Below are 72,089 nucleotides of genomic sequence, written 5' to 3'. Positions count from 1 at the left end.
GCAGTACCTTCAACGAAACCTCCATGATGCTGGATTCTCTGAATGTACAGAGATCACAGCTGGGCTAGCAGTGATGTCTAAATATGGAGGGCAGTAGTCAGTGCGTGTGGCTGATGCTATGTCCTCCATCTCCCTGACAGACAGGGGACCCTGCTAAACTTTAATTTAGACCATAGTCTAAAAAGTCCATTGTTGAAAGTGGATTTCTGCTCCAATGCATGCTTACAGCAGTTTTGGGATATGCAACGAGCTACTGTGCCTTTCTGTAGAAAGAATATAGTGCACTGTAAGCTACCAACACTTTACATGTACTCATTTCTCTGCTCTCCACCCAAACAAATTGCCCATACACAAGGCACAAGCAGTGGGGACACAGCTGCTCTGGGCCTGCCGAGGGGCAGATTTGTTACTCAATAGATCTTGCAACACTACCTGCTAGCTAGCCAAGGCAGACTTTCATATTCAGGAGGCCTGAGCTCAATCCTTGAGAGAGCGTGTACATGAAGGGTCATGGATGGAGCTGACAGATAGAGCTCAATGCTTGAGAGAGCGTGTGCATGAAGGGTCATGGATGGAGCTGAAGGATAGAGGAAAGCTCTTCTTGTGTTTACCAGAATTATACCATAATGGATTGGTAGTGGCCAGGGCTCTGGTAGATGTGCTGTGCCATAAAGAATCTTCCCAGAGCAGCAAGCACATCACATTATAAGCATTGTAGTTTAGTTGTATTATTTTAGAAACCACCACTGATTGTAAATTAGTTATAACCTTTAGAGAACATGATTATTCAACTACAGGGAGGGTATATGATAATATTAATAATGGCATTTATAAAGCGCGTCAATTACCCGGAGGTGTCCTGGCGCTAACTGATCCTCTGAAACTGCCGGCGGAAACAACAAAAAATATAAGAACCGGCTCATTGTGAAAAGAGCCACGTTTTTAGCCCTTTTTTGCAAGGTAAATTAATTTCTGTCTGCCAGAGACCATTGGAAGACATTCTCACAGCTGGAACTCATATTTCTGCTTCCTGCAGTTGTCTGGAGAACTGAGTTTTTTTGCTGGAACCAGAGGAACAGTTAGACACATTGGGGCTTGTTTACTTTTAATATGGGAAAAAGTGACTCACCAGCGTCGCAAGTGGCTTGTAACTAAAACCCATTGTCTGAGAAGAGTCTCCATCCTGAAGGAACGTGCTCTACACACCTGGCTGCTGAGGGTTCAAGATAAGCCTGCCTGCTAGGGGAATGTGCCCTAAAGAGCCTGAGTACTGTGGGACAGAGGAGAGCCTGCTTCCTGGAGGAACTGCTGCTCACAGAATCTGAACAAAGGGATTTAGAGGAACCAGCTCTGATGCACCTGCAATTTAAACAGAATTTCTGATCAACCTACCCATATTTTGGGATTTTTGTACAAAGAGGGTCCCTCTGCATTGAGCATGGAGAAGATTCAAATCATGTCCACTGAACTTGAATATAGCTACAAGAGGCAACAGCACTCAATCACAGACTACGATAGAACACAGAGTTCTCCAGCCTACATTACTGAGACTCCTGCCATCAGCACCCAGACTCGGCCATGCCTTGCAGAATTTAATTTGTCAAAGAATAAGTGCTTGGGCACAAAGTTTTGCTCAGAAGCCAACAGCAGCACTATCGATAGTTGGGGTGCCGAATACCATGGCTGCGTACTCCTGGTTTCACCTCATGCCTCTTTAATCCACCACCAGACACTCCGGGCCCGATTCACAGAACTAACTTAAGACAAAATCCTAAAATTACTACCAGTTTGGTATTCACAGTAGGTACTTACTCATTTCGGTATTCAGAACAGAAGTTAAGAGTCCTAACTTTAAGACTCCTAAATGCCTTCTGTGAATAACGAAAGTCTTAAAGTTAGGATTTTTCTCAGTTTAGGAGTAGTAAAGTTAGGACTCCTAAACTGAGAAAAATCCTAACTTTAAGACTTACGGTATTCACAGAAGACATTTAGGAGTCCTAAAGTTAGGAGTCCTAACTTTACTACTCCTAAACTAAGAAAAATCCTAATTTTAAGACTTTTGGTATTCACAGAAGGCATTTAGGAGTCCTAAAGTTAGGACTCCTAACTTCTGTGAATACCGAAATGAGTAAGTACCATCTCTGAATACCAAAATGAGTAAGTGCCTTCTGTGAACACCAAAATGGTAGTAAGTTTAGGATTTTGTCTTAAGTTAGTTCTGTGAATCGGGCCCTCCCTGCCTATTTACCTCACTCTTGCAGGTTCTTTTTCATTCTTTGCTTCCTCCCTTTGTCACTTTTCTTCTGTCATTTTCCTCCTCTTTCTTTTGCCCGTTTGTGTTTTTCTCTCTCTTGCTCTGAATCAAAGTATAACAAGGAAAAATGAGTGCCATTCCCAAAAATGAGTCTCTGTGAGCCTCGCCTGAAACCACCGTCTCAAATTAAGCATTGCCTCCTTTGCTTCAACATGCAGTCCATCGCAGCCTCTCTGGAGCTTCAAGGACATCGAGCCACTTCATTCCAGTTGAAACCAACCTTGCTTTTCGGTTGTGACCATGTGATGATGAATCGTCACCTCGACTTTGAGCAGAAGCACAAACGCCTGTGATCCTCATGATCGAGCCAGCTTTCTGTACTTTGACATTTCTTAGACAAATGAGACATCTTGAACTCCTTATTAAAACTATGGTGGTCTCTTTGGATCAGACTTCTTGGAGCCCTACGTGAGCTCAGTCACGGCTCATATCAAGCTTCTAAGTGAAATAAATCGCTGCTGGATACTCGGCAGCAGTATATTTGTAGTGTGGAATCAGGGTCAAGGTAGAGACAGGTGTAGTCATTAATTTTACATTACAGGCAAGGCATCTGCTAGCAACAATACAAGGTGTTCTCTGAGTGGAAATGTCACAGATATTTCTTCCCACCAATGATGATCATGTATTGAATTTCCCCCACCTCTTATTTCTACGTGCATGGGGATATCCTTATCTGTGCGCGCCGTCCCTCTGCCGGCTTTTTATTATCTCAGACCAAATCCCATTTTCCAGTTTTGCTTTCACCTCTTTTTCCCCTGCTTCTCAGTGGCTGTGTTCTCATTCCCCTGTGCATTTGCCTCTCCCTGCCAAGGTGGTGTTAGTTGTGTTGTGGTTCTGGGTAACACCCTTCCTTATTTCTGACAATCTGGAAACAAAAAAACAGCCGATTCTGACCTTTTGCTAGCCTGATCACGACGTCACTTTTCTGCTTTTTATCTGCAGTTTTTAGGTGAGAAAGTTTTGTTTTAAATGGAAAAAGCCACAGAGAGCCTTCTCTTGGGTCACTGGAGGAGTGGTTTGGGGCGAAATTCCCAGATCGATCTATCAGATTGATCCCAACAAATTGTTTCTCTGGCTCTGCTCCACTTTCCTTTTGAATTTTAAAATGTATAACTATAAACTATCTTATGTCCCTTAAGTCTTATCTACATACAGTATTTTCCCTCGTAGGATGTTTTCCACTCTATTTTATGTGGAGGGTCATATTCCTGCAGTACTTCCAGATGCTGCACATATCTCAACTATGGCATCTCTCCCCCATAACTCGCATTCAGATTCACAACATTTCCTTTCCCTGAATTTGCTTTGAAAGAGTTGATTTTTTTGCTAAAAAAAAGTTCAGTCTCAATGGTTTCTATTCAGGGAATGATAGTCTTGCTTTCGAAACCTAGGGTGCATATTTACAAGCCGCTATCACCACGGGAACGTAACTTTTTATGACATTCCTGTGGTGATAGGGGCTTCGCCTTATTTACAAGGCAGCGTTAAGCCACTTAGCATGACCTAACGCTGCCTTGTAAATAAGGCCCCCATTTACGCTATGCTTTGCGTGAAAGGCGAGGGCAATGGCTGTTGCGGTGGGCATTCCACCGCAACTCCTATTGATTCTAACGCTTCCCCCTATTTATAAGGGAGGCGTAAATAGGAGGAGGTGCCACAATTAAGACCAGAGAAAACCTGTTCTTATCCTGGTGCAACGAGGAGAAATGTTTCATTTCTCCTCGTTTTTGCTGTTTTCATGTGTGCTGCGTTGTGCAGCACACATGAAAACAGCAAATGGCCAATGATTGTCTATGTACTGGAATGTCTCCCTTCCTGCACCTAAACAACCATTTTAAAAAAAAAATGCAGTTTTGCAACTTCTATGTGTCCTGCATTAAGCAGCACACATAGAAGTTACAAAATGGCAGTTCAAGATTGTTTATATACAGGAAGGGGGACCTTACTGTACTTAAACAATCTTCCCCTGCACGCAGACTCCCTTGCACTATGGTGCAAGGGTGCCTGCGTTGGAGCTAGGATACCAAGGGTTCTATTACGATGGCCGCACTGTAACGGCAAAAGGGACCGCCCGTCATACATGCGGCGGTCCCGTGATGCAGATTAGGATGCACCCGCCACACAGGCGGGCGCAACCAGCATTTTTTACATTGCGGTGGGCGGTGCTTTAGCAGCACCCGCCGCAATGTAAAAAAGGCTTGCTGTGCATTTGCATGCACAATGTGGCAGGCACCACGCAGTGCCTGCCCATGCAAATGCACGGGGGTACCATAGGTAACCCCACGTGCACCCCCACCCCCAATACCCTGGGGTCCCGCAATGGGCCCCCACATGCAGATACTGCATGCCGTTGCCGCCATGGAAAAGGCGCATCCCCGCCTGCATTTTATAATATGGATGGCGGTGTCTTGTAGACACCGCCACCATATTAGACCCTTTTTCCACCCGGTCGACTCATCGACCGTCCGCCGGGGTCCCCCCCGCCATCGTAATATGGAGGGGAAATATTAGGCGGGCGGATCGCCACCGCCATATGGGCGGTGGCGCTCTGCCCGCTATAGTAATAGACCCCTAAGTGTAACGCAGGGGGAAACGCAGGGCTGTACCATATTCTTGTAAATATGGTGCAGCCCTGCATTTCTGAAGTGGTGGAGTGAGGCATTAAGCCAGGAAGGTTAATGCATCACTCTGCCACTTCCCTTGTGAATATGCCCCCTGGACTTTAATGTTTCATCAGCGGCAGCAAATGCTACATCAAAGTCGTTACAATACAATGTTTTTCTTGAACATTCCTCGTGACTAACAGGTTGCAGTCGAAAGTTAGAAGACTGGACAGAGGCTGAACCTGCACTTTGTAGAAGTGCACTCGTCATCTCAAGAATGATAGAATCCCTCTGTAGGGTAAAGTACGAGCCGTCTCTAATGCCAGTTTCTCATTTTCCTCCAAACTGTATTGGAAACCTTCTGGTGAGTTGAATAGATCGGAGGATAGAGGGTGCTGCCATCTGGACCCCGATTATGAGTGGGGTGGGCTGGTGATTTCCGACCCATGTGTAACCCCTTTTGGCGCAGAAGTCAGAATTACGAGTTGGGTCGTACGTATTTACTGCATTCAGTAATTACTGCGTCTGTTAAATATTTCACCCTTCATTAAGTTTGGGCAGATCAAACCTTCTGGAATTTAATAGGGGGAAAGTGCACGGCATTTACAGTGCTGTGCAGAGTTTGGGGCAGTTGGCATCAAAATCGGCATGTTCTCCCCCAGAAATTATTAATAATAGGCGCTATTAGTCATACCGGATAGATAATGTTACCCAGGGTATTTTTATTTATCTGCTACGATAAAAATCACCTGTATTCCAACAAACTCGGAATAAGGGCTTTAGAGTTCAGCTTAACAAGCCTGCTGTGACCATGTGCACCTCTAAGGTGGTTTGTCAGTGAAACAAAGTAATGCTCATTTAAATTCATCAATAAAGTTCAAAACAGAAGCAATTTTGGGCCATTTATAGAGCTGCATTTATTCAGACCTGGGCACTCACTTCAATCAATCAATCATAGCATTTGTATAGCGCACTACTCACCCGGGAGGGTCCCAAGGCGCTTGGGGGAAGGGGTCAGCTACTGCTCGAACAGCCAGGTCTTGAGTTGTCTCCTGAAGGCGAGATGGTCCTGGGTCAGCCGAAGGTGGATGGGGAGGGAGTTCCATGTCTTGGCCGCCAGGTAGGAGAAGGATCTTCCTCCGGCGGTGGCTCTTCGGATGCGTGGTACGGTGGCGAGGGCGAGGCTAGTGGATCGTAGCTGGCGGGTGGGCATGTAGAAGGTCAGGCGGTCGTTGAGGTACTTGGGGCCCAGGTCGTGGAGAGACTTGTGTGCGTGGGTGAGGAGCCTGAACGTGATCCTCTTGTTGACGGGGAGCCAGTGCAGGTCCCTCAGGTGGCCGGAGATGTGGCTGCGTCGGGGGATGTCCAGGATGAGTTGGGCGGAGGCGTTCTGGATGCATTGGAGTCTTTTCTGTAGCTTGGCTGTGGTGCCGGCGTAGAGGGATTTTCCGTAGTCCAGTCGGCTGGTGACGAGTGCCTGGGTGACCGTCTTCCTGGTTTCGGTCGGGATCCATCGGAAGATCTTGCGGAGCATGCGTAGGGTGTGAAAGCATGATGAGGAGACGGCGTTGACTTGTCTGGTCATCGAGAGGGAGGAGTCCAGGATGAAGCCCAGGTTGCGTGCGTGGTCTGTTGGCTTGGGAGTGGTGCCCAGGGCAGGGGGCCACCAGGAGTCGTCCCAGGCGGAGGGTGATGATCCCAGGATGAGGACTTCCGTCTTGTCTGAGTTCAGTTTCAGGCGGCTGTTCTTCATCCACTCGGCGACGTCTTTCATCCCTTCGTGTAGGCTGGTTCTGGCGGTGTCGGGGTCTCTGGTGAGGGAGAGGATCAGCTGGGTGTCGTTGGCGTAGGAGATGATGTCGTGAGGTTGTGTTGGCGTGCGATGGCTGCAAGAGGTCTCATGTAGACGTTGAAGAGGGTGGGGCTGAGTGATGATCCTTGCGGTACGCCGCAGATGACTTCGGTGGCCTCGGATAGAAACGGGGGGAGGCGGACTCACTTCACCAAAAGCTGGTGATAATTCATGCAAAATAAGTGCTACACGTTTGTTTGCGTTGTTCACCATTATTGCACCAGTGAAACAATTGTCCACAAAATCGCAGAATCACCCATGCACTGATACTATCTGCACAGAAAGTTTTTGCATAGCGTTGGCTGAGAGTGGCATTCAGACAGCCTCATCCTCAGCAGCACAAGTACCACTGAGCCCACCAGTCATGAGTACCGGTACGCTCCTTGGAAATGGATAAGTGCCGGTACCGAGGAGGTTAAAAATAAAAAAGTGCCGGTATTCCGTACCGGTGAGTACCGGCCCATTTAAAGCACTGACTAGGAGTGTGAGGCAAAGCGTGGATACCCGCCCCACACCCTCGGCAAATCTTTTCGACCGCGAGTATGTTCAGCTATTGATAGGTCTGTGTAATCAAGCAAGATGGCTCAGTGAGTAACGATCACGGATAGTAACTCACATGGGCTGGTGGTCGGGGTTATTGATTTGCTCAGAATCACAGGATGCTGCACCGACGCTGAGACTTGAACGCAGATCTCTAGCTCCCGAGTCAGCGGCTCTGCCCACTGAGCCACATCCTCGGCCTCACTAGCATTGAATTGGGTACTAGTACCACCTCCTAGTTATAACACCTAGAAACAATAGACATGTATGATATAGCGCTATATTAAACAAGTTAGTATTGGACCTGATTAATAGAGCTCTCATTTAGGCATTGAACTCTGTATTCATTGGCATTGACAACATTTTAGACATTAATCGAAAGAATTGTTGTAATACAGGCCTACAACCAGTAGATGGCAAAAATGCGTCAAAAACATCCCGGACTCATTAAACAAATGAACATTAGTAAATTCAATAGAAACAATCCGTTATTATTGATTGATGTAGTTATTGGGCTGTGGCCAAAGTATCTAGCACTGCCAGCTCACATCTGGTGTGACTCGGACCTTTCATCCTTTTGAGCTCGATACATTGAGTACCATATTAGTAGCAATGATTATGTAAAGCGCTTTGAAAGTGCTGGGCTGTGATTAGAAGCGCTATATACCAAATACATTGATATTATTATCAGTCTTGTTCCATTCTAGGGGCGTGATAGAACGTTTCATCGGGTTGTCAGGCTCGGGACACTACAGCTGGCCCTTGCGCTACTCTGACACTCTCAGGCATCCGACAGCAAAGCTCTCTGCTTCCGGCCACAGAGACAGTAATAGCTGCGGCTGTGAGGACAGGAGTCAGGACTGTCGCTCAGGACGCAGACATCTTTCAGGTTGAAGCATCAAACAGCAAAGCCCTTGACCGGGTTCACAGATATCCCAGGCCCGGTCCTTGAAGGCTCCGTTTTATTTTATTTTTATTTAAAAACTTTTATTGGCATACAAAAAAAAACCATACAAAAATATATATATACAGGTGGAGCGTACAATAGCGGTCCTTTCTATAACAGTCCATTTGTGGATGCGCGCGCTTATCCTTTGTTTTCCCTCCATTACAAGAAGGGGAGGAAGAGGAAAAAAAAGAGAAGGCTCCGTTTTATGACAGCAGAGCCGTCCACCCGGTTAAATATCTTTAAGAGGCCGGGATCTCTGCCAGCAGAGCTATCTTTCAAGTTGGTAATCTGAAAAACGCTTTAGTCTTTGGGGAGAAACAGTTCTAAAAGCGTCTCAAGACAGGGTTATCCTAAAGGCCAGCCTTTAGAGGCAAAAAGTGTGTCAGGAGACAAATAACCCGTTGCTAAAAACCATTAAAGAAGAAACACTAAAGAAAAACAAATCATAGTTCCACGGATTTCAAGTAACCTTTAAAATTTGAGTGGATATTTGGCAGTGAGAATGTTATTTGCTTTGAAAGAGACACGTGAGTGGAAGTCCGATATGTTAAGTAAACATTTTCATTTGCACTTGACAGTCACCAGTGCAACCTTTCCTCACTCAGAGCTTCAAGGGGCAGAACAGGAAACAGCTGTCCAAGCTCTCGGAAAGCAGGACCTTGAGCAGGGGGCACTGAGAGGTTGGGGTCCTAGGCCAGGCCTCCATTTCCCATACCTTAAAGGACCCTACTGTTGCATCTTGGCTCTGTCCCGCCATCCACGTCTCAGAAGAGTCCACAGAAATTAGGAACAGAAAAGGAGGAGAAGGGTACCACTGGTCAGCTTGGATCCTTGAAAACAGGTTACAGGAAGCTTTCCAGCCCAATCTCACATATATGGAGTGTGCCTCACATAGGAGGAGTGTGCCTCAACTCTAGATGGAGATAAACCCAATGAGAATATGAGAATGCAGCAAAGGGTAAAACATCACATCAGCTATATGCAAAGGGAGACTTTAGCATCTGTTGGGCTGGCGTCTTTGCCGGAAGATGTCACAAAAAGTTGATCTGATAAAAATAGATAATTGGTTCTTGTGAGAAGTTGGCCTGATATATAGTGCTCACTATTCTAGTGATCACTTTGTATCATACCAAACAACCCTTATTGATGATTGGTTGTAAGTCAACCTTATAGACCAGCTATCCTAGTAGCATGGACAAGAGCAGTCTTTAGGCTAAACTCTAGAGGGCGTGTGTAGTGTGAATGAATGGTCACAGACGCAGCTTGCTGTGAGTAAGTTTATTAGGCTCAAGAGCAGCACAGCGACAGCCTCAAGGTACAGCATCCAACTGCCAAAAGCCATGAACATTCCACTGGCAACCTCGGAACACCCAACACACAGGGTTCCAACTACCAGTGCCATAAGGGCACAAACCCAGAATACTACATTATCCTCATTTCTGCAAACAAAAGGAAGAAAAGAAAAGAGTGGAAAGATGGACAGTAAGAAACAGAAAACTAAAGGAAAACCAAGAAGGAACGAAAAGGAAAGTAAGGAGGAAAGAAAAGGAAAGTAAAGGAAAAGAAAAGAAAACAACCCTGACAGACACAAAACAGGGTAAGCACCTCACATCGCAGGACAGGGAAAGAAAACAGAACTATCTGAACCTGACAGGAATCCTGGGTACTCTCACACTCCTGCGAAGTGTGGGCGACAAGTCTTCATTACAAGGTTTGCTGCCTGAATTGGTGGATTCGGAGGAGGCAACTTTAACTTTGACAACCTTACAGACATTCCACCAATGATTGTTGTTGACTTGCACGGCATTGCCACAAACCTTGTTGACAACAAACGGTTCAGAGAATTTACTCCTGCCTTTGGTGACATGAGCAGGATTCTTAATGCGAACAACATCAGCAACACAGAAGCCATGAGACACCACCCTTTTCCTCTCATCAAAATGGCTTTTCTGCCTAGCCTGGGCTTTGTTAACATTTTCTCTCACAAGACCATCAATGCCATCTATGACACCCATCTTGACCCACTTTGACATCCAACCTGGACAAATCTTAGTCGACGGTTTCCTCCCTCTTAGAAGCTCAAAAGGGGAGAAACCGGTGGAAGAATGTGCGGTCGTACGGTAAAACCATAGCATGGAGCGAATAGCGTTCTCCAACACACACTTACTGGCAATGGCCCATTGCACACAGTTGTTCAACACACGGTTCATTCTCTCGACAAGGCCATTGGACTGGGGATGGTACAAGGAACTTTTCTTGTGAGATACTCCACTTTGGGTAAGGAAAGACTCGAACTCAGAACTAACAAACTGTACCCCATTGTCGGTCATGATACATGAAGGAAAACCCTCTCTAAGAAAAATATCCTTCAGGAACAGAATAACATTAGCGGAGGAGGGCTCATTGATGAACCAAACCTCTGGCCACTTTGAATAGTAATCAATGGCCACGATAGCATATCGTGAGGTGGAAGGTAAGAGGTTAAAGGGCCCGACCAGGTCAACTCCAATCTTTTCCCAAGCTCTTTCTGGGAGTTGAACCGGTTCCAGGGGAGGCGTCCTCACTTTTAGACTTTTGTCAGAATTGTTGCATATGAAACAACCATCAATCATTGAATCAACACACGTATCCATTTGTGGCCACCAAAAAACATCTCGCAACCTGCGTTTGGTGAAAGTTTTCCCTAAGTGACCCTCATGTGCACCATCCATAAGACGTGCCCTCAAACTCTCCGGGGGAATCAGCCTACCACATCGCAAAAGAATACCATCCTCTACGGTGAGTTCTTCAGCAACTTTAACATACGTCTGAAAAGGTTCAGAGATATACTTTTCCCTCGGCCAACCAGACTTCAAAAATTCAATGACACGAGCAAGGATAACATCCTTTGCCAATTCTCCTCTCCATTCAGTTTCATTCACAGCACACATGCCTTCTAAATCTAATGCCGCCACAAAACAATCTTCTTGATCATCTTCCCTCTCAACCTCGGAGTCATTGCCAGAGATGGGAAAGCGTGAGAAATAGTCAGCCCTGACATTTTTTGCACCAGGCAAATAAGTAATGTCAAAATCATACTGTAGAAGCTTGGTTGACAACCTTGCAATTCTAGGGGTGTGCTCTTTAATTTTTTCACCAGACAAAATTGAGACCAAAGGGCTGTGATCTGTGCGTATAGTGAAATGACTGCCCCAGAGAAATGAGTTGAATTTTCTGACTGCCCACCAGCAGGCCAATAACTCTTTCTCGATGACCGAGAAATTCATTTCTGCACCACGCAAAACTCTTGATGCATAAGCTATGGTGTTATCAACCTGACCATTCTTCTGGGTGAGCACCGCCCCTAGACCAAACCCGCTAGCATCAACGGTCACCACACATTCCTTATTGGGGTCAAAAGCTCTGAGAATACTATCACTCACTAGCTGAGACTTGATCCAACGAAAAATTTCATCACAATTCTCATCCCACACAAAAGGTACATTTTTCTTGAGCATGTTGGTTAAAGGTTGAATCTTTGACACGTAACCCTTGATGAATCTAGAGTAGAATTCACTCAAGCCTATAAAGGATTTCAAACCAGGTTTATCCAGGGGAGGAGAGGCGTCTACAATGGCTTTCACTAACCCTGGACGTGGTTCAACACCCTTGTGAGAGACTACATGCCCAAGGAATTCCATTTTCTCTTTAAGGAAAACACATTTCTCCCTTTTAAGAACAACGCCCTTGCTTTGCATAATGCCTAATACCTGACTCAAAGAAACATCATGTTCCTCTTTGCTTTGCCCAAAAATCAAGACATCGTCTTGAAAAACGATCACTCCAGGAGTGTCCTTGAACATCTGACTCATTAACCTCTGAAAAACTGCTGCCGCAGAGGCAAGACCAAAGGGCATTCTACAGTATTGGAAGCTGCCAAAAGGCGAAACAAAAGCAGTTAAGTGCCTAGAAGACTCACTCAACACCACCTGGTGGTAAGCAGATGCTAGATCCAACTTAGTGAACCACCTAGCGCCCCTGGTTAGAGTCAACAAATCTGTAATCTTAGGCAAAGGGTGCGAGTCAACCCAGATGTTTCTGTTGAGGCTGCGTAAGTCGACACAGACGCGTAAATCTCCATTCCTTTTCCTTGCAACAACAAGAGGAGACAACCACAACGATGACTCGATGGGTTCAATAATACCCTTTTTGCACAAACCCATGAGCTCCTTTTCAAGACTGTCCCTGACACTAAAAGGGACTCCCCTTACCTTATGCTTGACTGGAATGGCCCCTTCCTTAACTCTGATTTCGTGTTCGAAGCCTCTAATTGTTCCAAGGCCTTTACTGAAAACGGAAGGAAACTTAATGGCCAAACCCACCACATAGTCATCAGTTTCTACAACTGCCAAACTCTCTGAAATTAAAACATCCTCTTCCATTCCCACCTGTTCTCTTGCACCCGGTCTTAATATTAACCGAAACAAACCACCATGGAACCACCCCAAAATGTTAAGACCCTTGCAAGCCACATAAACTTTCCCAAAGATTTTCCTCCCCCTGAACTGAATGATATCCTCAAAATACCCATCCAAAGCTATTCTGCGTCCCTCAAAGGACACGGGAGCTCTATCGGGAGGTTCAAGTTTTCTTCCTGGCCAAGTTTCATTAAATAGTTCTTGGGTGATCATAGTGACCTTCGCTCCCGAGTCTACTAATAAAGAAATGATTTTATCACCCACACCAAAATTTTCATATGGATCAACACAATCCGCAGGGTCACCAACAATGACCCCATCATCACGCACAGCTATGACCATGTCTTTGTCGACTTTGGTAAACACATCAACGCAATTCTCACCCTCACGAACCACAACAACCATATCTCTAAGATCATCTTGGATAGTACTAATGTGATCTTCCCCCCTGCTGGTGTTATCATTGCATTCTGCAACACATCCTACCCCAGTAGTGTTAACCTGACTCTGAGACCTATTGCCAAAACTCATATTTGCCTGCCTAGGATTTTGGCAAATTTTGGCAAAATGACCAAATTTTCCACAGGTGCGGCAAGTAGCGCTCCTAGCCGGACAGAACTTATTGTCTTTATTGTGAGAGGGATTCCCACATCTATAACAAATGTCACGTCTAGAAAATAGATTCCTATCGTTGCGGTGTGGGTAAGAAGGAAAGTTCCTCTCAACAGTTTGTTGACCAGGACCAGTTCTGGATTCTCTGTTCTCCTTGGACCTCACGATGGAGATTGTCTCTTCGTTCTTCTTTTCAAGTTCTTTAACCTCTTTCTTCGATAGTTCAATACTTTTGGCTGTGCGGATTACTTCTTCCAGAGTAGGATTCCCTAACGTGAGCAATTTCTGTTGTATCGACTTGTCTGTGCACTTGCAGATGTATTGATCCCTAATCAATTGTTCTCTGAATCCCTCGAATTCACACTCAGCACTCAATTGTCTCAGAATGGATACATAGGTTTCCACATCTTCGCCTGGAAGTTGGTCCCTTTTGAAAAACTTATGCCTGATCACAACGAGACTAGGTTTCACGTCAAACCTCAACTCCAATTTCATCCTTGTCTCAATATAGTCATCGATGTCATCTTCATTGTTTCTTGGGAGAGGTGGTAAGTGTTTAAAGATTTCCCTACCTTCGAAACCCAAAGAGTGCAAGAGAAGACACTTCTTCCTTTCTGCGCGGTATCTAGACGCGCCTATTGCACCAAGGTATGTTTCGAAGGCGTCGAACCACTTCTTCCAGATTATCGGCGGATTACCTGGTGTCTCCAGGAAAGGTGGAGGAGGCGAAACAGATTGCATTGCCAGACAGGTAATTGGAATGAAAAAACAAAAAGAAACAACTCTTGTGATGTCGCTGTGCCAACTGAAGAACAATTTTCCCTTAGAACATTCAGAATGGAGACCTGTAAGTTAGTAAACTCGTTTTGCTTTAATAGCTTCTCTTTTTGATTCTGTGGATGTTGATTTCCCTTGAATTAAATTATTTATTTATTTATTTATTTTTTAATTTTTTTTTAACTGTAGATGTAGAAGTAGCGCGTTATGGAGGAGAACGTTGTTTAAGATTTTAGAGTTCTTTGACCCACAGCGTGTAACGCACAACAGTAAACTCTGTCGATTTTGTTTTGCGTTTTTACATTAGACTTGCCCCACAACGTGTAGCACACAGTATTGAAGCTTGTTTGTGGTTTGCCAATCACGTAGATTTCAATGGACAAAATGGCTGCTACGTGCGTGGACCTGCGTTGCCAACCACAAGCGTCGCCGTCAAAATGGCCGACGGGTCGTAAACAACGTGCCTTGCGCTGCCAACCACACGCTGCACACAGCGCCAACCACGACCGTTGCGCTTCCGCTCTCCGCCCCCAGATGGACGCGCAGCACTTATCTGGAATTGTCCGTTGTCCGTAGTCGTGCACTCCGCTCAGGACAGGTTCATTCTGTGGGTATCGCTCTTCTCCCTCAACGCGACTCTTCTTCTTCGTCGGCGCTGAGGCACGCCGACCTTCACTCAGGATTCTCCCAGATTCACGAGGTAAGACAGCAGGTCCGTTTCATGCTCTTGAGCATCGTCGCCAATATTTCTGTAGTGTGAATGAATGGTCACAGACGCAGCTTGCTGTGAGTAAGTTTATTAGGCTCAAGAGCAGCACAGCGACAGCCTCAAGGTACAGCATCCAACTGCCAAAAGCCATGAACATTCCACTGGCAACCTCGGAACACCCAACACACAGGGTTCCAACTACCAGTGCCATAAGGGCACAAACACAGAATACTACAGCGTGTTAAGCCAGCTGTTTTACCATCACATTTACCCTTTGAACACCAAGTGAAAGGACACCACACAAGTTGTTATGAAAATAAAGTATATTTATTTATAACAGTACTACCCTGAACTCTTTATGAGTCAGGGAGCTAAGCACAATACAAAACTCTTAAGAAAACACTTTAAGTTGCACAATTTACACAAATGCCCGAGGGGCACGAAAAACCATATACTACAAAAGTGGAATGCGAAATACTAGCAGGTAAGTAACAAGATCCAGAGGCTTCAGGATCGCTAGGACTACACTACTGAACCTTCAGATTACAAGCAAGAGGCCTAGGGAGATCGGGTGCAGAGTGTGCACTCTCACGCGGGATGCGGGAAGAAGACTATGGATGCTAGATTTCGTAAAGTTAGTGTTATCGGACGAATCCGACTAGGTAGGCTGAAAACGAAAAAGGATCTGGACACTTAGATAGTGAACCTACGTTGGAGCACCGAAATGCTCGAGTTACCTAGCCCAGGGGCTGCGGCTGCATAGGGTTCAAAAGACGTCGGGAATCCTCGTTACAGTCTATGGAGCCTGAAAGAAGAAGTTGCTGGCAGGCGACCAGTGATGAAGTTCGATGGGATCCAAGCCTGGATCGGAGTTGAAGATGACCTGAAAGCAGAGGGGACTCAGTTCTCGATCACTAGCCAGTGATCAGATGGGCACCAGGATGGCACCGGATGAAGTCACCTCGACCAGGTGAGTGGGCGACGCTGGGCTCTGCAGTCTCTCGGACCAGGAGGCGTTGTCAGCGACCAGGATGGAGGGGCGAGCTGTCCCACGAAGGTGTCTGCTGTCGGCGCTGCTGAAACCAGGATTGGAGCAACAAGCCTTGGCAAAGGCAAGCCCACGAAGTGGACTCAAGATGGCGTCTGGAGTGGACCAGGAGGGTCCGGGGTGCTCCTCTGTTGGAGGGGAGCTAGGGCCAGTCTGGAGCAACCAGACCAGCGATGGAAGTGTCGTGGTTCGTCGTCAGGAGGCTACAAGCCAGCAGGCAAGTGGCCGGACAACGCGGTGAGCAGCAAAGAGCACAAGGGCCCCACGCAGATCTCGTGGATGCTGGGAGGCTGGACTTCGGTGCTGGAGCTGCTCAGGGTTAGGGCTTCTCAAACCCCAAAGCACTCACTCGAGGATCCCTCGGCGGTCGTGCTGGATAAGCGTCGTGCAGGTCTTGATGATAGCCGGTCCCTCAGGTCTCGTCACACCCACGAATCTCAGCTGAGCTGTAGAGGCAGGTAGAGGTCAGAGATGGCGGGAAATCCGGGTCTCGTCGAGCTGGGCAGTCTTGATCCGGAGGATGGACTTACAGCAAACCGCATGCGCTTAGGTGGTGCCCGCTGGTGCAGGGTGGCTACTCCTTAGCCACAAGGTAGAGTCTTCAGAAATGTTCAAGAGTTCTTTCGTGGAAAGTAGTCAAGATTCAGAATTATCTAATTTGGGAAGGGGGCCTGCTCCTACCTTTATTCTCAAAAAGGGGGCTGGCACGCGACTAGGTCCTGCCCATGGGTGGGACCAGGAGGGGGGTGGTTACACCCCTCTCCTTTGTCCGGTCTCTCCCCAGCTCAGGGGCTGGGGTGCCCCTGGAACTGGTTTGAGCCGGCATATGCACAGTGAGCACCGGGGTGCCACTTGCAGTCACCTTCCTCTTAGCCCTGCCTACCTGGATACACAAAATCCTGTCTGGGATGGTGCTGGCACCGCCCCTGACAGGAAACCCTTTTTCCATGCCTCCCGCGCTGGAAGGACTCCCAGCAGCAGGAGGGCAGACTTGTGTCTCGGTGGCAGCATCCATTTTGTGGAGCTGAGGCTATGTTCAACTTTAACCGGGGTTACAGCTACCAACATGTCTTCTCCCTCTAGAGGGGTGGAATGCTACCCCAGTTGCCAGAACTGGCGAGGGGGTAGTATTCCAAAGCGTATGACACCTTACACGACATGTTTAGATATTGTCAGACCAAAGTTACCATAACCGCGAGGATTATAAGGCACTTAAGAGTATATGGTCTGACGCTATCATGGAAACGGCTAAGGGATAGATCCCGAAAGCCGCAGACAGGCTCAGCTCATGCCAGAGCACCATCTCACACGATTCCAAGCACTCTGCCTCCAGGATTGTTAAGGCCTGCCATAGGAGTGACTGATAGGAGATCTGTGTGCCCATTTGAGGTTTAGATATAGGTATACTATATATAGAGCAGGGGTGATTACACCACCTTGCCCCCAGCTGTCAAGCAGCCAGTTGTGTCTTGTTTAGTTAGTCAGCCCAGGGGTGGCATAATACATGCTGCAGCCCCTGGGAGACTTCTGGGTGCACCTCTGCCCTGGGTACAGGGACTCAGAGAGGGCCCAGTGCCAATTCAGTACCTGGGTACAATTTGGAATAGAGAGAACAGCTAGGCTGTGGGTCTGATTAGCAGGCCCACAGCCAGGGAAAGTCGTAAACCAGTGAAGCAAAAAGCAAAAATCTGGGTGATCATAAGATTGCAGACCCTACTCTCCTACAGTTCTGGCCAGTGAGAAGTTCGAGGTGCCCTTAATGTCTTAAGCGAGAAAGAGGTTCTCAGCTGAGAACCACAATTTCCCTATAGAGCACCTAAATGTTTCAGAAGCACAAATGTCTTGGAACTCACCTAAGTTCCTGTCAATGTTATGGCATCGAAGAAGGAGGTAATTGGTCCAACAGGCTTCTACTGCAGCCTGGATACTACCAAAGTCCAGTCAAAACGAACAGAGGACGCTTCACTCGAAGAAACAGTGCATTAGATCTAGCCAATGAGATCTTGTTACATCTGGGCAGCTGTGGCAGGCACCTATTGCAGTGGGAAGGGTCTTATCAGTGTCCACCTGCACCGCTTTCTATCACATTGTCCACACGTTATGCAACCAGGTAGATGCTCTACTCTCCAGTAGAACAACTTCAGCCATTTCAGATTGGTTTCCGGTTCAGAAAGTAAGAAATATGTCTAGATGTTGCAAGGCCGCCCCCTCAGGATCTAAGCACTCAATCTAATCAATGGTTGGTAAGTGTTAGACCTGACATAATTGGCGTGAGTCTCCCTTCCATTTTTGACGGATTGCCTCCTCTGTTTTGATATGTTTTTGCTGGATTTATGTTTTGGGCACTGTGCCCCTGCTAATAAGGGCCACAGTGCAAGTGCTCCCTATGTTAAATTGATGTACTGATTGGTTATTCCACAATTGGGTTATTTGATTTACTCTCAGCCCCTAGTACAGTGCACCATGTGTGCCCAGGGCTTGTAGATCAAATACTGTTGGTGGGCTTGCAGCGCTGGTTGTCCCACCCACAGAAGCAGCTTGTAAATTATGTCTCAGACCTGCCATTGCAAGGCCTGTGTGCAGTCTAGCACTGCCATGTCGACTTGGCCAAGTACACCCACTTGCCAGTCCCTAAACCTTCCCTTTGCTTCATATTAGACACCCCAAGGGCAGGGTGCTTTGTAAGTATAAGGTAGGACATGCTCTGATGTGTGTAGCATGTTCTAATAGTGAATTACAGCCATTTTCGTTTTTCACTATTGAAGGCTACCTGTTCTCATAGGCCAGAACGGGCAGTTAAGATTGTTACATTCTTACAATCCTAACTGACTCAGGGAACATGGTAGAAATTTGAATTTAGTATGCCTGAACTCAGAATAATAAAATACATCTTTTAATAAAGTTTATTTTAATATCCTGTGTTTGCAAATACCACTTTAAGAAAGCAGGTATTTGCTTGCCTAACCATTTGAGCCCCCCTCTGCTGAGTTGTGTATTCCTTGTCTGGGTTTGTGTGTGACAGGGCTGGGGAAATTCCAGGAGACAAGCTGGGACAGCCCAGTGGTGAATAGATAGATTTACATCCAGATGGGAGGGAGGAGCGCACCTGGGACATGAATAGGCTGGGCCTTCCCTCTATAATGCTGGCTCCACCCCCTGAGGCTTGTCTGATGTCTCTGTCCTGCACTGTGAAAGGAGAGAAGGAATCATGCCAACAGAGTGCTCCAGAGCTGTATCTTCCCTCCCCTGTGCTGGCTCCTCCTCCTGTGGGGCGGCTGATGTCTCTGCCCTGCACAGTGAAAGGAAGAAGAGAGTCATGTCAACAAAGTGCTCAGGAACTGGTTTGAACTCTGCCTTCAGAGAACAAAGGATTTTGGGGTATGAGTATTGGGACCCTGCTCCCAAGAAATTGGATTACTTCTGGAACAAGAAACCTTTCTGCCAAGGAGAAGAACCAAGGAAGCTGCAGGAATTGGACTGCCCCTCTGCCAGTGTGCTGTTTGCTGGGTTGGCCTGCAGTGGTTGCTTCATTGTCAAGGGAAAGGAGACGGAACTTTGTAAGGACTTTCATCTACAGAATATTCTCCAAGGGCTTGAACTGTGCTTGCCTCCTGCTGATGTCTCAGGGCCAAAAGCCTTCACCTCCAGCTCCCTCCTGAATTTCCTTGCTGGGAATTCTGACTCCAGTCACTTGCGTGCCACTGGGAGCTGGAAGCGCCACACATCAGAAGAAGCGTGTCGCCGCCGCAGCTAAAATCATCGCAATGCCGGAGAAGCGAGCCTTCGTCGCATCTCCCTGGAAGCATGTGTTCATCGAAGTTGCCTGCTGTCGCCTCGCCGGAGAAGCGTGACGCCATTGAGAGAGTCGCCATTGCATCGCCGGAGAAGCGCGTCGCAGGGCCTGTCGCGGCTCAGTACAGAGTCGTCGCAAGGCTGCCAGGGCGCCATCGCATCGTCATCGCATCACCACATCAAGGGCGCCACCTTCTCGCATCGCGACTGGATCATCGCATCAAGGCGCCATCTTACGTTCCGCAACGGGCCCGCAGGTCGAGAATCTACGCATCACCTCCGCACCGGTAAGGCTCACGACGAGTCCCCTACTCTGCGCAAGAATTGAGGAAGGACGCAACCGTTCCCCCGGGTCACGGAACCGACGCATCTCCCCTTCTGCGAGTCTTTTTGTCTACTTTGCGTTACGCATCCAGGTACTTTGTTGAGAACTTTGTCGCATCTACCATCACCTTGAACTAAGAGACTTTAATCATCTTTTAAGTAATCTTAAATGTAGTATTGTGGATTTTTGTCGTTTGTGTTCTTGTGTTTAAGTCTATATAAAGAAGACTTATTTTTATAAAATCTGTGTTGTGTCCATCTGTAGTGTTATCACTGTATTACTGTGTATATTCACAAATGCTTAACACTCTGCCTCTGAGATAAGCCTGTCTGCTCGCGCCAAGCTACCAAGGGGGTGAGCAGGGGTTAATAAGGAGTGTAATCCCCTTATCCTGACTTAGAAGTAAGGGTCCCTATTTGGATAAAGGTGAATACCATTGCCAACTAGAAACCCCCAGATCTAACAGTAAGTTTGTAGCGCTATTTGCCTCCATGTAAAGGAGGTACCTTCTCTGTAGTAGGCAGACGTGGGCCCACTGTAGTAGTTGAATAATGTTCGAGTCACACATCTGAAAGGACCAGGCTGGGTCCCCCGAGATGACTAAGCGTCCTGGACTATCCCTGATTTTGCGTTGGACTACTGGCAGAAGAAGTGTTGGCAGAAAGAATGCAGAAATGCCATTTTCCAGTGTGTCTTCAGCTCGCCCCTAGGGCTGCCATCCTTTCCAACTAATTGCAAGTGCACGTCAGAAGGATTGTAAAGATACCTATGGTGGGCGATTCCAAAACTCAAAGATGTGGGATTGCGAACTCTATCATTTGTGAGAGGAGTGGAGGCCCCTTCTCAGGATGCCTGTACTGATGTCAATGTGGTAGGCTATCAGGAACGTGATGTAATGCAAAGGCCACTCACGCAGTAATTGCCAGCTCAGAGCTGCTGATAATAAAGGGTGTTGTGGTGTTATTTGTGGGATGACCATTACCACTCTGGATCTGACCGCAAGTAGTCCGGCTTTGTGTGCCAAGATCACATTCAGCTCCAACATATTTATGTGCAGCAATATATCCAAAGTGTCCCACAGTGCACTGAAGGAGTGCGCTCTGCTTTTTGCAGCCGAACCATATCATGAGGAGTCGGTGGAGACCACTGGATGTGCATGGGACAGGCAGAAAGGACAGTGATTGTTAGAAATGGGATTTCCGGTTGGCTGAGGCTTGCACCAAAGCCAGGCAGAAACCACCACTCTAGTCAGGGCAAGGGAATTACACGCCAAAGATAACCCCTGCTCACCCTCTAGGCAACGTGACGCGAGCAGTAAGGCTTATCCCGGAGGCAATGTAAGTTAAGTATTTGCGCACGCACCCCCAGCAACAACATCCAAGGCCCACCACAAAGGAAACTCCACACAAGGTTATGTATAAAAATAGCCTTTGTATTATAGCAAACACATTAGATAAAAACACACACTTTACAATGTGCCAACAGGCACGGGCAGAATTTACAGGGGATATATGTACAGGACGGGCCACATTGACCACTGTCAGGACTATGCACTTTTAGACTTAGAATACTTGTTAGAAATAGCACTTTGTAGAGCATAGAATAATAATCACTGTAGCACAAAATAGAAAATAGAGCACACAACCAGTAACCACTGGTAAGAGGTAAGTACCACCTACGCAACCCTAACCACCTTAGGAAAATATCACGCAGGGAATCATGAACTCACTAGTAGGACCTATATTAGGAAAAACAACCTCCTAAGCATCACATACATTCAGAGGTATACAAGATTACACATGATGCAGAAATGACATTAGCCAGGTATCACATTTGCACAAAATATCACATAGGGCTTGTACCCCTCGCAAGGGTACAACAACAGAACTGTCCCTAGGTCAACTTGACCTCTCAGGGGCTAGGACACCCCGTGTCCAGCAATGTCAGGGCAGGCTGCGCAGGCAGCCAAGGAAGATTGCGTCAATAGGTTCCTAAACGGAGCAGCTGCCCACTAAGTGCTGGGCAGCTGTAGGACTGAGCCTGGCACCAGCGTGCCTCCTGGCTCTCTCTCTTGGGAACTGGAAAGACAGTCGTGCCCCAGAAGAATGTGGGAGCCTCTTGGGCTCTGGCACCACTGTGCCCCAACCACGTGGGAGCCTCGCAGGCTCTGAATACAAAATGCCTGTGGGAACTGGAGCCACGTGGGCTCGAAGGAAAGAATGCCCTGGAACCAAGATAGCACAGGCAGGAGGGGGGTGGGCACCAGCAAGGTGCCCCGATGCCCCCTCTAACAACAATGGGCCCCGAAGCCTCTCGGGGCTCTTAATAAAGATTATGCCCTGAGCCTCTCGTGGGCTCTTATTAATAGAATGCCCCCGTTGGAGTCCCGCTCAGGGGACTCGTGATGCGGAATGCCCCCTCACAAAGATAGCACACTGGGGGGGGCGGGCACCAGCAATGTGCCCCGACGCCCCCTCTACCACAACCAACACCGGGCCCCACTCACCGGCTCGGTAGGACTCCTCATCCGGTTCCGCTTCTGGGGCCGGGTGTCCTCCCTGGCGGCCGTTGCTCCTCTCTGGCGGCTGGTGCTCCTCTCGCCGGTCCGGGGCTTCGGGGCTCTCCTCTCGCTAGGGGAGCCTCGGGGAGGGATGCTGGCTTCACTTCGGCGGTGCAGGAGCGCGGGGTAGGCTCCCGTCCGCTTCCTGACTTTTCTGCTGGCCTGTATTTCCGGGACTCTGGCGGGCACTTCCGGGTCACACTAGGCAGCGGCCTGGGGGTGATTCTTGCGGTGCGGGCCGCGGCGGTAGCGCACGGGGTAGGCACCCGTTATATAATTAAATATAAAGTCCCTGGCAGGGTGGGCACCTGCCAGGGGGGGGTAACAAGGACTCGGCAAGATCGCGGGGTGGCACCCGTGCCGTGAATTCGGCCAATTTGCGGGGCCCCACACACGGTGGGCACCTGCTTTTAAAAAGAGGCACAAAGGGGGATCCCCACGCCGGGGAATCCCTCGAGGCAGGCGAAAGCAGCTCCGGACTACAGATGAGAATAGCAGCGCTCCTGGGCAGGGAAATCCAGCGCTGCCCAGGTGCTTTAGGGACACATTTCCCAGTCAAAAAGAAGTCCAGCAAGGTACTTAGGCAGGCAGGGGGGCCAAGGCTGGGCCCAGGATCCAGCTCACAGGGCCCTCCAGGCAGGAAGGCAGTCCCACTGGCGGTCCTCCTGGTGCTCAGCAGCAGCCGGCCCCCCCTCAAATTAGGATCAGGAGACAAACCTTTTTCAAGAGGTCACAGCCTCTTTTTATACACTAAATCCCTTTGTCTAAAGGTGCAGGCAAGGGGCGAACCAGATACAACTGGTTCCTGAGCACTTTGTTTTGCTCAGCCACTCTGCCTATTCACAGGATGGGTAGGGCCATCAGTCGCACCACAGGGGGCAGAGCCAGCATTGTGTGGGGGAAAGCCCAGCCCTATTCAGTTCCCAGGTGCACCCCTCCCTCACATCACTCATGCAGATCTCCCATTCACCACCGGGGCAGACCCATCCTGTCTCACGGAGCCTGACACACCAGCCAGCTCCAGCAAATCATATGCCAGACAGCCAATTCACATAATTTACTCAGACAGGCCAACTTCTAGAAGTGGCACTTCCACACTAGACACAATCATACCGCACACATCATCGCGCAGCATTTAATCACACGAGTCCGCACATACCAAACTCGAGCCTGCACTCCCCACGCATCAGGAACTAACATGGACACATACATTCCTCATGCATTCTTATGGGAGGGCAGGCCTACCTTACCACACGCATGCACTTTACCCTGGGACACAGTGGTAAAGTGCGCAGAAACCAAAAATCACTATCACCAGGTCACAATTAAAAAACAAAAAGTTTAGGGGTGAACCTGCCAGAAGGGCCAAGTCCAACAGTGATCCAACCAAGATTATGGAAGCATTGCCAACCATTTCAATATCTGCATCGAGGAGGAAGGATGAACCGGGAGGAGGCTTGACCAGTGGTCCTGCAGCTGGGACTCATGTTTTGTCTTCTGGAGTTTCAGAGACTACATATTCAGCTTGTACAAGCAAGATGGATCGCACACCACTAGCCTCTCCTCCGGGTCGCCCCTTAGCATTCTGGTACATGTAGTGCATGTAGATGGACGAGTAAAAAGTAGTTCACCACAGTTGGTGCGAGTAGTTACTCATTATCCCCAGGTTCTCTGGACCCGAGACATGGCCCGGGTTTCGGGACAGTTTCCCTCGTCAGCAGAGCAGTGTTTGGGGTGGATGAGAAGGCCGCCAAGTAACCGTCACAGGCCCTGATGCCTCTCCAGCGCGCAGGTGCGTCTCCATGAGCTCGTCAGCTCAGGGCTCACGGGAGCAGTTTAAGTACAACCAAGATGGATCGCACACCACTAGCCTCTCCTCCGGGTCGCCCCTTAGCATTCTGGTACATGTAGTGCATGTAGATGGACGAGTAAAAAGTAGTTCACCACAGTTGGTGCGAGTAGTTACTCATTATCCCCAAGTTCTCTGGACCCGAGACATGGCCCGGGTTTCGGGACAGTTTCCCTCGTCAGCAGAGCAGTGTTTGGGGTGGATGAGAAGGCCGCCAAGTAACCGTCACAGGCCCTGATGCCTCTCCGGCGCGCAGGTGCGTCTCCATGAGCTCGTCAGCTCAGGGCTCACGGGAGCCGTTTAAGTACAGCCAAGATGGATCGCACACCACTAGCCTCTCCTCCGGGTCGCCCCTTAGCATTCTGGTACATGTAGTGCATGTAGATGGACGAGTAAAAAGTAGTTCACCACAGTTGGTGCGAGTAGTTACTCATTATCCCCAAGTTCTCTGGACCCGAGACATGGCCCGGGTTTCGGGACAGTTTCCCTCGTCAGCAGAGCAGTGTTTGGGGTGGATGAGAAGGCCGCCAAGTAACCGTCACAGGCCCTGATGCCTCTCCGGCGCGCAGGTGCGTCTCCATGAGCTCGTCAGCTCAGGGCTCACGGGAGCCGTTTAAGTACAACCAAGATGGATCGCACACCACTAGCCTCTCCTCCGGGTCGCCCCTTAGCATTCTGGTACATGTAGTGCATGTAGATGGACGAGTAAAAAGTAGTTCACCACAGTTGGTGCGAGTAGTTACTCATTATCCCCAAGTTCTCTGGACCCGAGACATGGCCCGGGTTTCAGGACAGTTTCCCTCGTCAGCAGAGCAGTGTTTGGGGTGGATGAGAAGGCCGCCAAGTAACCGTCACAGGCCCTGATGCCTCTCCGGCACGCAGGTGCGTCTCCATGAGCTCGTCAGCTCAGGGCTCACGGGAGCCGTTTAAGTACAACCAAGATGGATCGCACACCACTAGCCTCTCCTCTGGGTCGCCCCTTAGCATTCTGGTACATGTAGTGCATGTAGATGGACGAGTAAAAAGTAGTTCACCACAGTTGGTACGAGTAGTTACTCATTATCCCCAAGTTCTCTGGACCCGAGACATGGCCCGGGTTTCGGGACAGTTTCCCTCGTCAGCAGAGCAGTGTTTGGGGTGGATGAGAAGGCCGCCAAGTAACCGTCACAGGCCCTGATGCCTCTCCGGCGCATATTCAGCTTGGCATGAGTTGCCGCCTCATTCCATGCTGCCTGTAGTACCAGAGCCTCTGCCTGGGAGATCCTCCTTGGAAGAGGTGTGAATATTTTCACCAGGCTTCACTCCAGAATCACCTGTGTAAATGCAACAATGTAGACAACACCAGAAAAATGTGATAAAAGAACCTACTAATAAACGTAATTCACAAATGGCTGCTTCAGACCCACAAACAGTTTTTAGTGGTTAACCATCATTGCAGGCGGTACCCACCTTGGTTGGAGTGTTATACTGAAAAACGTGTATCCCATCCATTCTGTGTTGTTTTCAAATGCATAACCTGCCCTCCCACCCATGTGGGGCGTGTTGAAAATGAAATCCTGTTAAAGAACATAAGTTTATTTACATAGTGGAAATTTTGATGTCTTCATCAACATAATTGTTTTTTAATGACACATTTAATTGATTTTAAAGGAACGGTTTCATCGTCACAAATGAAGAACACTTTATCAACATCAAAACAAATACAAGGCACATTGCTCCCAAGCCTCCCCTATACCCCACACCCCAACATAATTCTATTGTTACAAATGTTAATGTAGTTGTAAAAATGACACATAACAAACAACATGCCACCAAACATCACTCTCCCACCTTTGAAAGTGCAATACGAAAGGGCTATTGCATCTTATAAAAAAGACACCAATTTAAACATTGTAACTATACACAAAGAACACACAGTAACTCAATACATAGGCTGAGACATAAAAAATATATATTGGCAACAAAATAGCATATAATTTTTTGATACATTTCACAGAATAACATTGTTATAAATGATTTAAATATGTCACTAGCTTCAGAGAGGATGAGGTTTTGATATGGAAGATATAAAATAAAGTAAAATAAAGTCAGTCAAGCAAATTGGCATGTGCCGCACACCCATCATCAATATAAACAGGTCTAAAAATGAAACAGTATACATGGACCTATATTAATCCAAATTCAATAAATCAATCCAAACAATGTTCAAGTTATGCATGGCAATCCAATATTGTCCAGGACATGATGAGTAGTCCACGAAACCTCTGTAGAAAACTTACTTTTTATTGATTTTCAGACACATTTCTTGTGTATAAAACAGCCAACACGTGTTTCGTTTGTACTAGTCAGTATTCAGACTTTTTCAAGGCTATCGATTAATTCTTTGTAAATCCGGAGTCAAAATCAAAATTGATAAAGAGGTAGGTTGGCGGTACATAGAAGATCCACACTAAGTATGGACTACAAATTAGGACAGTCAACAACAGTATAAGACTGTGTTGAGCTGAAAGTACAGCCTAATATTATGTAAAAAAAGGGATGGCTGGCGTGGTGTGATTCTTATAAAGGTGTTTCGGTACCAATGAGTTTATGCCAAATATGATGAACCGACTCCAGAAGGGGTGACCAACCTGAAGTGAAAAAAAGAGTGGCCAGCAAAGACCCTCCTAGGACGGTAGAGTTCAGAGTAGTTATGAGTTAAGGTTAAAGAGAATATGGCCCGACCATAGCACGTGAAGTCCTCGCCTGCTCCTAAATCACTGCCAAACTAGATGCACCTGATAACGCTGGGTTCACGAGCATTATCACGCGCATCTAGTTTGGATAGGATTCAGGCCACGCTAGCCATACTTTTTTGTACATAATATTAGGCGTACTTTCAGCTCACGACAGTCTTCTACTGTTTTTGACTGTCCTGATTTGTAGTCCATACTTAGGGCCCCATTAGGATAGCGGGCAGAAAATCACATTGGAGGCGGAAAACAACCGCCTGCCGGGACCGCGGACAAACCGAGGTCAAATTAGGATCAACCGCCAAAATAAAGACCAACCGCAGCGGTAACGGGCTAACAAAAACCGCCGGACGTGGGCGGTGATGTCCAAAAACCGACCGCGGCAGTCGGAAACGCAGCGGAAAAGCTACAACCCGCCGCTAGCAAAGCGGAGACACCCCACGGGAAATTAGGATTTCCCTGATGGTCCCGCGGTACGATCCGCAGTTTCCAACCACCGCGGTCGCACACAGGAGTGAATGGGAGAGACAGCGGAAGAGCTGCAGCATAGCCCCCGCAGCGGGCGGTACATGAAAAAAATGGCGGACAATGCCAAAACACCGCAACAATGCCTAACTGAGAACAAATCAAAGTAGCCATGCCCTACAAATACACAAAACACATACCAATGATAAAACAAATGCCCAAAAATTAAATACAATTCCCAGGACAACACCCACAACACACCTCACAGCAAAAGCCCATTTGGACACACCCATACAGCTGAGTATAAAACCAGCCTCTTCACTGACCACAATCCTTTGCAACACTCCAGAAGAGAAGGGCATACACCACATCTGATAGGAGAGGCAAAACAACACAACACACACCCCACCAACACCACCACTACCATCATCACTACCACCATCACACCAGCACCAACAAGCCCCTAGCACACAACACACCACACACATCAACACAACACCCACAACACCCACCCCTGCACCCACAAACGCTCCAAACACCACTCACCATGGCAGCACAGAAAATGCCAAAATTCACAGAGGGTGAGTTGACAGTCATGGTCAATGAGATAGTGAGAGTGGAACCACAACTGTTTGGTAGCCTGGTCCAACAGACACCATTAGCCACAAGGACACAAATGTGGGAAAGGATAGTCCAAAGGGTCAATGCAGTAGGAACCACCCCGCGATCCAAGAAGGAGATCATGAAGTGGTGGCATGATCTGTAGAGGGTTGTCAAGGAGAGGAGGAGCAAGAACTGGGAGCTGGCTAACCGGACTGGCAGTGGCCCTCCCATCCCACAGAAAACATTCACACTATGGGAGTAGAAGGTGCTTGCCATACTGCATCCAGAGAGTCTCACAGGAGTATCCAGGGGAATGTAGGCTGGTAAGTACAAACAAATGGCAACCAACACACTGATAGGTACTTCCTTGCACAACCAAAACACCATTGCATTGTTCACCCTCACCTAACAGGTAGGTAGCCATCTTGTTTGGGAGGCTTGTTTGGGGGTGGGAGGCCTGCACTACTACTCCCACATGCCCCCTGTCCCACACCTGAGCAGGATAGAGGCCTCCCCTACCCAGAAGCATGTGTCAGCCATTGCACTGTTCTCCCTCACCTAACAGGTAGGTAGCCATCTTATTTGGGAGGCTTGTTTGGGGGTGGGAGGCCTGCACTACCACTTCCACCATGCCCCCTGTCCCACACCTGAGCAGGATAGAGGCCTCACCCACCCAGAAGCATGTGTCAGCCATTGCACTGTTCTCCCTCACCTAACAGGTAGGTAGCCATCTTGTTTGGAAGACTTGTTTGGGGGTGCGAGGCCTGTACCACGACTCCCACCGTGCACCCTGTTCCACACTCCAGCAGCATGGAGGCCTCCCCCACCCAGGAGCATGTGTCAGCCATTGCACTGTTCTCCTTCACCTACCAGGTAGGTAGCCATCTTGTTTGGGAGGCTTGTTTGGGGCGGGAAGGCCTGCACTACCTTTCCCACCATGCCCCCTGTCCCACACCTTAGCAGGATAGAGGCCTCCCTCACCCAGAAGCATGTGTCAGCCATTGCACTGTTTCCCCTCACCTAACAGGTAGGTAGCCATCTTGTTTGGGAGGCTTGTTTGGGGGTGGGAAGCCTGTACCATGACTCCCACCATGCACCCTGTTCCACACTCCAGCAGAATGGAGGCCTCCCCACCCAGGAGCATGTGTCAACCATTGCACTGTTCTTCCTCACCTAACAGGTAGGTAGCCATCTTGTTTGGGAGGCTTGTTTGGGGGTGGGAGGCCTGCACTACCACTCCCACCATGCCCCCTGTCCCACACCTGAGCAGGATAGAGGCCTCCCCCACCCAGAAGCATGTCGGCCATTGCACTGTTCTCCCTCACCTAACAGGTAGGTAGCCATCTTGTTTGGGAGGCTTGTTTGGGGGTGGGAGGCCTGTACCACGACTCCCACCATGCCCCCTGTTCCACACTCCAGCAGCATGGAGGCCTCCCCCCATAGAGCATGTGTCATCCATTGCACTGTTTACCCTCACCTAACAGGTAGCTAGCCACCTTGCTTGTAAGGCCTGTTTGGGGTGGGGGTCCTGCACTCCTACTCCCAAAATGCCCCCCGTCCCACTCCCCAGTGAGATGGAGGCCTCCCCCCACACCACCCAGGAGCACATGGAAGCCATTGCATTGTTCATCAAACAAACTTACAGGTAGGTAGCCATCTTCACTGGTCTGGCTGTTTGTGGTTGTGAGACCTGCATCACTACACACTGCACCAATTGCATGCAATGCATCGATACCTGACATGTATGATCAATTGATGTTCCTCTGCACCATGTAATAACACCCAGTATTGCATTTAACAATAATAGTGAAGTTGTTTCAATTGTGTAGTGTACAGACAGCGGATGACATGCAGCTAACAGAATACTTGCACATTGTCCAACACTGACCATTCCCCATCTAATCCACAGGTGATGAAGATCTCGCTGCTGAGGACAACAACGACCAGCAGAGCCAGTCTCCACCCCCGGTACATTGGCTCTCGGATGTTGACTCCCAGGATAGTTTGGACGATGAGCTCCGGGCCGGCCCATCTGGTGTGCCAAGGACCAGCAGGTCCCAGAACCCCATCCTCCCCACCACCACGTCTGCTGCACCAACAACAGCACAGCAGACCCCTGCAGTCACGGCCTGTGTCTCCACCGCTGCCACCTCGGTTGCCACACCACCACCACCACCAACAGCACCCTCCCTGTCCCAGGGGACGACCAGGACACACCACCAACTGTGGAGGACAGGGAGAGTGTGCCTGGACCCTCCATGGCGAGGCAACAGGTCCATGGCAGCAGGGCAGGTGGCAGGCCAGGGTCACCCCCAGACCTCAGGAGGTTGGCACACCATCCCTGGACCAGTTCATCAGAGTCATCGGTGCATATGAACAGGTCCAAGGGACAAAGTGGCCGGTCTGACGAACTATTACGTGAGCTCATCCTGCTGATGAGGTCCATCGACACATGGATTGGTCAAATGGTGGAACTCATGGACCAGCAAGTGGCGTTGCTGAGGGACAGGCCTGCATCCCAAACAACACCTCCGCCCCCCTCTGTTGTGCTGCAGGATGACAGTGCACCATCCTCCCCTGCGCCAACAGAGAGGGGTGATCCTCAGACACCGCTGGCCATGCAGCAGGCCCCCCCCCCGCCCAAGCGATCAAGGGGACGTCCAAAGAAGAGCCTGGGAGTCTCTGGAGGCAAAGCACCAGCCACACGCCAGTCACGGAGCCAGCCCTGATGGCAACCCTCTTACCCACTGCATTGACTGTTTGGACTGTCCTTCCCCACACTGCCTTGTGAATGGCACTTGTTTGTTGGACTGGGTCACCACATCCATGTGGTGTCTACTCTTGCATCTCATCTATCATGACTGTCAACTCACTGCTTCATCACCACCTTCATGTACATTTGCCCGCACCCCTCACATGTCCACTTTGCACATAAAATACCTTACGCACTAGAATGTGTGCAGTTTTGTTTTTAGTGCAATATTTACAATTTTGAAAATGTCCATGATGTATCCAAAATATATACAGTATGTAGGGCAGGATAGATTTGAAGCACCTAGGGAGACACAACAGAACAACAGTCACTGGCGTCAGTGTGGCATCACAGACATAACACTACACAAAACATACACATAAGTCTACAGGCATGCAACACAATGTGCAGCAAGTGTCAACAAATAGAGTTCTGCATACGTTCACATATGCAATGTCACTGCCACCTTTCCAACACACAGGTGACTCAACATGTGCCTGTCTGTACCATCCGCCCATAACCCTCCACAACAAAAACAATCACACCAGACAATGTACAAGTCGTATCTCTTCACCCACCTTCAAATGAAGTAGCGGGTGATGAGCTGTTGACGCATGTCAACTCCTTCCTCTCCACTGTCCTCATCACTGGACTCAGGTGCTTGGGCAGGCGGGGGCCTTGGTTCCTCACCATCATCCAGGAGCAGGGGAATTCCCTTGTGAATGGCAATGTGCAGCATACAGCATGCCACAACAATCGTGCAGACCTTCCCAGGCAAGTATGCCAGTGCACCTCAAGTCCTGCCAAGGCAGCGGAATCTTGACTTGAGCAGCCCTAAAGTCCGCTCAATGACACGCCGTGTCCTGCCATGGGCCTCATTGTACCTGACGTCAGCTGGGGTTCTGGGATTTCGTAGTGGGTTCAGCAGCCATGGACGGCTGGGATATGCAGAGTCACCTGTGAATGACAAACACACATTGCAATGTTTCACAGGCAGAGGGCAGAGGGCAGCAGGTCACACACACACACAGCACACCATATTACTAGGCATACTCACACACAATCCAAGCACGCTCAGGAAGCAGATTTACCATCATCCTGGGCACCATGCTGTTCCTCATGATGTACGAATCATGGGCTGAGCCGGGGAATCTTGCACGCACATGAGAAATGGTCATGTCCGCAAGGCACACCACCTGCACATATATCGAAGGATGATGTTTGCGATTTCTAAATATGTGCTCAGTCGCCTGTGGTGGTACAAAAGGGGGTGGTAATGGATGGAGCATCTGAACCAATCAAACACTCACACCCAGTCAAAAGATCTGGGTTTAATCCATCACCATTCTTTAGCCCACTCTGTCACCCCAGTTCAGACATGGCTATATGCAAATCAGTCTGACCCTGTGCCTCATGGGAACAGTCCAGCCCGAACTGCCAAGCCATGCCTTCCCTGGACCGGAAACAAGCTTCCGAGGACCGTTTCTGGCATTACAGCCGTCTTCAGCCCGGCTTGCTTGAATCCAGTGGCAAAGTGCGCAAGGGACTCACGTCTGAGCATACCCTGCCACACTTATGGTGGCCAAAAGCGGTACAAAAGGGGGTGGTAATGGACGGAGCATCTGAACCAATCAAACACTCACACCCAGTCAAAAGATCTGGGTTTAATCCATCAACGTTCTTTAGCCCACTCTGCCACCCCAGTTCAGACATGGCTATATGCAAATCAGTCTGACCCTGTGCCTCATGGGAACAGTCCATACCGAACTACCAAGCCATGCCTTCCCTGGACCGGAAACATGCTTCCGAGGACCGGTTTCTGGCATTACAGCCGTCTTCAGCCGGGCTTGCTTGAATCCAGTGGCAAAGTGAGCAAGGGACTCACGTCTGAGCATACCCTGCCACACTTATGGCGGCCAAAAGCGGTACAAAAGGGGGTGGTAATGGACGGAGCATCTGAACCAATCAAACACTCACACCCAGTCAAAAGATCTGGGTTTGATCCCTCACCGTTCTTTAGCCCACTCTGCCACCCCAGTTCAGACATGGCTATATGCAAATCAGTCTGACCCTGTGCCTCATGGGAACAGTCCAGCCCGAACTGCCAAGCCATGCCTTCCCTGGACCGGAAACATGCTTCCGAGGACCGGTTTCTGGCATTACAGCCGTCTTCAGCCCGGCTTGCTTGAATCCAGTGGCAAAGTGAGCAAGGGACTCACTTCTGAGCATACCCTGCCACACTTATGGCGGCCAAAAGCGGTACAAAAGGGGGTGGTAATGGACGGAGCATCTGAACCAATCAAACACTCACACCCAGTCAAAAGATCTGGGTTTAATCCATCACCGTTCCTTAGCCCACTCTGCCACCCCAGTTCAGACATGGCTATATGCAAATCAGTCTGACCCTGTGCCGCATGGGAACAGTCCAGCCCGAACTGCCAAACCATGCCTTCCCTTGACCGGAAACAAGCTTCCGAGGACCGTTTCTGGCATTACAGCCGTCTTCAGCCCGGCTTGCTTGAATCCAGTGGCAAAGTGAGCAAGGGACTCACGTCTGAGCATACCCTGCCACACTTATGGCGGCCAAAAGCGGTACAAAAGAGGGTTGTAATGGACGGAGCATCTGAACCAATCAAACACTCACACCCAGTCAAAAGATCTGGGTTTAATCCATCACCGTTCTTTAGCCCACTCTGCCACCCCAGTTCAGACATGGCTATATGCAAATCAGTCTGACCCTGTGCCTCATGGGAACAGTCCAGCCCGAACTGCCAAGCCATGCCTTCCCTGGACCGGAAACAAGCTTCCGAGGACCGGTTTCTGGCATTACAGCCGTCTTCAGCCCGGCTTGCTTGAATCCAGTGGCAAAGTGAGCAAGGGACTCACGTCTGAGCATACCCTGCCACACTTATGGCGGCCAAAAGCGGTACAAACGGGGGTGGTAATGGACAGAGCATCTGAACCAATCAAACACTCACACCCAGTCAAAAGATCTGGGTTTAATCCATCACCGTTCTTTAGCCCACTCTGCCACCCCAGTTCAGACATGGCTATATGCAAATCAGTCTGAACCTGTGCCTCATGGGAACAGTCCAGCCCGAACTGCCAAGCCATGCCTTCCCTGGACTGGAAACAAGCTTCCGAGGACCGGTTTCTGGCATTACAGCCATCTTCATCCCGGCTTGCTTGAATCCAGTGGCAAAGTAAGCAAGGGACTCATGTCTGAGCATACCCTGCCACACTTATGGCGGCCAAAAGCGGTACAAAAGGGGGTGGTAATGGACGGAGCATCTGAACCAATCAAACACTCACAACCAGTCAAAAGATCTGGGTTTAATCCATCACCGTTCTTTAGCCCACTCTGCCACCCCAGTTCAGACATGGCTATATGCAAATCAGTCTGACCCTGTGCCTCATGGGAACAGTCCAGCCCGAACTGCCAAGCCATGCCTTCCCTGGACCGGAAACAAGCTTCCGAGGACCGGTTTCAGGCATTACAGCCGTCTTCAGCCAGGCTTGCTTGAATCCAGTGGCAAAGTGAGCAAGGGACTCACGTCTGAGCATACCCTGCCACACTTATGGCGGCCAAAAGCGGTACAAAAGGTGGTAGTAATGGACGGAGCATCTGAACCAATCAAACACTCACACCCAGTCAAAAGATCTGGGTTTAATCCATCACCGTTCTTTAGCCCACTCTGCCACCCCAGTTCAGACATGGCTATATGCAAATCAGTCTGACCCTGTGCCGCATGGGAACAGTCCAGCCCGAACTGCCAAGCCATGCCTTTCCTTGACCGGAAACAAGCTTCCGAGGACCGTTTCTGGCATTACAGCCGTCTTCAGCCCGGCTTGCTTGAATCCAGTGGCAAAGTGAGCAAGGGACTCACGTCTGAGCATACCCTGCCACACTTATGGCGGCCAAAAGCGGTACAAAAGGGGGTTGTAATGGACGGAGCATCTGAACCAATCAAACACTCACACCCAGTCAAAAGATCTGGGTTTAATCCATCACCGTTCTTTAGCCCACTCTACCACCCCAGTTCAGACATGGCTATATGCAAATCAGTCTGACCCTGTGCCTCATGGGAACAGTCCAGCCCGAACTGCCAAGCCATGCCTTCCCTGGACCGGAAACAAGCTTCCGAGGACCGGTTTCTGGCATTACAGCCGTCTTCAGCCCGGCTTGCTTGAATCCAGTGGCAAAGTGAGCAAGGGACTCACGTCTGAGCATACCCTGCCACACTTATGGCGGCCAAAAGCGGTACAAACGGGGGTGGTAATGGACAGAGCATCTGAACCAATCAAACACTCACACCCAGTCAAAAGATCTGGGTTTAATCCATCACCGTTCTTTAGCCCACTCTGCCACCCCAGTTCAGACATGGCTATATGCAAATCAGTCTGACCCTGTGCCTCATGGGAACAGTCCAGCCCGAACTGCCAAGCCATGCCTTCCCTGGACTGGAAACAAGCTTCCGAGGACCGGTTTCTGGCATTACAGCCATCTTCATCCCGGCTTGCTTGAATCCAGTGGCAAAGTAAGCAAGGGACTCATGTCTGAGCATACCCTGCCACACTTATGGCGGCCAAAAGCGGTACAAAAGGTGGTAGTAATGGACGGAGCATCTGAACCAATCAAACACTCACAACCAGTCAAAAGATCTGGGTTTAATCCATCACCGTTCTTTAGCCCACTCTGCCACCCCAGTTCAGACATGGCTATATGCAAATCAGTCTGACCCTGTGCCTCATGGGAACAGTCCAGCCCGAACTGCCAAGCCATGCCTTCCCTGGACCGGAAACAAGCTTCCGAGGACCGGTTTCAGGCATTACAGCCGTCTTCAGCCAGGCTTGCTTGAATCCAGTGGCAAAGTGAGCAAGGGACTCACGTCTGAGCATACCCTGCCACACTTATGGCGGCCAAAAGCGGTACAAAAGGTGGTAGTAATGGACGGAGCATCTGAACCAATCAAACACTCACACCCAGTCAAAATATCTGGGTTTAATCCATCACCGTTCTTTAGCCCACTCTGCCACCCCAGTTCAGACATGGCTATATGCAAATCAGTCTGACCCTGTGCCTCATGGGAACAGTCCAGCCCGAACTGCCAAGCCATGCCTTCCCTGGACCGGAAACAAGCTTCAGAGGACCGGTTTCTGGCATTACAGCCGTCTTCAGCCCGGCTTGCTTGAATCCAGTTGCAAAGTGAGCAAGGGACTCATGTCTGAGCATACCCTGCCACACTTATGGCTGCCAAAAGCGGTACAAAAGGGGGTGGTAATGGACGGAGCATCTGAACCAATCAAACACTCACACCCAGTCAAAAGATCTGGGTTTAATCCATCACCGTTCTTTAGCCCACTCTGCCACCCCAGTTCAGACATGGCTATATGCAAATCAGTCTGACCCTGTGCCTCATGGGAACAGTCCAGCCCGAACTGCCAAGCCATGCCTTCCCTGGACCGGAAACAAGCTTCCGAGGACCGGTTTCTGGCATTACAGCCGTCTTCAGCCCGGCTTGCTTGAATCCAGTGGCAAAGTGAGCAAGGGACTCACGTCTGAGCATACCCTGCCACACTTATGGCGGCCAAAAGCGGTACAAAAGGGGGTGGTAATGGACGGAGCATCTGAACCAATCAAACACTCACACCCAGTCAAAAGATCTGGGTTTAATCCATCACCTGTGGTGGCACCAGACCTACATGGGTGCAATCGATGGCACCAACAACATGGGGGATGTGCCGAAGGGGATAGAAGTCACCCTTCACACCGGCCAATTCAGCTCCCCTGGGAAAATGTATGTATCGATCCTTATATATCATCATGGCTGCAATAACATCCCTCAGCACCATGCTGAACATGGGTTGCGACATCCCTGCAGCGCCGGCAACGGTCCCCTGGAAGGAACCAGTTACAAAAAAGTGGAAGGCTGCCATCACTTTGTATGTGGTGTGAATGCAGTTGGGTAGTGGCGACGAGGCTGCAGGTGGGGTTCCAACAGATCCCAAAGGGTCTTCAGGGTCGGTCTGTAGAGGCGGAATTTGCGAATGATCGCTATATCCTCCATGTCCTCCAGCACCGTCAGGTGGCGTATGAGATTAGGCCTCCTCCTAGTTCAGATGTAAATGGACAAATGTCAATGACAACCATCATGAGGTGGCCACAGCACATCCCGTTAAGGATGTCACGCAAAAACAAAGACTGCCATGAGAGATGCGTGGCACACCAGGTTACATGGGTGGACATTTGAGACACACAGAGGGCACACCTCCTGATTTACAATACACAAGTGCCGCAAACAACACATAGGTCAATGGGAATGCACACATACAGAACACCACATCCCACATGTGCACGCCTCATACCGTCCTATTGTGAGTGAACAAAACACTCAACCTCTACGCACTGTTGCTACTGTGGTTCTGTATCTAGAACACCACTGAAGAATTTAACAGTTTCAAAAAAATAATTCACTTAACATATGGTTTCTGCTTATATTTTGATTGTATTTTCCAATTTTCACAATAATGTATATTTCAAAAACGTTCCTATTTGTAAATGTATCAACCAAAAATACATATATATACAATCATACAGAACAAATATTCTTGTTGACGTCCAAGAAGGTGCTTGTTTTTGCCCGATGCATTATGAGCTCTGGGAGCTCTTCCTCAGGGGCCTGAAATCTAAACATGTATATGAGTTATTTTAACTCCTATAAATCTGTGTTCAGGACATTCATAAAATTCACAATGTGCAAGACTTTCTCGAAATGCTCTTAAATCGTGAGAGAGGATCAAAGAAAGAAATTATACCCGTCTCCACACCACTGTGTTCTATCACCGTGTTCATATGAAACCATATGTTAAGTGAATTATTTTTTTGAAACTGTGTTAAATTCTTCAGTGGTGTTCTAGATACAGAACCACAGTAGCAACAGTGCATAGAGGTTGAGTGTTTTGTTCACTCAAGATAGCATGTTTAAGTAGTGGCACGGTTGGGACAAACGTGCCACCTCCACAGCACGCTTTAACTACAAACTATTCAAAAATAAATGTAAAGTTTAAAGTTTTTTACAGTAGTAAATGAAGGAGTGCTTCTCCAATTTCAAAACAGGCCTCATACCGTACCATCCACAAAAGTGTGTCAAGTGAACATGACTGGCTCATACCCATCTGCTGTACCTGTCACACCTCAATGCATCATGTGAACTTGGCACACATCAAGAGCCCAATGATCACAGTATCAGGAAAACTGTCACTTGTGTGCATGAGCTGATATGGTAGCACAAAGTAAGTAACAACGCCATGCAGTGAGACAAGCCTTGCCTAGGTCAGCACTGACCCACAACACATTGATTTGTCACACTTCATTGACATCAGCTTAACACTGTGAAGCTTCATCAAACATCAAATGCATAAGTGACATTGCAGGCACCACAGACCAATGTGCGTCACACATAACGTGCGACCACCTGTGCATTTTATTGAATAATGGCATTGTGTGCACAATGATGTGCCCTTAACCATGTTGTTGCTGTGTACTGATGCAGTGTTCACGATGGACATTGCCATTGCATGTGCCCAAAATCACGGTAGCTACCACCTGGCCATGGCGGTGTGAGCCCAGCACCACCCCCTTCACAAGTGCGGTAGCCATTGGCATGCAGACATGAGTAGATGGCGGTGGGCATGCGCCGTCTCCCAAATTGCGGTAGCTACCGCCTGGCCACGTCTGTGTGAGCCCAGCACCACCCCCTTCACAAGTGCAGTAGCCATTGGCATGGAGACATGGGTAGATGGCGGTGGGCATGTGCCGTCAACCAAATCGCGGTAGCTACCACCTGGCCACGGCGGTGTGAGCCCAGCACCACCCCCTTCACAAGTGCGGTAGCCATTGGCATGCAGACATGGATAGATGACGGTGGGCATGCGTCGTCACCCAAATCGCGGTAACTACCGCCTGGCCCCTGCGGTGCATCACCGCCATGGAGCATTGCCTACAGCCAATGGGAGCGCTGATTGCGGTGGCATGATGCACATTTGAAAATCGCGTAAGGCGTGCTCCACCACCGCAGAGGCAGTCACTGGATGGGTTTGAAAGATGCACCATCGCGCTAGCGCATCCCGGGACCCTGCGGTGCATCACCGCCATGGAGCATTGACTACAGCCAATGGGAGCGATGATTGCGGTGGCATGATGCCCCTTGAAAATCGCGGAAGGCGTGCTCTGCCACCGCGGAGGCGGTCATTGGATGGGTTTGAATGAGGCAGACCTGGACAACCAATTGTTGCAGCTTTGCACCTTACAAACGACCCCAGGGAGCCTCACATTTCCACTGTTCACAGAGCCTGCTGCCTGGGACCCTCTCCTGCTGCTGCCTCAAGAGCCTGCTGCCTGGGACCCTCTCCTGCTGCTGCCTCAAGAGCCTGCTGCCTGGGACCCCTCACCACTCACATCAACCACAGGTGTTTCATGTCCACAGGGATGGCAAGGACAGAGAAGATCCGTGCCAGTCCATTCACAAGCAAGGAGCTGGAGGTCCTAGTTGACGAGGTGCTGGCACAGTACCCAAGGCTGTACGGTGGCCCCAATGTAGTGGTAAGTTATCTTGAAGGGAGCTGTACGGCACGGGGGGTGTCAGACATGCATGGGACTGGTGATGTCTGCGAGCCACTGAGGGGGTTCAGTGCAGTCATCCTGCATGTGTGTGTGAATATCAGGTACCCTCTACGCCCTCATGTATGCATGCAATCACATCTGTTTGGCCCATGCAGAGTACACTTGTGAGGTGTCCCCCAGTTTGGGATGGAGGGAGATTACAATAGGTCCTGAGTCTCTATCTTGCCACTGTACTGATAGATGTTGGTACATGACACTGTGTAACTGGTCATTTGCCCTTCTTTTCTCCCATACCTGCAGCTCAAGGTACACCAGCGTAAGGCCGTGTGGAGGGCCATTGCAGCAAAGGCGCGAGCCCTGGGGGTATCCAACCAATGACGCATCCACTGCCACAAGAGGTGGGATGACATCAGCCGGCTGGCAAAGAACGTGGCTGAGATGACTTTGGGGCTGCAACTGCGCACTGGGCGTTTGGCATGGCACAACTTAACACCACTGATGGCCCGCATTTTGGCAGTGACTAATTCTGAGCTAGATGCACATCTGAAGGAGCATCGCCAGCAAGGCAGGGGTGAGTATTTGGGGAAGGTGACTTTGCTGGGAGCGGATGCATGTGTACTGGGCCTGTGGCAGCGGTGGCCCATGTGAAGTTCGTGAGGTGGTGCTGTGCTATGTCATGTGAGTGGCTGCTGGGATGTGTGCTAGTGTCAGGCATTGGGAAAACTGGCCTTATAAAGCTGATCCTCCCTGCTGTGCTTTCTCATAGCCATATGTGTTAGGATCCACATGGTCATTCTGCATTGGGATAGTGTGGGGATTCTATTAGGGGTTGAACAGCAGGGTCCACTATCTGAGTGTGAATTCATGTATGCCTACTTGGCAAGCACCATGATCGGTGAGGCCCACAGACCTGACAACAAGGTGACCCAGAGTAACACATGGTGCTTGGTATGGCCTACTTGACATTGTGGACTGTCATGTCGTATTAGGTGTGTGTGTTGTCCCCTACTGTTCCCTGAAGGTCTGTCAGTGGCAATGAGTGTTGGGACATGATAGGTGTGGGCAGGGCAAGTTGTGTGTCTGTTACACTTCATCCACGGGCATGGTGTTGTGCTGTGTGGCCTCGACATGGCTCAGTCATGGCAGATATTCAGGGTTACAGGCACTGTTGTGCTCTATGTAGTGTGTTGCTGCAATGTGATTGCAGGGTGTGGTGGTCACCATGTTGATTTGGGCATTCCCTGTACTGCATTGATTGGATTGCTTTGTCCAGATGATGACACTAACACAACCCTGCATCTCCCTCTCATGCAGAACTGCCAGTGGACACGGAGGAAGGGGAGCCGGAAACCAGTGGTGGCGACAGTAGCACCACAGCTGCACCGGAGGCCAGTGACACAGAGCCCACCAGCGCATCTGAAGGGGACCGTAGTATGCAGGAGGAATCCGTGGCTGAGACACAGAGTACTACATCATCTGATGCCAGCAGAGATGCATCCATGTTGGCAGGCACTGGGGATGGGGAGTCTGCAACATCATCTACCACACAGCGGCCAGTGCCCAGCTACCCATCCACTTCATCTGGTGCTGGCCGTGTCCGTGTCAGTAAGAGGGGACGAGTTACATTCACACCTGTCCCCCCTGCTGCCCTCAGTGCCCTCAGTGCTGAGTCTGTTGAGCTCCTGCATCAGCTCTTTGTGTGGGCCAGACCGCCCTGCTCAGTGCCTTCAGTGACCATGACCAGAAATTAGGCCAGGTGGTTGCCTACATGGAGGGCATGCACTCTGACATGGGTGGGCTACACCGTACAGTCCAAGCTTTGCCATCCGCTGTGACGTCTGCCCTTCACCAAGCACATGCTCCCATTCCTGCTCAGGTGCCTTTGTCCACCCCTCAGCAAGAGGCCACATCAGATAATAGTGACCACGGTTCGCATGCGTTATAGACACGATACAGCACAAGGAGCACACAGCAGACACAACCCAAGCGGTACCGGCCACAGACACCATCCCCACAGAAGAGCAGAGCCCCCCAGAATGCAAGGACAAGAGCCCATCAGGGAAGAGCAAAGCCGAAAAAGCAAAGAGGCTGACATCAGGCTCACATGCCCCAGAGGCATCACCATCAAAGGACTCTCCAGGCCCTAAAACATCACTCAGAGCTAGGCATGCAGTATCTGTGACCACTGAGGAGGTGTTGTATAGCAAGGGTACACCTTGGAGGGCACAGGGCCACATCCCCCCACCACATCAACTCCAATTCCTAGCCCAGTGAAGCAGGTGGAGGAAGGCAATGTAGGGGCCACCCCTGGCAAAGATGCAAAGGAGAACACTCTAGGGGCCACCCCTGGCAAAGAGGCAAAGGAGGGCACTGTAGGTGGGACACCTGGCAAACAGGCAAAGGAGGGCACTGTAGGGCCCACCCCTGGCAAAGAGGCAAAGGAGGGCACTGTAGGTGGGACACCTGGCAAACAGGGGAAGGTGGTCCAGAGGCATAGCCAGACAAAGCGTTCCGCAGGATCCAGCACATCACCAGAGGTAGTGCCAGTGCCTGCACCTGATGTGGGACAGTTGGTGTGTGTGCCTGTTGTGTCATCACCAGTTCCCATTAACCCCAAGACAGGGAAGCCATTTCGTATTCCCAAAAAGTGGAAGGGCACCCCTCCAACCTCTCCCACCCACACTGTGTCACAGATCTGCATGACTCCACCTCCACGTGCCACTATGCCACCTGGTCCAAACAGCCCTCCAGCTTCACAGACAACAGATAGCCCTACATCACCTGTGCCTCTTTCTCCCCACTCAAGTGTTCCTGCTGTCCCCGACACACAGCCAACTCCAAGTCCGCCTTACAGCCAAATGTGAGTGGCAGTCCCCCTCATAAACCTGTCTCGCATACAGGTGTGCTAGTCCTGCCCATTGTTTGCCACCTGGGTGTGTTGCTGGTCATGGAAGGGTAAAGTCAAACACACTCACTGTGCAGCTTCTCATGTCCTGATTCCGCATTTCTCCCTGGCCACTGATATTGACATTCACTGCTGTCTTGTACTCTCCCCTGTGACCTGGACACTGGCCCTGGTGCTCTGCTGTGTTGTACTCTCACCTGTGCCATGGACACTGGCCCTGTTGCTCTGCTGTGGAGTACTCTCACCTGTGCCATGGACACTGGCCCTGTTGCTCCGCTGTGTTGGACTCTCACCTGTGCCATGGACACTGGCCCTGTTGCTCTGCTGTGTTGTACTCTCCCCTGTGCCATGCCCACTGGCCTTCCTGTTTGTAGTTTGCCTGTGCAGATTATCTTGCATATGGTCAGCATTTTGTGCCTTGCTCTTGTCCACTGTTGTTCTACTGTCACATCTGTGCAATATGTGAATAAAGACAGTTACTCCTGTTGTGTGTTTTGTCAGTGTCCTTGCTGATTACAGTTCTTTTGGTGTGTTCATTTGGTTGCCTGTGCCCCATGCTCTATGTGTCACATTGCCAAGCTCTTTGCCCACATCACATTTCTAAACAGGGGTGACAGGATCATCAGTTTATTCAAACACTGATACTTGTGTTATCTGTGTTGGCTCTTTTGCCTGTGATGCAGTTCTCTTTTTAGTGGTTTGCTATTGTTGGCTACGTTGTTGCCATGTCAGGTTGGGGTACACTACCAGCACAGGGTGTGATGCTGTGCACAGGTTTGCATGCAGGCTAGGCAATGTCATGATGTATGTGTGTTATTCCTGTATATGTGCCCAGCTGTGTATGTGTGTGTTAATTTTGTGTTGGCCCTTAGTACTGGTCCCCTGGAATACATGAGATGTGTGCTCTTGGGTGGTGAGGAGGTGTGCAGTGTGAAGGGTGTGACTTTGTAGTAGGTGTGGGTGTGTGTGTGCCCCTGTATTGTGATAGACACACATGTGTCAGCCAGGAGTTGTGTGCCTGTAGTTTGGATTGTCCTGCTCCGTGTAAATGATTGTATGCACTTGTGTGAGTTGTCTGTTGTGCACTGTGCAGTGTGTTGGTGTGTTCATGCAGTTCTGTGGGACTCCTCCTTGTTGTTTTGGTCACTTATGAGTGTGCAAAGTGTGTAACTTGCACATCAGTGTTGTGTTTGTTTGATCATCAATGTGTCTTGAGTGTGTTTGGTTATACTGTGTGGCCCTACTGCTCCTCACTGGTATTGTGTATGTGTTTGTCATACATTGCAGGCACATGGTGCCTTCTCTCCTCCTGTATGGCATGGTGTATGTGGGGTGATGCCATCCACTATGTGTGCCACTTGTGCCTAGCCATTGTGGGTCTAGACTCCCTCTAGTTGTGTATGGTACACCCCTTACATGTTGACTACTGACATGTAAGTCGGTTGATTTGATGTCAGCTGTCCCCTTTGTTTACATGTGTATGTGCCTCCCCATCACTTCATTTGTGAGACTGTGCTTTGGGGTGCTGTTCTTGGGCCAGGAGTGATGTTGCACTCGGGACATTGCCCCAATGGTTTATGTGTGATGTTCTTGAGGTATTTATCAGTGAGGATTGCCCATTTGCACTTGGGCTGTGTGTGCTGCCCAGTGCTCTGGTGTAGGTGGTTGTGCTCTTGTATCCCAGAGTGGTGCATCCTGTTGTTATTGTGTTTGATGTCTGTGTGTTGGCTGTGGTATTGCTTCACTTCCTAGGTGCGCTGTGCTAATTTGTGGTGTGTGTGTTGAGGTTGTGCCAGTCATGTCTGTGTGTAGCTGTTGTGCTTGGTGTGCACACACTGTTTGTTGTGCATAAAGTGCTGTGTGTATGTGGGCTTGACAACATTTCCTGATGTGCATGTCCTGTGGTGTTTGGTGATTTGTGCTTTCATCGGCTTCTGTGGTTGGTTTGATGTGGCAGTGTAGGTCTGTGCAGGTGTACCTCTTGTGTGATTTGTGGTATGTTGAGTGTGTGTTTTGTTCTTGAGTGATGATGTTATGCACTCATGTTGTGTTTGTGCTCCCATTGCCTTTCCCCAGTTTGGCTGACAGGGTATGTCTGTTTCTGTTGGGGTTCTGTGTGTGTTCCTGTAGTGTTTGTGTGTTGTTTTTGAGCAGGCATCTGTTCAGGCATCCCTGTGTGTGTGTTCTGTTCATGGCTACACCCAGGGTGTGTGTTTGTTGGTGTGTATATGTGCTGGGAAGTATTGGCAGCCTTCAGTGTGTGAGACACTGGTGTTGTGTGTTCCTTGTCAGACACTCCTAAAGTGGCTGTCTCCCTAGTTGTTTGTTGTGTGGTGCAGGGTGTGTATTGTGCTTGCTTGTTGCTGTGCTTGTTGCTTGTTGGTGTGCATGGGGGTGTACAGGATGGGCACCTGGCCTGTGACTTGATGGGGTGTGTTGATGTGTGTTTGGGGGTGGTGTGTCCCTGTGGTCTTTGTGCCCTGCCCATGCCTTGTAGTGGCCTGCCTTCTGCTGTGCGCATGTGTTGACCGCGGCGGTGCCGTGACTGGGAACGGGACATTGCTGCTAGTTCGCGGACGATGTGTGTCCCGGATACAGAGGGGTGACTTGTTGGCAGGTGGGTAATGTGTGGGTGCCCTTGTGGATGTGTTGTGACCCCGAGCAGGGTGTCTATTGCGGAATTGGACCCTGTGTCAGTCCGTGTGTTGTATGTTGTATTTGTGTATTTGCGTACCTGCAGCAGCGTCCGCGGCGGCCCATTTGATGGTAGTGCTGTAGCAGGTACATGACCGGATGCATATGTAGAGCTGGGTCATGACCGGGTGGAGAGGACCGGGTCGCTGCTATCGCGCTCCGCTGTCGAGTTTCTGCCGTGTCTGGTTGGGTGGTGTCTTCGCTGTGGTGCGTCTGCCTGTTTGGGCCATCCTAATTTTTTGAGCGGGGCGGCCGTCATTCTGCACAGCGGTGAGTCTCCATTGGCTCCCCTCGCCGCGGTAGCGGGCGCACTTTGATGGCAGTGCGCGTCGCTCCGCGGCGGTCGGGAAATGACCTATGTTATGCTATACTAATATGGCGGACGTGAGTACCGCAGCTCGTGGGCGGAGAAGGGCTTCTTTCCACACCGCCAACACCGTGTTGGTGCCACCGCCCGACATCCTAATGGACCCCTTAGTGTGGATCTTCTATCTACCGCCAACCTACCTCTTTATCAATTTTGATTTTGACTCCGGATTTACAAAGAATCAATTGATAGCCTTGAGAAAGTCTGAATACTGACTAGTACAGACGAAACACGTGTTGGCTGTTTTATACACTGGAAATTTGTCTGAAAATCAATAAAAAGAATGTTTTCGACAGAAGTTTCGTGGACTACTCATCATGTCCTGGGCAATATTGGATTGCCATGCATAACTTGAAGATTGTTTGGACTGATTTATTTATTATTTATTTTTTTTAAATTCTTTTTATTGTTGCATCAGAAGGATCACAAAGGCAAAGGATCTGCACACGGTAGAGCGTCAACATTCCGCTCTGGCCGTCAAACACGCAACATTTGATGTTGTCGAACATAGTACCCCTCAATAAACTCTAGCTTTGGAACAGGCAACTTAAAAAGAAACAAAAAAAAGAAAAAACCCTAAAAGTCCCTTAAAACAGCAGGCCTCTACCCCCACCCACCCGCGACCCTCCTCCTGGTCTCCCCTCCCCCCCCGCTCAAGTGGTCCCTCAGTTCCTTGCATGGGAACCGGGCAGTAAGGGACGTATTCATCAATCATGGAATCCCGGCATGTAGTCTATCCCGATCAGGGTCTCATAGGCCCCATGGCACCAGTTCATGATGTTTCATTCTAGTCCGTGGTATTGCCTCCACTTAGCCCACACCCTCCGAAACTTTGTGGGGCATCCTCTGGCTTTGTAAGTTACTCGCTCCGCCGCCATGTATAGATCCAGTCCTCGCCTCCATTCCTCCAAGTCTGGTTTTTCAGGTGCCCCCCAGTGCCGTGCGATATCTCGTTTCGCCACTACTAGCGCTAATACTAGAAAGATACTCAAGGGACGGGATAGGTCTACTTCAGTGGTCGTACCCAGCAGTGCTAATCTAGGGTCTCGCGGTATGTCCGCCCCCAGCACCTCCCCTAGTTCCAGGAGCACATCTCCCCAGTATTCCTGAATGACTGCACAACCCCAGATCGTGTGAAAAAAATCTGCATTCTGTTGACGGCATCTAAGGCATGTCGTGTCAGGTATTTTGCCCATCCTAAATAGTCTCACCCTGTCAAAGTATGATCTGTGGAGTACCTTAAATTGAATAAGACGGAGCCTCGACTTGATAGCCACCTCCCGCGGGTGCATGAGGGCGAGTTCCCAATCCAAATCCTCCATGGCACCCACGTCCGCCTCCCATTTGGCTCGTAGGTCCTGTAGATCCCCTAGTATGTTGTTGGTCAGGGTTTTATACGTGAGGGATACCGCCCCCCTCCCTATCTGTTCCTGTAGCAGTCTACCCTCTAACGGGGCATATTCTGGAAGGTCCGAGGGTGTAATGTTTTGTGCCCTCCATGCGTGTTTCAGTTGAATGTATTTATAATGTTGGGTGTTGTGTAGGCCAAATTCGGCTTGGAGCGCCTGGAAGGTTTTCAGGTCCCCCCTCGCTATCACGTCCCCCACTGTGGAGATGCCAATGTCGTCCCACCTTCTAAAACCTTTCAGCTTATGCAACTCTCCCAGCCATTTGCAGCACCACAGTGGTGTCTGTCCAGTGGGTCTTTTGTCCCAACCCATTCTTTTGGACGCTCTATACCAAGCCGTTAACGTGATCTTGGTGGCCGGGAGGAAGTGCCGTCCCATCGGTTCCCCATAGAGATAGTGGAGTATAGTCTTACTTGACCATTTAGACCTTTCCAAGGCATATGTAGGGTGGTCGGCTGCCGCGTGCAGCCATTCGTTGATTGGGGCGAGGTGTTCCGCCCAATAGTACGTTTCGAGGTTGGGGAGCGAAATCCCCCCTATTGTACTGATGGCGCTGTAGGGTGGAGAGCGCCACTCTCGGCTGCTTCCCCAGCCACAGGAAGGTGCGTAAATCAGCGTGGATTTTGTTCAGGGTCTTATTCGGCAAAGGATAATAATCGTTCTGGAGTGCGTAAAGAAACTTAGGGAGGAGAACCATTTTATACAGTGCAGCGCGCCCCAGTATGGTGAGCGGGAGCTGTCTCCACCTATCCATCTCCGTCGTGGCCTCTAGCATTATGCGGGCTAAGTTGGAAGCGAAAGAACGCGCCCTGTCTCGTGTTATAAAGATTCCCAGGTACCTGAAGCCTTCCTTAGTGTGTATTAGTAACTCTGGCAGGCAGGCTCCCCGCTCCTTGCCTTGAGGATCTTAGAGGATCGATTTGTGCCAATTTATTGTGTGGCCTGCTCGCGCCCCGAAGTCGCCGAGTTCTCTAAATAGTGCTGGGATGGTCGTATCTGGGTCTGTCACGAACAGTAGTATGTCGTCGGCGTACAGGGATATTTTTTCCTGTACGGCAACCGAGTCTCCCCATGTAAAGCCTCTGATTGCCTGATTCCGCCTGATCCTTATCGCTAAAATCTCAATGGTAAGGGTGAATAGAAGGGGGGACAGTGGGCAGCCCTGTCGCGTACCTCGCCCGATGGGGAATTCGCGGGAGAGCCTCCCATTAACCCGCACTCTCGCTTTTGGGTCTGAGTAAAGGAGTTGAATCCATTTCAAGTACTTAGGTCCAAACCCAAACCGTCGTAGGGTCTCCATCAGGAAAGGCCAGTGGACTGCGTCGAATGCCTTCTCCGCATCCAGGGAGAGGAACCAGTGGGGTTCACCTCTCTCAGAGACCTCTTGCAGCCAGTTGTGGGTGCGACGGAGATTTAGCTTGGTCGCCCTATCAGGAAGGAAGCCGGATTGGTCCATATGGACTAGCTCTGTGATGACCCGTCGCAGGCGCCTAGCCAAGACTGTGGCCAGGATTTTCGTTTCTATATTTAGCAGGGAGATTGGGCGGTAGGAGGAGCAGTCATCTCTGGGTTTCCCCTCTTTGTAGATTGGCACAATGATGGCTAGGTCCAGATCAGGAGGGAGATTCCCCGCCCGGTATGATTCAGCAAATAGGGTCTTCATGTGCCGCTGCAACAAGTCAGCAGTTTGTTTAAAGAATTCCGCCGGGAAGCCATTAGGTCCCGGCGTTTTCCCTGGTTTCAGCCCCGCTATGGCTTCCGAAAGCTCCTCCAGCGTTAAGTCCGCCTCTAGGGCTACATTAGCGTCTGTGGATAGGGTAGGCACCTCCATGTCGCCCATGTAGTGTTGGGCGTCCTCACTGCCGCCCAGTTCCCTGGCCCTGTAGAAGGCCTCATAGTAGGTCGCAAAGGCTTCCGCTATGTCGTCATCCGTGTTTACTCTTCTGCCCCCTGCCAACTTGATCTGATCTACCCATCGTGACGCACGCTCTTTCCTGCTCAGCCAAGCTAAAAGTTTACCTGACTTATCGCCTACATCATATAGTCTGTGTAGTGTTGCCAGTGCCTGGGTGCGTGCCTCGTCTTCGGCCAATTCCCTATAGTGTCGCTGTGTGTCAAGCAATCTTCTAAGGCGCGCCTCCTCTTTCTGCCGAAGATATTCTGTTTCTAAGGTCAGGATATTCGCCTCCTCGCTCGCTATCTTGGCCTGTTGTGTCCGCCTGGCCTCACCCAGCCTACTCTGGATGCGGTCACGAAGTACCGGTTTCATCGCCTCCCAGAGGGTAACTCCGGAGTCTACTGATCCCTCATTTTCGGCCATGGAGACCCTAATGTCCGCCCGCATGCCCCGGAGTATTTCCGGCATTTGGATGTCCCACGCCGTTAATCTCCACTGTGCCCGCCGGCTCCCCTCTCACGCCCCAAGTGTACATACAGCGGGGAGTGATCAGATATCCCTCTCGCTTTATATTCCGCCAGATCTACCGCCGAGATCTCCTGCCGGGATACGAAGACATAATCTAACCTGGAGAAGACCTTGTGTGCCCGGAGTAAAAAGAGTACGTTTCTTGTGTAGGGTGGAGCCATCTCCATACATCAGTGAGGCCTATGGTATTCATGAGCTGTGCTAAGGCCGTCGTGTGTCCCCCTGCATGCGGTGACCCCGATCTATCTTGCATGGTGCACATCACATCATTAAAACCCCCTCCCACTACTTGTGTAGTGTCAGCCGTGTCCAGCAAGATGGTAGTGACTGCCTTTAGTGTGCGCTGTTGTAGCTTGGGCGGGGCGTATACTGACAAAATTGTGTATCTACGCCTTCTCCACAACCCCTGAACTCCCACATATGTGCCCTGCGGGTCTAGCCAGGTGCGTGTAACCGTGAATGGCACTGCTTTATTTATGAGAATCGCAACTCCCCTGGAGTCCGTAGTGTAGCCAGCATGTGCTAGGACAGTGTAACGCCCTCTTGCTATGAAAGTGCAGTGATTCCCTCTTAGGTGGGTTTCCTGGAGGAGGATAATATCAGGTGCCAGTCTCTTGAGGTAGGCGGTAACCAGGCCTCTCTTAATTTTGGACCCCAGGCCGTTCACATTCCACGTTAGCACCGTGACCCCTGTGTCGTTCCTGTGTGGAGTGTCTAGTGTACTTGCCATATTGGATCACAGCGTCCTCCCCAAGCGGGACCTCGGAGTGGGATAGACCCTGGGTATGGGCTGGCGTGGCTCTGCTGTTGCCTGACGAACTCCCCCCTCCCCCCCATTACTCTCAACAACCCCAACATGAGGCAACACCGAAACCAACTCATCCCCGCACCCCCCTCCCCACCTCCCTCCCCTTCCAGTCGCATCCCAATCCGGGACCAAACTATCCACGGGAGAAGGCCTGTCGCCCTCCCACACATCCCACCCTTACTAAACAATAACCAGTACTAAAAACACAAAGAACAGTAGTGGGGGTGTGTCAACTTGCTTGCTCCGCATCGCCGAGCCGCCATCTTTTCCCGATCCCAGTTCACCATTATTCACGATAGTGAGTCTTGTGTGTCCATGTGCTGCTCTTGACCTGTGGAGTCCTGCTCTAGCTGCTGGATTTCTTTGGCCAGAGGGTGCAACGAATCGCTCCTATTGTCTTCCTCTTCTCCTTCGGACGCGCGGCCCTCCGACTCCTCCAGATCTTCTCCTTCAGAGCGGATTCCATTCCTTAGGCAGCTAAACCTCGAGCCTGCCGCGGAGCCGTTGGCCGGGGACGCCGATCTGCCCCCTCTCCTGTCCTGCATATCTCGTGTTCTGTAGGGAGTCGCCGGCGTCTTCTGCTGCGTCTTCCGCGTTGTCCGCCGCTGTGGCTTCGGCCTCTCCCACTTCGGCCGTTCTCGCAGTGCCTTATCCAGAACTTCCCGGCCCGCTGCTTCTCTACTGTTCAGAATGGGGCGTTCCTCGAGCCACTGCCATGCGTCTTCCGGGTGCGCAAAAAAGATGGATTTGTCCCGGTAGATGACCTTGAGTTTGGCCGGGAAGAGGAGCATATACCGAATGTGGAGTGATCTCAGTTTTGCCTTGACAGCGTCAAAGGAGCGGCGCTGTTTTGAGACTTCCTGACTGTAGTCCGGAAAGATCATTATGGTAGCATTTTCAAAGCGGATCTCTCCCCTTTTCCTGGCTTCTCGGAGGATCAGATCTCGATCGGCAAAGTTCAGGAAGCGCGCTATTACCGGTCTCGGTCTCGCTCCCTCCGGTGGTTTGGCCAGGAGCGCCCTATGTGCCCTCTCGATGATGAAGCACTGAGAGAATCGCGCCGTCGGGAAGGTGGTTTTCAGCCAGTCGAGTAGGAAGGCGGCCATATTCCTTTCCTCAATCCCTTCTCTAAAGCCCACAAAGCGTAGGTTATTCCGCCTTGATCTATTTTCGGCATCATCCACCTTCCACAGCAGGTGACGGTGGGAGGCCTGCAGCTCCGCCATGTCCTTCTTAAGTGTCGTGATCGATTCCTCATTGTCGGTCAACCTCGATTCGGTCGCCGTGACCCTGTCGGTCAAGTTTCGGAAGTCCTGGCGTAATAGCGTCACTTCGGATCCTACCTCTCCAATTTTCGTTTCCAGTGCTGCTCGTGAGGCTTGGATGTCCGTTCTAGACGCCTGTATGGCTTCCAGTAACATGGTCGTATCATTGCGTGCGCCAGGCTGTACAGGCTGTTGTTCCATCATTGGACGTGGTGCCGCGAAGTTGTCCATTGGGCCCTGTCTCGAGTTCTTGGGCGCCGAGTCCCTCTTTCCCATGGCTGCGCAGTCCAGAGGTCTAGAGCTCCCTGAGTAAGTCCTCTTCCTCTGCGTGGCCGCGGGGCTCGGCCGCGTGCAGGAGGCAGTGTAGCACCATGAGGCACCTCCTTCCACCTGTGTCTCTGAGGTGGCCTCTTGGAAAGCCCTACCGCCTCTAGGTCAGGGCCCGTTCAGACCCCCCGTTCAGGGTGGGGGCAGCAGGGGGCCCTCCGCCACGTACGTCCCCTGGACGGCCTCCTCCGAAAGTCCCAGTGCCTCAGGCTCGAGTCCCAGGGTGTGGGCATAGGCGATGCAAGGTTTCTTGTGGGGGATTCCGAGGTGTCACCCAGTCGTCCCCCTCTTACTGCAGGCTTCGGGGCTTCCAGCACCACTGGGCCGGTTCCTCTCTCTCCCGGCAGGTCGCAATGCTCCGCTGTGCCTCCCCAGTCAGCCGGCGTCTCCCCGGGCCTCTCTACCTCGCGGTCGCCATGTTGGTGAAGGCGGGCGCCGCATCCGAGGTGGGGCTCCGCTCCCGGCGTCGCACAGGTCCAGTGTTCACCTCCCCTCGCCTCGGCTCCACCGTCACGCCGCCACCGAGGCAGGGCCCGGTCACACCACGTCTCGGGTGGGAGCGGCAGGGGGGACCTCGCCGTCACCGACCTCCGCCGGTAGCGCCAGCCGCCAGCTTGGTAAAGGCGGCCAGCGAGCACCGCGGTCCGTTCCCTCTGTTTATCCGGCGGAGACGGTGTGGGTCTTCCAGATGTCCAGGCGGACTGCGGAGCCTCCGTTTGCTGGCGTCAGCGGTACCGGGCACCTCCGGATCACGAGGGGTGCCTCCCTCTGCCAAGCGCCGCGGCCGCCATCATGGTCGCCGAGATGCGGTGGAGCGGTCGATGTCCGCGGCGCTTAGGCGAGATCCACGCCAGATCGCCACTTCAGCAGCCCGTGCCAGGTACCCGGGGGTCAGGTCCTTCAGTCGGTGTCGTTTCTGGGTCGTGGGGCGATAGGTGTAGTCGGATATTTATTTGGCTCGGCCGGAGCTCTGTGCTGGCACGTCTAGTCGGCCATGTTGCTGGACTGATTTATTGAATATGGTTTAATATAGGTCAATGTATACTGTTTCTCGTTTTAGAACCTGCTTATATTGATGATGGGTGTGCTGCATTAGCTTATTTTCTAGTTATTTAAGTTGTAGGTTTTTCATTCAACTTGCTAATAGCACTCTTGCGTGGTGGGTGCTCTTAGCTAGGAAAGCACCGCGCTGTACTTCGGGCAAACGTTTTTATTTTTCACGCCATTGACTTTGTCTACACGATACCTGCTCATTTTGATGTGCGGTTCTTCCCTTTTAGGGAACACTACTACCATCTCTTTCAACTAAACATATTGGCGTGTACGGCCCTTGCCATGCCACTGTCTAAACGTGACCCCTCATCATTAGGTACTTCCTCCACAGGATCTGGTTGCCCCAAAACCTCAATGGGGTGAGGATAGGGTCCTCCATGATTTGGACCATCCTGTGTATCTTCTGGCCCACCACCGCTGTGTGTCCAACACATGGTGTCTCAAAAGCTCCATTGCCTCCTGGGAAAACAAGGGCTGGTGAGGCAGAAGTAGAGGTGCGCAGTGCAAAGAAGACTGACTTGAGGGCCAGTTCCTACTTGGGGTTGCAAGAGAGATGGTGTTGCCAGCTCCAGGAGCAGTTGCTACACTCTTAGCCACCCCCACAAGAGGATGGCCAGGGTCAGATACCTCAATCTGTGACAGGGTCAAATGTCTGACCCTAAGCTGACATTTATGCCAGTTCCACTCTCTGTGTTGCTTGTCCCTCATTCAGGCTCCAGTGGCATCTTCTGTGTCACCCCAGATGGCTGGCCAGCGTTCATGTTAGAAGTTCCTATCATCAACCTACTACTTTGTAATGAAACAACATGGCTGATTTAGATTGATTTTGCCATTTGGCCATATTTGGCCATAGGAACATCAGAAAGAAAATTGATAAATGTCTGCTCTGCCACTATCATCATTAAAACCACTATGTTAAATCAGGGCCACATGTGCACTATCATGACTGTGTACTTACTTACCCGCCATTGGGGATGATGCTAGGGGTCCTTCAAACAGCGCCGGTGGACAGCAACAGTTGAGTCATTGCTATCTCTATGATGCCTGCAAGGCAAGGAAACTCTTCGGGCCGCACTTTCCTGAATATTTATGTGACAGACTTTCCATGTGTCAGTGGTGCAGAGTGCAAGGATGAACCTCTGTCAGTCACTCATTTCACCAATGACCAGCTCATGCACTGGAGGACGCTTGACTGTCACTGATGGCGACATCTGCCATCCATGGTTGGTCTGGTCCCAGCATGATGCACCCGCCATGGGCAACAGTCACTGTTACAACCTTATGAGTGGTGTGTAAGGTTAATGCCCAACATCACGATGGACAGGAAAACTGGTGCTGATGGTACAAGCTACCATCTGAAAGGGTACATGTGCCAGGTATGACAGTCCAGCCCACTATGATACCTAGCATTAGCCACACTTTCAGTGACTGGTGGCAGTGCCCGATGTCACATTGTGGATGGCGACAACGACATAATGGATATAGGGTACCACTGTCAATGCACATCTTTCGACTGATGCAGGTAGATTTTTCCAAGCCTAACAATGGTCGTGGGCCTTACCAATCCCCAAGCTGTATCCTGCAGTGCCAGATCCAAGCTCATCCAATATTATACCCTGCATGGGGCATACCTTTCCCCAGCAGCGATCTATATGTACTTCCCTCCGGCTGTCCCGCTATTCCCAACTACACTAAAGTGCTGGCTTAATTTCATCCATGACTGTGAAGCCTGTCCCTGTGATTGGTTAATGGTAACTTTGGGTATTTATTAGATCTCCAAAAAAGATAACCTGGCATCCTGCTTCACTAAGTTATGTCTGTTCCTTGCCAAGCCACTCACCAGCAGCAGTAAAGCAGCGGCCCCTCCCTCCCTGGTGTCCTGGTGCCCCCCCCCCTCTTAAAGGGGTAGAAGCATATATTAAGGCTCTACACTGAGAGGAAGCCAGGGAACATTCAGCGCCTCATAACTAATGTGTGGGATGCTAGCCTGGAGGATGCACAGGCATTGTTCCAAAAGATGCACCGGACTAGTGCTTTTCTCCCAGGTAGTCAATCCCCGCCCATCATTGCACCTCCCCACTGTCGCGCTTCCCCACAGTAAGACACAGGAGCCTGGAGGTGGTGTGAAGCACATCTTTACTTCTTCATGCTCACATCTCAACTGCCCATAATCCCCCAACTTCCTTTCCTCCCCACGCCCCTTCCTCCACTGCCTTTCCTGTCGCAGACAGGGGTCAGGCAGTCACGTCATGACATCTCCCACTTTTGTACAAAGTCTTACTGTGTCTTAAATCACTTCGATGAGGCGCTCCGGCCGTCTGGTCTGCCGTCTGGGTCGATCAACTTGTTCCGGTGTCCTGACTTGGCGGTGTGTGGGGTGATCCCGTCTTGTCGGACTGGGATGACTGTGATCACTACTCTTGCTTCGACCATCTGAGTCCGTGGAGGACTCCCAGTATTGGCTTCCATGCTGTCCCTGAGGGCTGCATCTCTTAAAGTGTGAGATGTTTTGGGTAATCCGCTTGTGATCGCCTTCCGCCGTAATCATGGTTCCTTTTCGGCGACTCACTCTTAGGGGATGCGTGAGGTAGCGGCTGTCTGCTTTTGTCCTTCGATCACGCCGGACCATCACCCAGTCTCCCTCTTGGATGTCTGCGGGTCTCGCGTGTCTACGTTGATCAGCGTATATCTTCATCTTCAGTTTCTTTCCATAGTCTATGTTGACCAGTGTTTCATGATCAATGTTTGGAGCTTGGGGTTGGAGTATGTTGTCCAGAGTGGGTAATCTGGTGCGCGGAACTCTTCCCAACATTAGAGTGGCTGGACATTGATTGGTAGTGTTGTGGGGCGTGGTGCGATATGCCCTCAACACCTCATTCAGTGCTTGTTGGATGTCTCGGTGAGTCAGTTCCGCTTGCTGTACTGCTTTCTTCAGAGTTCCCATAAATCGTTCCACAATGCCATTTTCTTGGGGCCATAATGGTGTGATCTTTTGATGTTTAAAGTCAAGGTGCTTTGCAAAGTCTGCAAATTCGTGGCCATTAAATGGGGGTCCGTTGTCTGACTTGACTCGCAGTGGGATGCCCCATGCTGCGAAGGTTTCGTCGAATACTGGAATCACTGCGGTTGCCTTGGTAGGTGGTATCAGGTGTGCAAATGGAAATCGGGAGTATTCGTCCATAATAACAATGATGTATTGACTTGATTTGAGGAACCCAAAGAAATCGAGGGCGACTTGTTGCCACACTCCTTCAGGTAGTTCCGACATTTGTAAGGGGGCTGGTGGTTCGTCGCGGCTGACCAGCTGACACGATATACAGTCTTTGAGTGTGTTTTCCACCATCTGGTCTAGAGTCGGAAACCAGACACGCTCCCGTAGAGCTTTCTTGGTGGCACTTATCCCTCGGTGACCTTCATGAGCGATGTTGATCACTCCTTGTCTCAATCTTTGAGGAATGACAATCCTTCCCCCTCTCAGGAGTAGGCCGTCTTCACTGATGGATAGTTCATCATGGATGTGTTTGAACGCCATGAGTTCCTGAGACGCCTAACCTGGGTCTGCTTTCACGTGTCGCCATGAGTTGTTGCGAATGTGTTCTGTGACGGCTTGGATAATGGGATCCTGACTGGATGCTTCTTGAATGGCTTCAAGAGGAACTGTTGGAGGGCATGCCGTGTCGATGACAAAGTGTAGATATTCTTCGGCTACAGAACGTACCTCCTTGGTGGTGAGTTTGGGGTGTCGGGACATGTAGTCTGCTGGGTTTTCCAACTTCCCGGGCTTGTGGACGATGGTGAAAATGTAGTCCTGGAGGCGTAGGCCCCAACGCTCGATGCGTGGAGGCATCTTGGCCTTAGGATTGCCAAAGATCGTAACAAGCGCCTGGTGGTCAGTGATGATGGTAAAGTGCTTGCCATAAACAAACAGATGGAAGTGTTCACAGCCCCAGACCACTGGCAGGCTCTCCTCAGGTTGAGAATAGCGTTGTTCAGTATCGGTGAGGCTGTGACTGGCATAGGCGATGATGTGTTGCTGATCCGAGTTATCTTGATATTGTGCCAGGATGGCGCCAAGGCCCACCGGGCTGGCGTCAAAAGTAATTTCAGTCCGTTTTCTAGGGTCGAAATAGGCCAGGTTAATGGCAGAGCTGACATCACGTTTGATTTTGTGAAACGAGCGGTCGCAGGCATCTGTCCATGTGAAGGACTGACCTTGGCGAGTGAGCTCTCTCAAGGGGTGGCTGATGGTGGCGAAGTCCTTAACGTATCGAGCACAATAACTCGCCATGCCAAGAAATGAGCGAAGGTCACTTACATCTTGCGGCGTTGGTGTGTCTGCAAGGGCTGAGACTTTGTCAGGGTCTGGTGTCATGCCATCCTTTGAAAATATGTGGCCATAGAATTTCAAGGTCGATTTGTGAAACTCGCATTTGGCTGCGTTCAGAGTCAGATTTGCATTTAGCAGGGCATGGCACACTCTGTCCAAGGCCGTATCATGTTCGGTTTGGTCTTGTCCGAATACTAGAAGGTCATCGCTATAATTGAATGCGTTTGGAATTCCTTGGATGACACGCCTGATGGCTTCTTGGAAGATTTCGGCTGCTGAAGATATGCCGAAGTTTAGGCGCTTGTAACGGAAGAGTCCTTGATGGGTTGTGAATGTGGTGATGTAGCGTGACTTGTCATGGAGTTCAAGCTGGTGATAACCTTTATTGAGGTCAAGTTTTGTGAATACTGTGGCTCCATTGAGACGAGCAATCATATCACTGATATGTGGCCCAGTGTGACGTTGTCGTTCAATTGCTACGTTGGGTGCACGCATGTCTACGCATAGACGCACTTTGTTGTCCTGTCCCCTTTTTGGTACAACCACCACAGGCGATACCCACGGAGTTGGGCCGGACGTGCGCTCAATGATGTCTGTCCTGAGCAGCTCTTGAAGTTCGTCGTCCACGGCCTGCTGAAGATGAAACGGTACCTTCCTGTGGTGTTGTGCCACTGGCGTAACGCGCTCGTCAATATGGAGTTTGACTTTGAAGTGGTTTAACTTTCCTAGTCCTTTGAAAAGATTGGGGAATTTCGCAACGATGTCCGGGGCGTCCTCTGTCATATAAAGAAGTTCCACGAGCCTCAGTCTTTCTGCCGTCGGCAAACTGAGCAGGCAGTCAGCCACGTCCGGGCCCTCAACAACGTGGATATAGGCCGGGATTTGTCGGTCTTTGTATGACAAAGTGGTGCTGAAACGGCCAAGGCATGGTAGTGGCTTTCTGGACATCCACGTGAATATTCGAACAGCTGCCGGTTCTAGTTTGGGACGTGGTTTCATGCTCTGGTATTCTAGTGCACAGATGTAGTTTAGTGAGGCTCCCGAATCCAAAACAAATTTCGCCGGGTGTTCCCCTATCCGGATGTCTAGTTTTGGGTATTTCTTCAGACGGTCTGGATCTGAGACCATACAAATATATTCGTCACTGTCTTGTGATACTGGTGTGCGTGACGGTGACTCACTGGATGTTGACTTTCGTGATCGATATGAGCTTATGGACCGGGCACTTGACCGGGAAGAGCTGGAGGAGTGTCCTTCTCGCCCCTTCACTGCACGGGCGTGATGTCGTGTGGACAATCGAGTTCTTGATGATCTTCGTCCTGAGCGTTCTGTTTGACAGACAGACTCGAAATGGTTTTCCCTGTCACAGCGGTGACACCTTTGTCCGATGGCTGGGCATTGTCCTGAGTGAGGGTATTCTTGACCACATCTGTAGCATGCGGGCGCCGTTCTGCTGGATTTGTTGTGTCGCGATTCACGCGATTCATAGCGTGTAGTCGGCCTCCGGGATGATGTGGAACGCGTTGTCCGGGATGATGTGGAATGTGTTGCCCTGCTTGATTTGTTTCGATCTGTCTGATGTTTCTTATCTTTGTGTACTTGCAATCTGAATGCTTGCCCCTTCCTATCCGTCTTGTTGGTCTCCATTTTCTTTGCGTGGTCTTCTGCCTGGTCGTTTATACGTGTCATTTCCTCGATTTCTTCAAGGGTGTAGTGTTTCTTCAATAGCCGCCGGCGTAGTGACTCCGAGTGACACCCTTCAATTATGCGAAGCCGTAATGCATCCTCGGTGTTGAAGTCGTCAAAGTCACAGTGGCGGGCCAGACGTCTGATGCGCACGATGAAGTCGCACATGCGTTCATCTTTCTCCTGAGTGGCTAGGTTAAAGGTGTACCGTTCATAGTCCAAGTTGTATTTGTGTAGGAATCGTCGGTCAAGAGCTCCCTTGACGTCTTCGTATGGGGCGGTGGCCGCATTTGGCAGTTCTTTAATGATCTGTGCGATATCTTTTCCCACCAGATTCCGTAGGGCTATCAGCTTCTGTTTGGGGTCTTGCACTTGTGACCCAGTCATATAGTCTTCAAAGTCTTCGGACCAGCTTTTCCACTTGGGTCCCATGCTTTTGCCGGAGGTTAGTTCCAGGGGTTCTGGCGGTCTTAGGTATGGCACTCCCATGACCATGGGGTGTATTGGGGCCACCACTGGTGGGTTACCTGGTGCTGCCTGTGCTGCCGGCGCTCCTTCTGACCCACTGGATGAGCTGGTGACTGACATTTCTGTTTATGTGGCTTTCACAGTGTTTTTTTGAATTACATTTGTGTCTTTTATTCAAAGGTGCCTGACCTCAAAATGGCAGACACAAATTTTTCAATGAAAGGATATGATGGGTGCCTGACTTCAAAATGGCCGTCGCTCGGGACACGTGGTTTCATTCAAAGTCTATGCTTGTATCCCTAATGCTTTCTCCCAGGTGTCTGACGATATTTATTATCTCTATTGAGTCATATGGGCCAATGTCTTGTTTCCCCGGACTCACCCTCTCTTTCTCGATCGTTGCAGTCGATCGGTGGGCGTTTCTTGAGATTCGCGCTCTTTTCGCGCTGATTTTTTTCACTTTCGGCCATTTCTCCAGCCGCTTGTGGCGTCGCACGCCGGGCGTTCCTCTCTATCAGGCGGCAGCTTGTACAATCCGCCAGCTACTTCTTTCAGCAGCAATCAGGGACAGCGTGTGAGCGTTTCGTTCCTCTCGCTCCACACGCGCCGCCCCGACACCGGCTGCAGGCTCCGTTCTCGGCCGCTCGCGGGCGGCAGGGGTTTCAAGCGATGTGGGAATTGAGTGTGATCCTACCCTCGTCGCCAGTGTCGCGCTCCCCCACAGTAAGACACAGGAGCCAGGAGGTGGTGTGAAGCACATCTTTACTTCTTCATGCTCACATCTCAACTGCCCATAATCCCTCAACTTCCTTTCCTCCCCACGCCCCTTCCTCCACTGCCTGTCCTGTCGCCGACAGGGGTCAGGCAGTCACGTCATGACACCCACAACAACGACCTGGTCCCCCCCTCTCCCCCACAATGAATGCCTTCTCACTGCGGTCTGTGCTGCCCGACGAGCTCCACGCCAGGACTGCTGAATGGCCCAAAACACCAGAACCCACCAACTTTCTATAAGTAAATGTGGATCCGGCCCCCACACAGCCGCCCCCAAACATTCCCCCCCAATGTTCATTCAACCAATTGACCAAAATGTATAGATTATAATATGCTCTGCCTTCTGATACTGATGTTACTGATGAGCAAGCTGGCATAGACTTGTAATTCCATCTTTGTATTTTTCTAACAACTTCTGAAGATAAAATGTGTAAACTGTACTAAACACTAGTTTAAAAAATAAATTGAATGGACATCTTTGCTCATCCAGCCACTCCAGATGCCTGGTTAAGACGCGCTGCCTTGTCATGTGACCCTGGGCAGGTCTTCAAGGTGACCTCTCTGCTGGATTCCTCATACCATCGCCCTAGGGAGGCTCCTCCCGTCCATCCTGGATGAGGATCACAAGCCAGAGCCCGGGGTGATGCTGGAGCTGGTGGCAGGAAGCTGAGAGTGATGATGAAGATGGAGAAGGCTTGAGATGGAAACTGATTGAAAACATCTTTGCATGAAGGTGCAATGTGCACTTTGAAGGATATTGATGTGTTCCATGGGGGAAACAACCTTTACAATGCAGGCATTACATCACACTACATTTACATAGTAGTTATTACATCGCAACATCCTTTAAATAGCATGTCATAACAATGCAGCAATTAAATTGCATGTCACTACAACACATGTCATTACAACGCATGTCACTAAAATGCAGGCATTACATCGCAAGTCATTACAACGCATACCATTACAACACAAGGTACCCTTACACTTTCCGACACTTACCTACTGTTGCCCTCACTGGAGTTAGAATAGTAACTTTTACCCCTACACCATCCAACAATTACCCTATTGTTGCACTCACTGGAGTTAGAATAGTAATGTTTACCACTACACTATCCAACACTTACCTTAAATGCGATGTAATAGTATGAATTGCAATGGTATTTCGTTGTAAAGGTATAATGCGATGTAAAGGAATGTGTTGTAAAGGTAGTTTCTGAAAATGCGATGTAATCGCATGCAATGTAAAAGAATGCGTTGTAAAGGATGTTGTCATGTGAAGCATATTGGGACTTCATTACAAAGGTCATGGACAGGAAATTATATCTACAATTTAGAATTGGCACTTTGCCTCTTAATGTCTTCACTCAAAAGTGGTTACCGAATAAGTCCAACAAATGCCACCATTGTAAAGTTCTAGTAGAAGATGTTCCGCACTTTTTGTTTGCCTGCCCTCTCTATGTTCGCCCAAGAAAAAGGTGGTTAAAACCACCGTGTCAGAATTTGGGGACACGCAGGTGTCTTGTGGCGCTTAGAATATTGGAATCTGAGAGTTCCCCCCACCTTGCAATTGCAGTAGCAAAATTCCTAGGGTGGGCATGGATTATACACACTCGCACCTTAGCAAACAGTGACCTTGAAATGTAATGTGATCTTTAAGTTTCCCAAGTCAATTAATTAAGAAGTATGGATGTAAAAAGTTTTTAACTATGTGTCTTTTTAAATTGCTTAACATGAAGCGACAGCCTAACTAGTTTAATGTGTTTTTTATTATATGATTGTATCTTTAGCTTAGTATTTATTGCTGTATAGATAGGGTGTTCAATGCTTTTATGACAAGCTGTCGAAATAAAGCTTTTTGAATTAAATTGAATTGGATGTTGCAATGTAAAAACTGCGTTGTAAAGGCATGCATTGTAAAATTGTATGCATTGTAACGTCATACATTTGTTACATGCTGTAGCCGTAGAACCGGAAGTAAAGATGAGTCAGAGTCCACAAGGATTGCTGCCAGTGTGACATAATGGCCATCTCTGCTTTTCTTATACAAGAATATCATGTGCATGTTGTTATGCTTCAAGTTCTAACAGCTGATATACCAGGTGAGTGAACACTTGTTTGTATCAGGGTGATGCATCATCATTCCATGTGTAAGGGATGCTTCAAGAGGATGTATGACATTACAACGCATGCCTTCACATCGCATGCCTTTACAACGCGGTATTGACAACGAATACCTTTACAACGCATAGTGCTGTGGGGCGCTGGATAGTGAATAGTTTAATTTACTATTCCAACTTCAGTCCCAGCGGATAGTAGGGAAGGTGTTGCATAGTAAATTAAATCTATTCCCTATCCTAGAGCCCCCCCCAGCGCAATGCGTTGTAATGGTTTGCGTTGTAAAAGTTGCGTCATAAAGGAACTGCGTGGTAAAAGTTGCGTTGTAAAGGATGTTTCCCGCTTCAAGCACATGGTGTCATTGTGATCATATCATGTTGCCGTCTCTTCATGGGCCTTATCTTCCTGCCATCTGCTGTGTCCCTGTTCAGTCACATTGGAACCTTGGACTGACAGTGCCAGTGAAGACATCAGCAATGCAAGATGCCTACATGCTGATTGAATGACAGCGCTTCCGGAAGCACCATGCCAACTCCCAGTCATGAGATTGTAATGCTAGAGAGGTGTTGCCATTTCGACCTGACAGACATGATATTAATCTCCATACATGGACCTGTGCCTTGTTGTTAAGCATCACTCCTACATCCGCAGATGTCCTGCTTGTGTTTCACTCCCAGTATCAGAGGGAGGGCCGTTGAAAATGTTGGTGATGTCAGTCATTTAGCTTCTTTCACAGTGATTTCTCAGAGACAGCATGCAGAGGATTATGACACTAATATTAAGTGCACACGTGGTGTTTTAATGAATGTCAGCGTCAAAAGTCAGCATTCGATGCATTTTGGCGAATATTGTGTTTTGTATAAATATGTGTTTTACATATACTTGTTTTTCCCTGCAAGGTGTTTTATAACATATAGCACCAGTAAAACACCTGCCACATAAGGATGATTTCTACATCTTCATTGCGGCACAGGATGATATTTTTTATTATTTGCCAACAAACAAGGACATATGATGGTTTTACTTTGTTATTGGGTAAATGATCTCATGCAGCCACTTCTTTTTGTGTCAGATCAGCAATTTGATGGACCAGGTGATTCAGCTCGTCTTTCTGCTTCAATAGAAGACAGCAGTGAGGTGGTGTTCCCTCTCTTTGACCTAAAGGAGGAGGAGTGGAAACATGTAGCTGAGTTGTCATACCTTGGAATGCTCACTTTAATCATTGTTCTTTTACGTTATTGCATTATCCCTACCATGTCCACAAATTTGACATGTTTCACATGGCATGTCATAAAATGAATACTACTTGCTCAGGGAGGGTGTCAGTCCATTTTGATACATTCCAACAAGGGTGCTTTGTTTTGGTGTTGGTGAGAATAAATTAAACCTATACATTTGATGTATTACTATTGTGCTATTGTTTGCATTTTTGACAGCATATGGATTGTGTTATGGGGTGTAGATTGCACTCATAAGCATCACTATTGTCTGTGGCATGTTGTTGCATATTTTTAAAGGTGGTCTTCACAACTTTTGATGTTTTGGAAATTGGTTATGGGGGATTATGGTAGTGTATTTCACTCAGATTTCATACCATGCTGTCAAACAAAATGTTAAATGGTAGTCAAAGTGGGATTTACATGACAAGTGTGAAGGGTAATGGACGTGCTTATGGATCCCAACATGATTAGCTTCCTTGAAGATGTGTCAAACGTTGGACTCACCCAGCGAGTGGATGGCCCCACACATGCTGCCGGACACGCACTGGACCCCATCTTCACCGACATTACAGTAGACAAGCCGAAATTGATCACCTGGTCAGAGCGCGAGCTTTTATGCTAACACCCTGGTATATGCATTAGAGGAAGAATGCATAAATCTGTTACAGAAGACCGGGTTGCGGCAGGGATGAGCTTGGTATGGGTGGGTAACTCTAGTTGATGGCAAAGAACATACCTTATCCATTGCAAGGATGTCGACAGAGGGTCTGATTTAATTAGACAGTTGTCCCCAAGGTACATCATCATTTAGTCCCTCGTTGTGTGTACCCAAACGGAACACCCATCTCTGTTCCTTCTGAAAAAGGCCTGTTTCCGATGGCAATTGCTCGATCACAGTCCACTTCAAATCGTTCACGCAATGTTGAGCTATCAGGTAGTGTGTTGCCATCTTTCTTGTGCTTTTTTTACAACGGACATTACTTTTATGCTCGTTCATACGTGTCTTGACCGCCCTAGTGGTCATCCCCACATATTCAAGGCCGCACGGGCAGGTGATCAAGTAGACTACGTTTTTACTATTGCAGTTCGTCATTCTTCGCTGCTCCCAGGTTGTGCCATTCCTGAACGTAAGTCTGGTGCTTTTTTGCGTCAGGTGGCAACTGCTGCAGTTCCCACAAGGGAAGTGACCTTGGATACCTAGAGAGGGTTGTCTCGACTCTTGGACTATTTTGGGACGTGTATGAACCAGAATGTCTTTCAAATTTCTTCCGCGGCGATGTGCGAACATTGGTTTCTCCAGTTCTAAAGCACCACAGGTTAGAGTACCCCAGAGCTTATTAACTATTTTCAAAACCTCATTGGACATGGTATTATATGTCGTGACACAGATTGGTAGTTTGACTGCCGATACTGTCGATACCGTCTCAAACGGAGAAATTGACCATATGGTAAATTCTCCCTCAGGTGTCGGGGTGGAAGCTGTCGAACCTTAAGAGACAGTTCCTCGCTGTTGGCTTAGAGTGTGTTGTCGTTTTTAGCCTTCCACCCTCCGCATAGATGTTTAGGTCCAGAAAGACCAGTGACTGTTTAGACACTGAATGTGTGAATTTAAGATAGGCGTTCTGGTTGTTTAACCAAATCAATTATTCGTTCACAGACTCTAGATCGCCTTCCCAGATGACCAGCATGTCATCTATATATCTTTTCCAGATTTTTATATTTTGTCTGTAGGGGTTCTGGGTATGAAGAATTGTGTTTGCTTCCAAGTGGTACACATATAGTCCTGCTAAACTGGGAGCAAATGTACTGCCCATACTTGTGCCATGGCTTTGCAAACAGATGGTTGATTTGTACTGGAAAAAGTTTTTTTGAAGTGCCAGGGAGATGCGCTCCAGAACTAGGCCACGAGGTGTTTGGTATTGCCATGGTGTTGTGAAAAGTACCTCTTCAATAATTGAGAGTGTCTCATCGTGTGACAGGCTAGTGTATAGACTTTCTACATCAAGACCCAACAGTAGTTGGGTTGTGGGATTGAAAGTTATATCTTGGAGCAGTTGGAGGACTGATTTAGTGTCCTTCAGGTAGGTGTCAGTTGATTGTTCCAAAGGGCGTAAGAATGCTTCCGCGAATTTAGATAAGGGCTCCAAAATCGAGTCGATACCCGAAACTATGGGTCGTCCAGGTGGATTGGTAGTTTTCTTGTGGATTTTGGGGATGCAATAGAAATAAGGGATACGTGGTGCGCTCTGTGCCAAGAATTCTGCTTCTTTCTTACTTAGCCAGTCATGCGCCAGGCCCTCTTCTATCATACCTCCTATTCTGATACGGAGGGTCTCTGTGGGATCTTCCTGTAGAATGGTATAGTTCCTTCTGTCTGCCAAAAGTCTCATGCATTCTGTGTCGTATGCTTCCTCAGTTTGCAAGACTATGGCACGCCTTTGTCTGCGGGCTTGATTATTATATCATTATTGTCAGCCAGTTCTTTTATGGCTTGTTGTTCCAGTCTACTGGTATTGTGGAAAGTGTTAGTGTTGGACGGGTTTAGTTTATTCACTTCCGTCATTATGGCTTTTTCAAAAGTCAGTAGTTCAATAGGTAACACAGAGTTACGAATTGCACGGATGTGGAAGAATTCAGAACTCAGCCTTCTGATCTCAAAGAGAAACTGCAATTGAGACAGTACCCTGTACGGATAATCAACAAAGCCATGAAGAGGGCAAAGAATAATAACAGAGAGGCACTACTTGAGGATAGACAGCATGCAGTATCGGCAGTCAAACGACCAATCTGTGTCATGACATATAATACCATGTCCAATGAGGTTTCGAAAATAGTTAATAAGCACTTGGGTATTCTAACCTGTGGTGCTTTAGAACTGGAGAAACCAATGTTCGCACATCGCCGCGGAAGAAATTTGAAAGACATTCTGGTTCATACACGTCCCAAAATAGTCCAAGAGTCGAGACAACCCTCTCTAGGTATCCAAGGTCACTTCCCTTGTGGGAACTGCAGCAGTTGCCACCTGACACAAAAAAGCACCAGACTTACGTTCAGGAATGGCACAACCTGGGAGCAACGAAGAATGACGAACTGCAATAGTAAAAACGTGGTCTACTTGATCACCTGCCCGTGCGGCCTTGAATATGTAGGGATGACCACTAGGGCGGTCAAGACACGTATGAACAAGCATAAAAGTAATGTCCGTTGTAAAAAAAGCACAACAAAGATGGCAACACACTACCTGAATGCTCAACATTACGTAAACGATTTGAAGTGGACTGTGATCGAGCAATTACCATCGGAAACAGGCCTTTTTCAGAAGGAACAGAGATGGGTGTTCTGTTTGGGTACACACAACGAGGGACTGAATGATGATGCACCTTGGGGACAACTGTCTAATTAAATCAGACCCTCTGTCGACATCCTTGCAATGGATAAGGTATGTTCTTTGCCATCTCCTAGAGTTACCCACCCATACCAAGCTCATCCCTGCCGCAACCCGGTCTGCTGTAACAGATTTATGCATTCTTCCTCTTATGCATATACCAGGGTGTTAGCATAAAAGCTCGCGCTCTGCACGAGTTTATATTAGGGCTGGGTCCTCCACACTCTTGCAAGAGGTCTAGCTCGGAGCAAGACATTTTCCCTACACTGTGCAGAAACCCCTTGTGCATCAAGAACATCTTTCATCTAAGATGCAATCTGTACTGATTCTAATGGGTAACAGGCCTTTTCAACATAATTTCTCCTAGCACATAATCGCTCCCATTCATGATGCTTTACTCCTTACTTTAAACTGAGCTTTTTTCACTTTAACAGTGCTAACAGGCTTGCATTACAGAGCCCGCAGAGTCCACAACACCGACTGTTTTCCCCTCACATGCGCGGAAAAAGCCCGTCTCCTTTCCGCGCACGCGCAGTGCGGTTAGCAACAACCGCGCATGCGCGAAACTGGAACGCTGGCAGACAGACGCGTTTCCCCGACCGGACAGACCTTAGAAGGCTCGGTATTCATTCAATTAGCTCAGGGGCACTCAATGAACACCGGATTACCCAAACATGGGCACGACTTGACATCCTCTCGGGCGCATTTCTTAACGAGCAATTACCAATTCACTCGTGGTATAAATACCACACGCCCTGGGCTCAAACCTCAGTCCAGCGGAGCAGCGTGTTGGGCAAGACCGAGGAGAACTTTTCCCGTGTTTATGAGTATGGTGTGTTACAGCATGATCACTGAGACAGCCCAAGTAAGTAATATGCCACCCTGAAACCTATATGTTTTTCCATCTAGATTGCACAATAGCGATTACCCCCCAGATGTTCTGAATGCTCATGAAGCAAGCAAGCACTATTACTTAAGTATGATACAAACCTCTGCACATTTTTTTTTTAAAGAGTGTGTTTTATGTTATCTATGGTGTATGTCTTGTAAGTGTCTTTTTTCCACAGGGCTGAATAAGCTGGATGGTTTGTTCCAGGTGACTACACCTGTCTGAGCTACCCTGGATAAGGGAGACCATAATTTTCCTTTTTTCTTTTCTCAGGTCATGCAAATTGCATTTACTTGAGCCGAACCGCTGTAGGCACATAATAACCTGTATTTTACCTACACATATTTATAGTTTTCTCTTCACTTTTGTTAACAACATTAATACATCTGTACCCATTAGTGAAACGTGAGTAAGGTGGGGAAGTTGTGCCCCTGTCCTGAAGAAGGAGCTTTGCCTCCGAAACATGTCGACGCACACATGAGTTGTTGTCCATAATCACGACAATACACACCTTGCACTTCACTTCTTTTAATAGTGCCAGCCCGGGGCCATGAATAAAAGTTTTTTCTACTACACCCACAAACCAGGTACTTTTTAATCACTTCACTAAAATCCCACCACTCACATAAATAACATGCTCACTCACATGCACCACATATAGTCAAAAACTAAAAGTGCTCCCGCGTAGTCGTAGGTCGCAGCACGCCGCATCCCGCTAGAGGGGTGCGAAGACCCCTATGATGAAGCATGACACCAAGGTGCCTTTTGGTGTGTGAGGGGTATTTTAAGAAACACTAAGTGCTCCCATACCACTGTGGTGAACACTTCCCTGTCATTTCAAGGAGGATTTGTTGTGTTTATACATATCAGTATGTGGAGTACGAATTCTTCTGAACTACTCTGCCTCCCCTCTCCTGTTTGTTTGTACACTTTCCTTTGCTCTGCAGCAGTCCCAAGCATGATGCTGTGGACAGTAAACTGGCTACCCCAGGAGTTTGCTTTGCTGCTGGTTGTCCTGGTCATACAGAAGTGGCAGTTATCAGTCATGTAATAGAGCATCAGGCAGCCCTGCATGAGGTACCCTGCCTTGAGTGGCCCAACGTGGTTCCTGTGTATTCCTTCATGCATGCATAATACTCATCGATTGAGCACCTCAATAACTCCCTCAGTGGTACTTTGCTGCTAAACTTGTGTCCTGGTGTATGTCCTGCTAAAGCAGGTGCATGATGAAGGATAGTGCATAAGGAGCATTTATAGATTAAATGTTCGGGAGGGGATGGTAACAGCTATTTGCATTGCCTCTTTCTGACTGAGAAGACCATGGTTTTCAGTGCTACAAAAGTTGTCAATCAATCAATGTCTCCATTGCCTTCCTCTGAATCCGTCTCCTCTCACTTTTTCACTTCTTCCCATTGAAGTCTAGAGCCACTTCGCCTCACCGGATGGGATTTGAAAGAGTCGAATTGCAGCCATTAGGTTGCTCAAGGGAGGAAGCCATATGCATTCAACAATTAAGGAGACCATCTTCTCCTGCTTTGTACTCTAAGCATTTGGAAACATTTACCTCTTGATGTAAGGATGGGAATTTGATGCCTACTTACTGTGCCCCCTCTAAATGTTAGAGTTTTTGAAGGAAGGTTTCCAGAAAGATTTAGCACATCCACTTTAGCAGGCCATTGGACAGCTATAAAAGATGTTAGGGAAACCTGTGGTGACATTTCGCCTATTTTTCCCACCGGGGAAAGGCTTGTAAAACGTTTCAGGCTTAAAAAAACATCCATTTCCAACAATCCCTCCCTGGGACCTTCCAACTGTCATAAAAGGTCTTCAAGATCCCCCGTTTGAGCCTTTAGAGTCAACCTCTCACCTGTGGTTAACAGAGCATGTAAGCGTTCTGCTAGTTGTTACATCAACAAGGGGCCAGATGTAGGTAGGCTATTACCGGTCGGTAACGGCCGAAATCGGCCGTTACCGACCGGTAATAGGCTTTCCAGATCTAGGAGGCTAAAAAAGAAGGATTCGGTAATTTACCGAATCGGTAATATAAGGAATCGGTAAATTACCGAATTCTTAAATACCGATATGGTAAATTACCGAATCCTGATATGTAGGGAGCACTCAAATGAGTGATTTTTGCATTTTAGGATTCGTTATTTACCACCAACTAGAAGTTGGTGGTAAATAAGGAAAAACATTGAAAAATCATTTTTTTTGCTTTTCCAACAGTGCCATGCTGCAGACATACACTTAGGGCATGTATGTCTGCAACACGTGCACCCATACACAATTGAGGGGTGAAACAGGGTGTCAAAGTGACACCCTGCCACCCAATTCAATTCAATTCAAAATTTCTTTATTCGACTTCATGCAAAACAGTCATAAAAGTGTCATAAAAATTCACATACATATATAAAACACCAAAGTTAAAAAGACGTTTCAACAGGGGTAGAGATCACTAGATGGAATGTGAAAACTCGAACAAATGATGGATATACCGTTAATCAGAGACATATTTACAGAAGTGGGGAGGAATGGGGGTTAGCCGTCCATACTTTTCCTAAATTTCAGGGCTGTCTTTAAAAAATTACAAATGAATAAAGTGCTTTCACAGTGCAACATTTGAAGATAAAATAGTGCTGGTCTTATTTGCACAAAGTTCATTTTTTTAAGGAGAGGTTTTAAAAACATTTTCCTTGGTATCATGTAATAGGAGCATACAAATAAAAAGTGTGCCAAGTCTTGCGGAGACTTATTGTCGCAGCCGCAAGTTGGCAACACTTGTCCCCTATGGGCTCCACTGGGCACAGCTAGCAACAGATGAAATAAATCAAATCGAAATCTAGTCAACAAGAAGCGCTCGTATCTGGAAATGGGCCAGGATAGGTATGGTTCAATTTGTAAACATGATTTAGTTAGAATATGTCTCAATACACTATCTTTCTTCAGTTCTGACTCTTCCCTGACAAGCTGTCGAGACAACAAAAACGCATCCTTCATAGATGTTATATCACTCTTGGATACTTGCTGTGGTGTTAGAAAGAGATCCGGCCTACCCAGATCATGAAGACAGTTTCTAATATATTTTAGCCATGGGATCTTGAGTTTCCCTTCCCAGTTGAGTGCTTCGAGGAGGATATTTTGAGTGAATGGGATTTCATCATTCAGCCAACAATTAAGCCAACACAACAGTGGTTTTACGGCGATCTTGTCAGCTAGGTGTGGCATGCCCAGTTCCTCATGAATGGAAAAATTAGCTGTGCTTTTTGGTAGACACAAGACTTGTTTTAAGAAGTTGTTTTCTGTGGTTGCGAGGTCGCCCACTGGGACATAGCCCCAGAGCTCACTCCCGTAACTGGCGACGGCGATGCTTTTTGCTTGGTATAATTTCATCGTGGCAACCACTGGTGTGTTTCCCATTTTGCTCGTAAAATCAGTTATTGCTGCATTGGTCCTTATTATTTCTCCTTTCTTTTTCTTTACTGCTGGGCCCCAGGTAAGTTTTTGGTCAAACAGTACACCAAGATACGAAAAAGTTTTTGTTATGGGTATTTTTTCCCCATTGATATGGAAAGGGTAGGATTTCTTTGTACCAGGACCTACCTTCATAACAAATGACTTGGTGTTGTTGATAGACAGGCCCCGTAGCTTCATAAATTGGAAGAAAGAATCAAGTAATATTTGAAGGCCAAGAGCAGTTCTAGAGATGAGGACGGCGTCGTCTGCATAAAGCAGAACGGGTACGCCCTTGTTCCCTATATATGGATAATCGGTATTTGTTTTTAAAAGGTGCTCCTCAAGACCGTTTACATATAAATTAAAAAGAAATGGTGCTAAAATGCAGCCCTGCCTAACCCCCCGATTTATTTTGAAGTTTCTGGTTACTTTCAAGTCTTTAGTATAACGAACATTCGCTCGAGTGTCACTGTGAAGGTCCGCTAGGAAATTAATTAAGTTTTTTTCAACTCCCATATCTAGCAGTACCTCCCAAAGTTTTCTTCTGTCAACACAATCAAAGGCCGATGAAAGGTCCATAAAGGCCATATTTAGGGTTCCATTTCTAGCCAAGGTATATTTGCCACTAATTAGGTATAGATTCAGGCATTGGGTTATTGTTGAGTGCCCTGGTCTAAAACCGTATTGAACGGGTGACAATATGTTGTTATTTTTTGCCCAGTTGGTCAGCCTATTTAAAATGATCGCTCCCACTACTTTGGCTACTGAATTTATCAAAGAAATTGGCCTGTAGCATGCCGCATTGCTTCTGTCACCTTTCTTGTAGACTGGTACAATAGTCGAGGTCCCCCAGGATTTTGGAGCCCCAATTTTAGCTCCAGCATTAACAACCGCCGTGAGAATAGGGGCCAGAATGGGATATTTGATTTAAATAAATCTGGCGGAATGCCATCC

Source organism: Lissotriton helveticus, chromosome 7 (assembly GCF_964261635.1).
Source record: "Lissotriton helveticus chromosome 7, aLisHel1.1, whole genome shotgun sequence".
Lineage (NCBI taxonomy): Eukaryota > Metazoa > Chordata > Amphibia > Caudata > Salamandridae > Lissotriton > Lissotriton helveticus.
Note: the sequence above shows the minus strand (reverse complement) of the source record.